The sequence below is a fragment of the Paroedura picta genome, chromosome 18 (genome assembly GCF_049243985.1).
Source record: "Paroedura picta isolate Pp20150507F chromosome 18, Ppicta_v3.0, whole genome shotgun sequence".
Lineage (NCBI taxonomy): Eukaryota > Metazoa > Chordata > Lepidosauria > Squamata > Gekkonidae > Paroedura > Paroedura picta.
In genome coordinates this window covers 3,910,191-3,979,209 of record NC_135386.1, presented here as the reverse complement: position 1 = coordinate 3,979,209, position 69,019 = coordinate 3,910,191, and the positions used below count along the sequence as shown (strand labels likewise).

The 69,019-nt window shown below is 51.6% G+C and overlaps 3 protein-coding genes across 6 annotated transcripts; all 3 read right to left on the bottom strand.

Moving 5' to 3' along the window:
• Nucleotides 1-11,657: 11,657 nt before the first annotated feature.
• CSK (C-terminal Src kinase) lies at nt 11,658-50,128 on the bottom strand. Of its 4 annotated transcripts, none has more exons than XM_077317580.1 (13): nt 49,621-50,128; nt 25,582-25,659; nt 20,884-20,997; nt 20,048-20,160; nt 19,311-19,530; nt 17,501-17,594; nt 17,155-17,220; nt 16,638-16,737; nt 15,817-15,907; nt 14,529-14,602; nt 13,962-14,157; nt 13,323-13,409; nt 11,658-13,125 (listed from the first exon to the last, which is right to left on the bottom strand). In XM_077317580.1, the coding sequence occupies exons 2-13, from the start codon at nt 25,594-25,596 to the stop codon at nt 12,943-12,945; spliced, it is 1,353 nt and encodes a 450-aa protein (XP_077173695.1). In that variant the 5' UTR covers nt 25,597-25,659; nt 49,621-50,128; the 3' UTR covers nt 11,658-12,942. The 4 variants fall into 4 exon arrangements, with proteins under 4 accessions (XP_077173695.1, XP_077173694.1, XP_077173697.1 ...); XM_077317579.1 differs by lacking the exon at nt 49,621-50,128 and adding an exon at nt 42,736-42,778; XM_077317582.1 differs by lacking the exon at nt 49,621-50,128 and adding an exon at nt 28,552-28,570.
• A 3,787-nt stretch (nt 50,129-53,915) lies between these two features.
• Nucleotides 53,916-59,646, bottom strand: LOC143827812 (cytochrome P450 1A5-like). Its single transcript, XM_077317729.1, has 7 exons — nt 59,354-59,646; nt 57,542-58,405; nt 56,545-56,665; nt 56,087-56,176; nt 55,508-55,631; nt 55,300-55,386; nt 53,916-54,787 (listed from the first exon to the last, which is right to left on the bottom strand). Exons 2-7 carry the CDS (start codon nt 58,373-58,375, stop codon nt 54,481-54,483), a joined length of 1,563 nt encoding a protein of 520 aa, XP_077173844.1. The 5' UTR covers nt 58,376-58,405; nt 59,354-59,646; the 3' UTR covers nt 53,916-54,480.
• A 2,288-nt stretch (nt 59,647-61,934) lies between these two features.
• Nucleotides 61,935-67,991, bottom strand: LOC143827752 (cytochrome P450 1A5-like). The gene is made up of 7 exons (XM_077317615.1): nt 67,812-67,991; nt 66,225-67,064; nt 65,622-65,742; nt 65,045-65,134; nt 64,490-64,613; nt 64,157-64,243; nt 61,935-63,310 (listed from the first exon to the last, which is right to left on the bottom strand). The coding sequence occupies exons 2-7, from the start codon at nt 67,056-67,058 to the stop codon at nt 63,004-63,006; spliced, it is 1,563 nt and encodes a 520-aa protein (XP_077173730.1). The 5' UTR covers nt 67,059-67,064; nt 67,812-67,991; the 3' UTR covers nt 61,935-63,003.
• Nucleotides 67,992-69,019: the final 1,028 nt, after the last annotated feature.

The window sequence follows — 69,019 nt, the reverse complement described above, 5'->3', positions numbered from 1 at the left end:
AACATTTTAAAAAGTCTATTTAGTTTTGTAGGAGGAAAAGCTGAAGAATGAGGGGTAAGCTTCTGAAGACGCTTAAGAAGTCATAACGTAAGGCCATGATCCGGGGAACGCATGCAGGCCATGTCCTTGAAGCATTCCTGCCCTCCCCACAGGAGAAGAAGGGAAGGCGACTGTAAGGCCCGCTGCGTGACCTTGGGCCAGCCCCCGTTCTCTCGGAGCTCTCCCAGGCCTGCCTACCTCGCAAGGTGTCTGTTATGGGGAGAGGAAGGGGAAAGTGTTTGTAAGCCACTTTGGGGCTCCTTCGGGTAGTAAGAAGCAAGGGTATAGAATCTTAGAATCACAGAGTTGGAAGGGGCCTCCAGGGTCATCTAGTCCAACCCCCTGCACTATACAGGACGCTCCCCGCCCTATAAAAAGCTAGCTCTTCTTCCTCCTCCTCCGACTCCTCCTCCTTTACCCCCAAGAGCCACGGCACTGCAAAAAGTTCCCCACAGCTTCGGCCTTCGTGGAGAGGGCCGGTGTTCCTGGGGAGATCTCTCCGTCTTTGGAAGCCGCGGTGGGCTTTCCTGGTCATTCATAAAACCAGAAGGACCCTTCCTCCTCCTCCAGGACCCCACCCCCTGATTGTTCGCTGAGGCTTCGCCCTAGTTATGAATGAGCAGAGCAAGAGGGCGCACTGCGTGCCCAATTGCACGGGGGCTCACATTTGTAATCTGTGGGCCTAATGACAAGCCAGAGAAGGCAGGCGGACATCTCATTAAGGCCTGGCAGAGAGCCTTCTGTTGCATCTCCCCGGTGGCCGAACTCCGGAGCCGTTCCGGCATGAGCGCACGGCGCATGGAACCCACCCCCCTCCTCCCCCACAGTGCTTGCTTCTACAATGATGCGCAGAGACATGCCTGTTCCCCGGTAGGGCGCTTTGACCTCCCTCCCTGAGTTTCAAGGGAAACCAGACAGCTCCGGAGAGAGTCCCCCATGGGGGAGAATCTCGGGAGGGAGGGCATGCGCATCGGTGCACATGTGCAGGGGGTCTGTCTCTCCCCGCCGCGGGGCGTTTCGGTGGCACATGTCTCCCTCATGTGCCTGTTTACACGGCTCGGTTCCACGTCTGCCTTGGCACATTTGAGTCACTTGGCGTGCATGCGTGCTCTCCTCCCCCTCCCCCCCGGACGATCCTTGAGAGCACATGGATCTTCTGGGCTGTGGTGTAGGTGGGCTTGTGGGGTTGCGTGAGGCTGTCCCTGCTTTCACGGGGCCAAAGGGCGTGCGCCTCCTTTGGACAGCCCGGCCCTGGCAGGCTCTGAAAGATCCCCGGAGGCTTCGGAGAGAACAAGCCAGAGAGGGAGGTTTGGACCACATGGCCCAGGGAGAGGAAGAGCGGGAGCCAGGCACAGGGAGGCAGCTGCTGTGGTGAAATGAATTCCTTCTCGGGAAACGGCAGCGGGGGCGTAAAAGCTGGTCAAAGGGATGCCCGTGGCTAAGGGTGGCATCTGTCAGGAAAGGGAGAGCTTTCGGTAAACAACGAGGAGCAGGAGGAAGGATTACGCCCCGGGGAATGGCAGAGCCGGTCTCTAAATCTGTGAGGGTCCTATTCTACTCAACAGACAGAGCTCTTGATGACGGGGATTGAACCTGGGACCTCCTGCCTGCCAAGCAGAGGCTCTGCCCCTGGGCCAGGGTCCCAGATCAAGGCCTTCCCCATCCCCTCCTGCCTGGCCCTTTAACTGGAGATGCCGGGGATTGAACCTGGGACCTCCTGCCTGCCAAGCAGAGGCTCTGCCCCTGAGCCAGGGTCCCAGATCAAGGCCTTCCCCATCCCCTCCTGCCTGGCCCTTTAACTGGAGATGCCGGGGATTGAACCTGGGACCTTCTGCCTGCCAAGCAGAGGCTCTGCCCCTGAACCAGGGTCCCAGATCAAGGCCTTCCCCATCCCCTCCTGCCTGGTCCTTTAACTGGAGATGCCGGGGATTGAACCTGGGACCTCCTGCCTGCCAAGCAGAGGCTCTGCCCCTGAGCCAGGGTCCCAGATCAAGGCCTTCCCCATCCCCTCCTGCCTGGTCCTTTAACTGGAGATGCCGGGGATTGAACCGGGGACCTCCTGCCTGCCAAGCAGAGGCTCTGCCCCTGAGCCCCCAATCCTCCCTGCACGGCTCTTTCCTTTTTGCTCTTATATCCGGCCTGAGAAAGAGCTCTGGAGGGCTCAGAAATCTGCCTCCTGCACTGCGTGACTTCTGGTTTTAAAAGCCATCTCACGACGTTTTTATTTCTGAAGTCTTTTTTTTTTTTTAACTAAAGAACAGATTAACATTCGACGTTACAAAAAGCAGCCTGGTATTTTTGGCGTCCAATGCGCCATTCGGAGGGGTGTGAAATTCAGCGTTTCTTTCTTTGCATATATTCCTTTCCTCGGGGCTTTTCACAATTGTAACGTCAGCCCCCCTCCCCCTCCCCCCCCCCCGTATTTCTTTCGGCTCCAAACAGGTGAATGCCAGGTGCAAATTTGTGCCTTTTCTTCCTCCTCCTGGGGAGGCATCTCCTTGAAGAAGTTATGACTCACACTTAAGCTCTCGGCCCTAACTTGGAAGAAATGAATTGGAAATCCGCGTCTGACCCGTTATATTAAGGGATACAAGCAGCCGGAAGCTGGAAATATTCTTTCTGTGCCTTTTTCTGGAGAAAATGGTTGGCTTGTTTGAGGGAACACGTCGGTGGGGGACAGCAAGGTGTTTTTCCCCCCGAACAGATGGGACTCAACGGCCCCTAACAAAGCCTGAAGGGTCACAGAGTCTGCCCTGCTTTTTATTTGGATGGGAGACCACAAGGGCGGCTACGCAGAGGCGGGCAATGGCTGACCACCTCTGTATGTTTCTTCCCTTGACCTGGATTATCAAGGCTAGCCGCATCCGGTCAGGCTAGCCTCATCCGGTCAGTTCTCAGAAGCTAAGCAGGGCTGTCCCTGGTCCGTGTTTGGATGGGAGACCACCAAGGATGGCTATGCAAAAGCAGGCGAAGGCCAGCCAACAGCTTAGTGTAGAGGTTAGGAGGGCAGACTTCTAATCTGGCAAGCCGGGTTTGATTCCTCGCTCCCTCACTTGCAGCCAGCTGGTTGACCTTGGGCTAGTCACAGCTCTGATAAAGCTGTTCTGGCCGAGCAGGAGTATCGGGGCTCTCTCAGCCTCACCCCACCTCACAGGGTGTCTGTTGTGGGGAAAGGGAAGGCGAATGTCAGCCGCTTTGAGACTCCTTCAGGTAGAGAAAAGCAGCATATAAGAACCAACTCTTCTTCTTCAGTAATATCAGAGCTCTCTCAGCCTCACCCACCTCACAGGGTGTCTGTTGTGGGGAGAGGAAAGGGAAGGCAAATGTAAGCCGCTTTGAGACTCCTTCAGGTAGAGAAAAGCGGCATATAATCACCAACTTTTCTTCCTCCTCCTCCTCCTCCTCCTCCTCCTCCTCCTCTTCTTCTTCTTCTTCTTCTTCTTCTTCTTCACGTCTTGGAGGGAAATACGCGTGTGCGTCTAATATTGTTTTTTTGGGTTGTGCTCTATCCTGTGGGTCTCAAGTTGCACGGAAAGGCACCTTTACAGAGTTTGAACCACAACAGGAAAAAAAAATCAGAATGCTAATTCTATCTCCGGTGGAGCCAGTTTCAGGTGAGACCAAGCCAGTTCCAAGCGAGGGCATTCGGGAAGCTAACCCGGACAGTGGTTGCCTTTTCCGCCCTCCCTCCACAAAACACTGGCGATTTCTGAACAGCCTTCCCCAGTCGCCGTCTCCTTCGGAGGAGAGAAAGAAAGAAAGGGCTGGAGACTTCTGGTGTTTTCGCAAGGCTCGGTTTATTTATAAAGTACCCAGGTGGAGCAGGTGGTCCGGGGGCGCCCGCGGGAAGTGGAGATACAGGCTGTGCCAGTCGCTCGCTCTGATTACACTTTTTGAATCGAATAATTTAAAACGAAATGATGAAACTTTGCGGGAGAGAAAGATCGATAAGAAGGGAGGGTAAAGACAAAAGACAAAGCAGAAAGACATCCATTGAATGTTTGAGATTTGAGCAGATAAAGCCAGCCATTAGTCGAAACTAATATATATTTATAATAAAACTACTTACTCATTCAAAACTTAAAGCATAATGATAACAAAAAAGATCCTCTTTCTTCTTTTAATCTCTAACCATTTATTATCACCAGATCCAGTCTTTAAAAAACGAAACCAGATGGGGAAGGCCTTGGCTGGAGACCCAAGTTCAATCCCCGGCATCTCCAGTTGAGACGACCAGGCAGGAGGGGGTGGGAAAGACCTTGACCTGGGACCCTCAACAAACTAGTGTGGTGAGTACCGGGTTTGATTCTCCGCTCTCCTTCTGCCATTGAAGCTTGCTAAGTGACCTTGGGCCAGGCACAGCTCTCTCAGAGCTCTCCCAGCCCCATCTGCCTCACAAGGTGTCCATTATGAGGAGAGGAAGGGAAGGTGATTGTAAGTCACACTGAGATTCCTTAGGGTCGAGAATAGCTTCTTCTTCTTCTTCGTCTTCTTCGTCTTCTTCGTCTTCTTCGTCTTCTTCGTCTTCTTCTTCTTCTTCTTCTTCTTCTTCTTCTTCTTCTTCTTCTTCTTCTTCTTCTAACTCTTCTTCTTCTTCTTCTTCTTCTTCTTCTTCTTCTAACTCTTCTTCTAATTCTTCTTCCTCCTCCTCCTCCTCCTTCCGCACCAGTGGTCTGAGTTGCGAAGATTTCGGGAAGGCCTTAAAACAAGTTGGGGACACATCTTGAAGCCGCCAACCCTGCAGCCGAGCAGAAGTCTTTTTCCGTCCCTCTGGTTTTCCAGACCGACACCTCCAATCTGCTGAGAGGGGCTCCTCCTCTGAAATGCAGCGAGATGACTTAATCCGGATAAAAAGCTGCTGTCAAATCCAAACTCAAGTCTTAGACTTCCGGGCTAAGCCTGGGAGGGAAGCAAACACTCCATTCGAACAGAAGGTCTTAGAGCTCCAATTCTCCCCCCTCTCCGGGGGGGGGGAATGAGACAGCCTCGCGTCTCGAGGATTAATTCATCCTCATTACCTGGGAGGCGTCGAGCATACTTGTCTGCAAATGTGGCTTACTGTATTGTGCAGACTGCTGCCGGCGGGAGGGTAGCTGTCACGGTGCAGACTCATGGCTTGGCGTCCCATCCCGGCCTACAATTAAAGCGAGATTGCAGGTTTTCGTACCGCTTCAAGCTGGCAGTCCCTACCCGGGTGGGTTGGATCCCTGGTGCTTCCCTGCTTGGAAACGGAGTGAGACAAAGTCCCGTCCTTCGATGCACCTAGAAGAGAAGAGGCAGTTGTGGTCGTGTGTGTTCAGTGCTGTCAAGCCACTTCTGACTTACGGTGACCCTGTGAATGAATGTTCACCCCCCCCCCAAATGTCCTTCTGCTGCTTCTCCTTTTGCTGCTGCTGCTTCTGCTGCTTCTGCTGTTGCTTCTCCATCTGGTTCTCCTTCTGCTGCTGCTTCTCCTTCTTCTCTCCTTCTTCTTCTTCTTCTGTTTCTCCTTTTGCTGCTGCTTCTCTTTCTGCTTCTTCTGCTTCTCCTGCTGCTAGGCCTCCATCTGGTTCTCCTATTGTTTCTTCTTCTTCTCCTCCTGCTTCTTCTTTTTTCTGCTTCTTCTCTCCTTCTGCTGCTGCTGCTTCTTCTCCTTCTGCTTCTTTTTCTGTTTCTTCTTCTTTTTCTGCTTCTTCTTTTTTTCTGCTTCTTCTTCTCCTTCTCCTTCTGCTTCTTCTTTTTCTGCTTCTTCTCTCCTGCTTTTACCACACCAGTGGTGGAAGAGCCAGCGTGGTGGTTAAGAACAGTAGCCTCTCATCTGGATAACCGGGTTTTATTCCCCATTCCTCCTCCACATACAGCTTGCTGGGTGACCTTGGGCCAGGACCTGAGGGGGGTTGGACCCTGCAGTAAATTGTCCCCATATTGCTCCCATGCTGAGCTGTGGGAGACACAGAGGCAAGGCCTTGGGATTGGAAGGGGCAGCAGAGAGTCCTGGCCCTCCCAGCAGGCAATCCTGCACAACGCCCAAATGGCGGTGGTGGTGATGACCCAGAGACACCCCCCCCATTGGAGGGTCTCTAACCCAACGGAGAAATTAATGAAGCTTTTCCCGTTTCTTCATTTTCTCCATGTGCCCCTCTGCTTCCTTTTCTGGGAAGGGTGTTGTGGATCTACCCTAACTTGCCATTTTTACTGGCATTTCTCATTCCATTGAGTTGTGTTTTTTTTTCCTTAAATAAAGGAAGAAGTCCTAAAATCCAAATCTGACTCTTCCAAAGGGCACGTCCAGGCCTTTTGTACCGAAATCTTCTCTTCCCTCCCCACGGCTGACACGTCTTCCTTTTTTTACCTGCGAGAAAGTGGAAAGATTAGCACCAAGCAGGACAGAGACGAAAATACTTTGGAAATGGCGCCGGGAGAAAGAAGGAGCAGGTGACACGCGAGGAGAAGGAGCTCGGCTTATTTTTATCCCGAAAGGGGTGAAGCGACTTGCCAGAGGTTCTGTGTCTTCAAACATTTCAAGCATCATTTGCGCGGCTTTGACTGTAAATTATTTTAATCTTCGTAATCCCTCCTGGAGCAAAGCCGCTTAGGAGACTGCGGGTAGGGAGCAATGAAAATATAGGGGTAGGGGGAGGTGAAGAGAGGCGGTCATTTGGGGTGGGGGGGAGATGGTGGGGGGAATTGTGGGGGAGAAAAGCCTGACAAATAACCAGAAAGGACAGGGAGAAGAAGCACCCCCCTCTCTCCATCCCAGTTTCCTGCTACAGATTTCGGCCTCCGTGGGTCATTTGCTAAAGCAGAAGATGTCAGTGGTATGTATGCCGGAAAGGGATTGTAGAGAGGTGACTGCGTAGCTTTGGCTTAAGGCGTTTTTTTCGCAAATCTGTCAGGACCCAAACTCTGTATTGCGCATAATTTCCCTTCTCCCTGATGTTCCATTTTTTTCTAATATGCCATTGCCAAATACATCCCCTTCTGTCGTTTCCCCCCAGCAATCAGGTTCGCTGCTTTAAAACATTCGTACTGGGTTGGCCGGCCCTTCCTCCCCCCACAACGAACACCCTGGGAGGTAGGTGAGGTGGAGAGAGCTCCGAGAGAACTGGGACTGGCCCAAGGTCACCCAGCAGGCCTCATGTGTCTCAAAGCGGCTTCCAATCGCCTTCCCTTCCTCTCCCCACAACAGACACCCTGGGAGGTAGGTGGGGCTGAGAGAGCTCCGAGAGAACTGGGACTGGCCCAAGGTCACCCAGCAGGCCTCATGTGTCTCAAAGCGGCTTCCAATCGCCTTCCCTTCCTCTCCCCACAACAGACACCCTGGGAGGTAGGTGGGGCTAAGAGAGCTCCGAGAGAACTGGGACTGCCCCAAGGTCACCCAGCAGGCCTCATGCGTCTCAAAGCGGCTTCCAATCGCCTTCCCTTCCTCCCCCCACAACAGACACCCTGGGAGGTAGGTGGGGCTGAGAGAGCTCCGAGAGAACAGGGACTGGCCCAAGGTCACCCAGCTGGCTGCATGCGGAGGAGGAGTGGGGAATCCAACCCAGTTCTCCAGAGCAGAAGCCGCTGCTCTCCACCCCGACACCAAGCCGGCGGTCGAGAACTCCAGGTGCCAGCTGGAGGTTAGCAACCCTAGCCTCACACGTCTTGTCTCCTTCATCCGTGATGGCCACAGCGACTTGGGAAGCAGAGAAAAATATTTGCAAACCTGTTGAAGAACATCCCACGCTCGTGGCTCACAAGAACATGTTTAGACCTGTTTTCTTTGCAAACCTGTGACTTCCCTTCCTACATTATGGTGGTAACTATGGAGACGTGTAGAGGGGTAAACAGGATCTCTGTGTGGTCCAATATTTCAGAAATGGAAGTGAGCGATTGTCAGGGTTGTCCCTCTTTTTGCGACAAAGATCATGGCTCCTGTTGCCTGCGTCCCAGCAGGTCAGGGGTGGCCAAACTGCTGTTCTCCAGGTGTCCGTGGGCTACAATTCCAATGTGCAGGCAGGGGCTCATGGGAACTGTAGTCCACAGACATCTGGAGAGCCCTGCCATAGGTGGCCTCCTAAAATTAGCTTGGGGAGTCTAGCGTTGTGAGAGGGGGTATCTCAGGATCTCCACCAACGTGCGCAGGGGTCATTCCCTTCGCGAAGCTCAAAACAAAGCAGTCAGACGTAAAACTGGGATGTGTTTTATTCAGGGGGGTTGAAGAGGTCCAGCAAACACGCGATAACACGGCGAAACACGCCCACATGGCCGGCTGAGAAAATTGCAGAGGAAAAAGGAGAGAGGATTCAGGGAAGGCAATATCTACCGGTCACGGGGTGAAGAGAGGCGTGCAGATTCAGCTGCCAAATGGCCAGCGTTCCCTAGAGGGAGGAGGAGACGGGCCCACACGCAAGGAGGGGTGTCGGTTTTAATATTTATTTATTTATTTCGATTTATTACCCGCTGCTATCACAAAATAGATCCCCACAAGGTATGGCCCCCGAAACGCACCCCGAGGACTGAGGAAGAAGCAAACGAGTTGGTTCTTATGTGTTGCTTTTCTCTCCCCGAAGGAGTCTCAAAGCAGCTTCCCATCGCCTTCCCTTTCCTCTCCCCACAACAGGCACCCTGTGAGGCAGGCGGGGCTGAGAGAGCTCCAAGAGAACAGGGACTGGCCCAAGGTCACCCAGCTGGCTGCATGCAGAGGAGGAGCGGGGAATTGGATTCGAAGCCGCTGCTCTTAACCAACCCAGGAAAACACAAAAGCCGTCTCGAAATAGATGCTCCAAATCTACCTCGGCAATCAGGAGGTGCGAAGGGGAGGCCGTGAGGGGGTGAGCATGCACGGGTCGCCGTGCGTATGTGCAAGAGAGGCCCCGAGGCCTATTCCACATGGAGATTTAAGTTCTAGAGATTTGGGGTGGGAAGGGGGGAGAGAAGAAAGCGCTGGGAAGAAGCTCGTGACGTTGTTGTGGACAAGGTGTGGCTGGAGAGTGGAACTGAGACAGGCTGAGACCTGTCTGGGGATGATTTCCCCCAGCATGGGCAGAAGGAAGCCCCCGCACTGCTGGAGGAGACCCCTGATGGCACAGGCCCCAATCTAGGCACACTTTACAGATGCCAGCCTCCAGGTGGGGCCTGGAGTCCCCCCGGAAGGACGCTCATCCAATAGGCATGAATCTTCTGAATCCCAAAGCCAGGAGGCTTCATCAGAGGAAGGCCTCGGCCTCTCTGCCCTGTTGTTGGCCCTCCAGAGGAACCAGCTGGCCCCTGGGTGAGGCAGGAGGCTGGACCGGATGGACCCCTGGTCTGATCCAGCAGGGCTCTCCTGATGTTCTTAAAAATGGTGAATTAGGAATCTCCATCCCTTGGAGATGCTGGAAACATTGTACGAATCTGGTCCAGCCCCCTTTTTCAACCTGCTTCGTACTGGGACTCTTAGGTACTGGGTGAATCCACTGTCGAGCCGATTTACTTGCCCAGATTTTTTTCTGTTCGTAAATATCCAAATACCTGCTTGCCACGCCCGGGACGGGCCACGATAGCCTGTTCTCATCGGATCTCAGAATCTACGCATCGATTTGTAGTACATGATGAATTTTTACGGCGGAAGCCTGTCGCCTGCCAACGCTGACAAGCTGGCTGGGAAACCAAGGGGCCATATTGCAAATCTCATTAACGCACGGATGCCGAAGGGCCTCGGATGACCCGGATGAAGAGGGATTCCGCGAACGTTGTCGGTCACGCGAGCCCCCTAGAATCAATCCTGCCCCAGAATCCAGCGCAGCCGTGACTGAAGGGGCTGCGGAGGGACCCAGAAGCAGAGCTTCGGGGTGGGGAGGGGAAAAATAGAGGGGATGCAGGGTAGTCTGCAGCAGGGGTAGTCAACCTGTGGTCCTCCAGATGTCCGTGGACTACAATTCCCATGAGCCCCTGCCGGTGTTTGCTGGCAGGGGCTCATGGGAATTGTAGTCCATGGACATCTGGAGGACCACAGGTTGACCACCCCTGGTCTACAGCTAAGCAGGTTCAGTGTTCGGATGGGAGGCCACCAAGGAAGGCTCTACAGAGGAAGGCCATGGCCTTGAAAGCCCCTCGCTTGGGAGAAGCTAAGCAGAGACCAACCGGAACCAGTTATGGGAAGGCTGGACGAGAGTAAACAAATCTCCACTTCCTTTTTGCACCTGGATTGCCCAGCGCAGAACAGGAAGACCTACTTCCAAATGCATCCTCCCGACATGTGCGGCAAGTAAATTTCAATCCAGATCCAATTGGGAGGGCGAAGGGTCTCCACAGAGCTGCCCTAGTTTAACTAAGTATTTGCATTTTAATTAAACAGGTATGCATATTTATATGCACTGCAGGTTTTGACTCCATGGGATCTGCCCTGGGCCTTCAGGGAAGGGCGAAATGGAAAAAGAACAGATAAACAGACGGCTAAAAACAGCCAGTGGGCCCTGTCTGTTGCAAATCTGTGTAGAGCCTAGCCAGCCAAAGCTAAATCCTGCAGCAGTGAGTTCCACAGGTCCATTAGGCTGGGGCCAGGGAGGAACCGAGGGATCAAAACACGTCTTTGGCATCAGGTTGGAGCTGCTCGGGACCAATGAGGAGAAAGGGGCTATTTTGTTCACCCATGGAGGCGGAAGGAAGGGACGGGCCTTGTAACATGGACGCAGAGAGCCACCTAGTGGCAGTGAGCAGAATATCGCCTCCCTTCTGGGAAAATATTGACTAGAAATTAGGATTACCAGCTGTTGGAGATTTGGAAGGCAGAGCCCAAATAGTGGGGTTTGGGGAGGGGAAGAACTGTGAAAAGGTAACAGGTCCTAAAATGTACCTTCCAAAGTGACCGTTTTCTCCAGAACTGATCTCTGTGAAAATCTCCAGGGAGCTCCAGGCCCTACCTGGAGTTTCCAAAAACCAAAACAAAAATCCGCTGGGCACGTAAGGCCAGTGATATATTCGTGGATAATACCAGCACCAATGCAAATCGATCTGTCCAAACCTATTAATCCACGTTCGACGGGAATTAATATAAACCCAGGAATTGTTTGGGCTGTCTGTATCTTCCCTGTGTACTGTTGTTGGGCGAGGGACCTCCTGCAGGTTGGCATCCTGGCAGGATACATTTATTTATTATATTTGTCTGCCTGCCTTCCCTAAAGGCTCAGGCAAACCCCTGGATTTGATCCACCACTGGATCAGAACAGTGAGATTTGAGCCCAATACCCATTTTGGGGTCGTGGCTAACAGCGGCGGACTTTAATCCGGAGAGCCAAGCTTGATTCCCCGCCCCTTCTCCATTGCAGCCAGTTAGATGATCTTGGGCCAGTCACAGTTCTCTTAGAGGTGGCCTCACAGTCTAGTTCTGTCAGAGCTCTCTCAGCCCCACCTCCTTCACAGGGCATCTGCTTTGGGGAGAGGAAGGGACGGCGATTGTAAAACGCTTTGAGACTCCTCGCAGGTAAGGACAAACCCTTCTTCTTCAAGGTAAATGGGGGAGCCACGCTTAGGATGCTGGGAAAGCAAGAGGGGATTCTGGGAAAAACTCTGGGGCGAGATCGAACTCCAAACCTCAGATTCTTTGTCCATTTGGTTTCTCCGCTTCCCTGCTACGGGGAGGGGGAAAGACGACACACAAGGCAGGCGCTCCGGTGTTCGTATGGAATGGTTTCTTTTTATTATTACAGTTTAATCTCACGGTCGGCAGCGTTACATGAGCATAAAAGCACAAGACAGGCCCGGGAACAGGCCTCTGGAGATGGGCATGCAAACACTGTCGTAAGCAACAGAAACAATCCAAAAACAGTCAATCCGGGGGCCGCGTTGACAGCTCGAGAAATGCCCTCAGCAGGGCAAGCACGCTAAGGCTTCAGCGTTTTTTTTTTTCCCACCTCCGTGTCGGTGTGTGTACGTGCGGATTTCTTCATCCCTCTTTTTTTTTTAAACCTTTTTTCATTATTACATTAAAAAATAAGATTTGTAACTTTAGTAAAACCCAGCAGACAAGCTGATTTCTTTTTTTTGTTTGTTTGTTTCCTTTCCGGTGTGGTTGGAAAACAAGAAAACAAAATAATAATAACAATTAAAAAAAATACCTGGAACGAAGTAAAAACCGGGGGGGAAAGAGGAGAAAAGAAGATACTGGTTTGGTAAATGGAGAGTTTCCTGAACTGCGGAAGTACCAAGAGGGGTGGAGAAAATCCCCCAAATCTTCCCAAATCTTCCCCCAACCTCTTCCTTTCCTTCCTTCCTTCCTTCCTTCCTTCCTTCCTTCCTTCCTTCCTTCCTTCCTTCCTTCCTTCCTTCCTTCCTTCCTTCCTTCCTATGACATTTGAAAGTCTTTTTGCTTTCTCTCTTCAGGAACAAAAGTCCGGTCCAAGGGGGAAAACGGAAGCTGGAAGGAAGGAGGGAAGTGAATGTGGGGACTCCCGATCCACGAAGAGGAACTGGCGTGGGACAGTGTGTGGAAGGCTAAGAACATGCCACTAAGATATTCCTAAATCTTCTTGAGCCCACCGAATTCTTACAGGGGTGGGGGGTGGGGGAGTACACCCCCGTGGTGGTGGGGAATGAAATGACAATTTTGTCATTCGTTCTCACGTGTGCACCTTCGGGTGGACGAAATACAGGAGACAGCTCAATGCAGTGGCAAGAGGAATGACATTCCCCTCCCCTCCCCCCACTATGCCCACCCACCGAGGTACATCAGGGATATGCGCGAGTCCAATATATGTATCTAAGTACAGTCCTTTAGAGTAGCGGGTTCCAATTCCTGATTTTTTTTAAAAAACCCAAAATCGATGCACTCGGTCCCTTTCTCAGCCTCCCGCCCCGCCCCGACCCACGTGCACGAGAGGGGGCGGGGGAGAGGCGGAGTCGCAAGGAGCCACGACGACGGAGGAGGCGTGTCCGGAGGAAGCCCCGCCTCCGGCCCCGGCCTCACTGGTAAAGCTCGGCGGCTTTGATATGCTCTAGCTGTTCCCGTAATTGGTGGAAGGAAGGCCGGTGGGCGGGGTCCAAGTGCCAGCACTTCTTCATCACCTCGTAGACAATCTGGGGGCAGCCGTCGGGGGAGTCCATCTTGTATCCCTTCTCCACGCGAGGGACGACGTCCTTCAGAGGCTGCCGGGGGAGACAAGCACAGCGAGAGGTTAAGGGGGCGGGAGAGAAGGCGGGTTGCAAACAGGAACTAAGGGGGGTGGGATTCTCTGGAGCCCGTCCACTGCTTCCTCCTTCTACCCCACAAAGACCGGCAGACCCTGGAGCCGCCCCGGAAAGGAAGGGGCAGAGAAACGCTGTGCCGCGTGGTCCTCACTTACAATTCTTGGATAAGGCACTCGGCCGAAGGAGTAGATTTCCCAGAGAAGGATCCCGAAGCTCCACACGTCCGACTTGGTGGAAAATTTCTGCAAGTGACGAACAGAAGAGAGAAGGGAAGGACCGTCTCGGTCACCACGACTAGCACCAGAGAAAGACTTATTTTCCTCTCTCTGTGTAAAGTGGTATTTCCTGAACCTACTGCCCGTCAGCTTCACTGGCTGCCCTCGAGTTCTAGCTTTCTGGGAGAGGGAGAAAATGTTCTCTTAGTCCACTCTCTCCACCCCAGGCATAATTTTATAAACCTCTATCATCTTCCCTCATTCATTCATTCATTCATTCATTCATTCATTCATTCATTCATTCATTCATATTTATATACTGCCCTCCCACTCTCTCCATCCCAGGCATAATTTTATAAACCTCTATCATCTCCCCTCATCCATCCATCCATCCATCCATCCATCCATCCATCCATCCATCCATCCATCCATCCATTCATTCATTCATTCATTCATTATTTATAACCGCCCTCCCCTGAGGCTCAGGGCAGTTTACAGAAAACGTAGAAACGGTACATAGAACATTTGCCTCTTTTCTCAAGTGAAAATTCCCCAGAGCTCCAAGCTCTCTCTCCTTACCTTTTCCCTAAGTGCTTCCGGGGCGGTCCACTTCACCGGGAGCTTGCCCGTGTCCTGGGTGGATGAGGCCTCTTTCGTCAGCCCGAAATCGCTAACTTTGGCGATGTTGTCCTCAGAGACCAGCACGTTCCTCGCTGCCAGGTCCCGGTGGACAAAGTTGTTGGCTTCCAGGTAAGCCATAGCTTCACACACGTCTCTGTGGGGAGAAAACCAGCCGTTTTAGAGGATGGGTGGGCAGCTGGGACCAGGGTGGACATGCCTCAGTTTCCCTTGGTGTGGGCAGAAAGTGGAGCAGGCAGACACCCTTCTCTCTACCGTGCCTGGATCCTGCTTTGTCAGGAATCTCTTTCCTCAAGGAACTATTTCAATCAAAATACAAATTATCCTTCATAGGGAATCAATATCTTGATACAAGTTTCCACAGATTTCAGCATCGGCAGATTTTAAGTCTCCATCTGATCTGAAAGGGGCATGAACCAACCTGACAACCAGACAGATTGACACACCTGGATTTGGAGGGGGGGAAAAGAATGAGGTAGCGGGGAGGTTTCAAGCCTGGGTACTTACAAGGAGAACTTTAGCAAGCAATCTGCTCCCAGCACAGACCTCCCTCGGGAGCGTAGGTAATCGACTAAGCTTCCCTGCAGACGAAACGAAAAGGAGAATTAAACGCTGGCGGCATAAGCGATTGCTCTGCAAACAAGGGCGTGGCCAGGCCGGAACGGAACTTCCAAAGGGTGCTATGACATGCTCTCAACAGAAGGTGGCACTGTGGTCTTGGACTCTGCATCCATGCAGGTCTAAAATAGGATTCAACAAATTCATGTAGGGTTGCCAATTCCAAAGATCTGGACAGGGGTCCCCTGCTTTCCAGATGCACCCCACCTCTCCCCAACACCCTCCCCCTCAGTTTACCTCAAATTGGAAGAATGCCATATTTGAACATGATGTTCTGATCTCACCCAGAAGTGAAAGGGAAACACTCTTGAGTTTTGGGTAAAACTCTGATTAGAAACAAATTCTACCATAGAATTCCATCCAAAAGTCAGAGCATCGCCCCCACTACTCCAACATGCTGCTGGCCCTCCAGAGGAACTGGCTGGCCCCTGTGTGAGACAGGAGGCTGGACTGGATGGAGCCCTGGTCTGACCCAGCCGGGCTCTCCTGATGTCCTTAGGAAGGCCTCGGCCTCTCTGCCCTGTTGCTGGCCCTCCAGAGAAACTGGTTGGCCCCTGGGTGATACTAGAACCCCTGGTCCGGCCCAGCAGAATCTGATGGACCATTTCAACTGACAGGTGGGGGGAAAGACGCTGTAATTGACTTAGCGATAAACCCATAACTGCGATACACACAGCCTCCTTTCTCCAATGGAACACTTCAGCAGCCTGTTTTGATGTGTTTTAAAAGGGATTCAAGGAGCAAGAAAGCGTGTAGGTTTGATGGGTTACTGGAGATCATTTCAGAGGGAGGCTGTGTCAGCCAGCAACAGAACGGTCCCAATCAAGTTCGGTGGCACCTCAGGAGACCACGAGAACAAGGCATAAACTTTCGAGAGTTCGATCCCCCTTCGCCCAAGAGATTTTATTTTAGGACAATGTCAAGCCAATGATTCCCTCTCGCTGATGATAAGGCATCGCAGATTTAAAGGGCTTTTACAATTTAAAATGCCGGGAAATATATTTGGGACAGGAAGGAAGAGAAGAAATATTATAATGTTAAACCCCATTCGTCATTCTGCATTTTGTCTGCTTTTGCTTTTGCAAGTAAACAATGTTCTTCATACAAGTACACAAAAGTGGGACGGAAACATGTTTTGTGAAAAAACAAACGGGAAGGATTCCACGACGCTCCTTACCTTTGCCATGTATTCCGTGACAATGTATAAACCGCTTTTCTCTTCCACAATCACCCCCAACATCTGCACGAGGTTACTGTGCCGTAGCTGCCTACAAAGAGATTTTAAAAAGGGGGTCAGTCACCAGGTACTGTCCCCAGTCCTGTCCTGAGTCCAGCCCAAGATAAAGGGTCTCCGACTGGTATCAGAAAACAGACGGCACAAAGTGGTCTTTAAAGCCCCTGAGAAAACCCCGGCGTTATAAGGGAGACCAACCAAGATTCGTCATGGGGACTTTGCATTATTCAGTGTTTCAACAAGTTCTATCAAATTAGCAGCGGTCTAAAAAATCTACACCCTTGGGCCAGTCATGTACTTTCAGCCTCGCCTGACCTTCAAAGAAGAGTTGGTTTTATACCCCACTTTTCAGTACCCGACGGGATCTCAAAGGGGCTTACAATCGCCTTTCCCTCCCTCTCCCCACTGGAGAGCCCCCGTGGGGTTGGTGGGGCTGAGAGAACTCTGAGAGAACTGGGACTCGCCCAAGGTCACCCAGGAGGCCTTATGTGGGGGAGCGGGGAATCAAAACCTAGTTCTCGAGTCTGCTGTTGGGAAGAGAAAATGGAGAAAGATAGAAGCCACTTTGGGTCCGCACAGGGGAGAAGAAAATTATGACGCCGTCCCTCAAGGGATTCTGGGACTTCTGTCAGGGAACTTTGAGGGACACGACTGTCATTTCTGGTTGTCTTTGAGTCAAAACCCGGTCCAAGTTCTTTGCTCTCCCGACGCCTTCCCCGTATCCTGAACGCACCATCTGGGCCCCAATTCACCGCGACACTTACGTCATTACTGAGGCTTCTGCCAGGAAGGCCTGAGCTGTCGCATCATGCTTAATGCACTTGACGGCCACCTTGTTCCCGTGATAATCGCCCAGCATCACATCTGCAAAGAAGAGCCGCAGAAAAATCAACTTGAGAGAGCCGGAGCAGCGGGCCGCTTTGAGCATCCGACCAGATCAGCGAGACCAGGATTCTCCTTCTGCTTTGCACAAGTCGTGCATTATATTTTCATTAAACTTTCCTCTCCGGGTTCACGTCTGGATTGCCTTTCCCGACCCAGTAATTATTCCTTTTATCTACCCCTGAAGTCCGTTTTTATGTTTCCCTTCGCCGTCTGGGTTTGTTCACAAAGCGACTGACGGGCTGCCCAGTTCGGGAAGGAATTGTGGTTTTCAATTTCTATCTAAGCGTATTCACCTCCCCCCGGTTCTCCCATCCTTCCCACATTCAGGACTCAGAATTCGACCCTTCCTGCTCAAAGATGAGGGAGATTCAGCCGACCGCAAAGAGACCGACTTACCCCCAAATTCTCCTTTGCCGATGGCCTGTAGCAATTTCAAGTCTTTCATGTTGAGGGCCCAGCCACCTGGAAGAGGACGGAGGCACACAGGAGAGCAATGGAAGAGAGGCCGGCCTGTGTTCCCAAGTGCGAGAACACCCTCAAATTCACGCACACCCCGAATCCCCCATGCAGAGCTTACTGGGAGAATATGAGCACACCTCAAAACACGAGCACACTCCAAAATACGAGCATGCCACCAATTCCTCGCACAGGACTTACTGGCTGCATGCGAGCACGCCTCAGAATACGAGCATCCCTCCCCAAAATAGGCGAGCACGTTACCGCCGTCGTGTGCGGAACTTACTGCGCGAGAATTCGTCCTGGGCGGCCACGGTGCCCTCCATGACTTTGGGCTTGATGAGACGTGTGCAGAGTCCGTCAGCGTCCGAGGTGTAGTGCTGCCGAGAAAGAGGGAGAATGCATATTCAGGAGTTAAAGGTTTTGACTGGACGTGGGAGAGGCAGTGAGACACAGTGGTCGGAGCAGGAAAGGGAGGGGCTGCGTTTGAAGCCTAGCAGCTCTCCAGGGTCTCAGAGATCTTTCCAATCACCAATGTCCTGGTTTTTCAATTGGAGATGCCGGGGATTGAACCTGGGCCCTTCTGCCTGCCAAGCAGAGGCTCTGCCCCTGAGCCAGGGTCCCAGATCAAGGCCTTTCCCATCCCCTCCTGCCTGGTCCTTTAACTGGAGATGCCGGGGATTGAACCTGGGGCCTTCTGCCTGCCAAGCAGAGGCTCTGCCCCTGAGCCAGGGTCCCAGATTGAACCGCAGACCTTTGGCATACAAAAAGGCTCTAGCATTGAACCACGTATCTGCTGCCACGTGGGATTGCCTTGACACTTTTTAAAAAGTGTGGCATGATATGTCACCGGTCTTCTCTCTAATACGTCCCCGGTCTTCTCTCTCTAATTGCAAGAATGTGTTTAGGAGCACACTGCCTCAAAATTGGCAGCAATGGAGCTGTCCTCCACTGGGGGGCGCCACAGGGCTGAGAAGAACGGCTCTTGCCACATCTCCGCAGCCCCAGAGAAGAACCCCTGCACATGTTTGTTTTTTCCCCATCATCGGGCACAGCTACCATCCCTCCCTCTGCCACGTCGGGGGCAGGTGGCCGCTCACACCAGCCCCTTCCTTCCTTCCTCCTCCCCCTCCTCCCCCATGCGCCAGCGCATGCCGCATCCCTCCCTGAAACGGGGCCCCATACCTGCTCCACAAAGCAAGCACTTTCAAAATTGCTCAGAGCTGGCTTCCTGTCTGGGCCGGGTGGAGGCGAGCGGCAGGAAGCCCTTGGCACGTCTGAGCCCCACAGACTGTGACCGTGTGAAGCCCGGCGGGAGCAGAGAGGGCTAAGACAACATCCCAGGCACGGTGCCGGTCTGCATCCCACAAGGGAACGGCGACGGGCCCCCCAAAGAGCCTTTTTAGCTTGGGAGACCAAGTGAGGTTTTCATACCCTGCTTTTCTCTACACTCAGAGATCTTAAAATGCCCTTTCCCCTCCTCTCCCCACAGAGGGGCCTTGTGGGGCTGGGAGAGCTTTGAGAGAACTGGGACTGGCCCAAGGTCACCTGGCAGGCCTCCTTCAAAGCTGCTAAGAAGCACCTTCTGCAAGGAAGAGCATTTTTAATGCCACATGAGCATCAGGCGTCTTTCCAACCTGTGGTGATCTATCTATCTATCTATCTATCTATCTATCTATCTATCTATCTATCTATCTATCTATCTATCTATCTATCTATCTATCTATCTATCTATCTATCTATCTATCTATCTATCTATCTATCTATCTATCCATCTATCCATCCATCCATCCATCCATCCATCCATCCATCCTCTACCTACCTACCTACCTACCTACCTACCTACCTACCTACCTACCTACCAACCAACCACAGGTTTAAGCTCATCCTCCCTCCGTGGGGAGCTTAAAGCTTCCCTCAGGCTCTGCCTCATTTCTGGCCCTCACAACAGCCCTGCAAGGTAGGCTCGGAGAAGGCAAACGTGCGCAAGAGCATTCAGAAGCCAAGCAGGGGGTTGGGGCCCGGGTCTCTCCCTTCCCAGCCCGCCCTCTAATGGTCCTGACATGCCAGACCCCACGGCTTCCGTGTTGCCTCACCTCCACCAGCTGCATGAGGTTCTCGAAATACACCTCCTCGTCGATGCTGAGCTTGCTGGAGGAGTACATGATGCGGTAATGCTCCACTTTCCCGTCGCAGCTGACGCAGAGGGTGTAGTCGCCCGGGTAGTTGGTGCTCTCGCGGACCAAGAAGAGGCCCGTCTCCGGCGGGTACAGCAGACGCTCGGCCTGCTCCCGGGTGATCTTCCCGTGAAACCAGCTAGCCAAAGAGAAGCCACATGGCGTGAGAGGCCAAGGAGACAGGCGAGTCGCACTGTGACATTTCGGCCCTGCGAGGCGGGCCGGTGTCACGAGCCCCAAACCACGGGAGGGAACTGAGTCTCCGACGGTTGTCCCAGAAATATTTATACCCGGCTTTCTCGCGGTATCGAACCAAAGTGATTGACCGCGCCTTGCTCCCCTCCCCTACTTTATCCTCACAACAGCTCTGCGAGGGAGATTCTCGGACGAGCGAACGACTCTCCCGATGTCACCCACGGCAAAGTGGGGATACAGACCTGGCTCTCTTAGACCCTAGCGCGACCCTCTCACCCCACCTTTCTGAGCCTGCAGGCACCTTCCGAGCTCTGACACAGTGAGGTGGGCGTGGCCACAAAATGGCTGCCGCAGGAGGCGGAGCCAGACGTAAAACAGGTGCGGCAGCCTTGCCTCCAGCCACACAGTGAAATCTACAAATCCTTGTTTACCACGGCGTTTCCCGTCTCGTTGATACTCACGGCATGAGGCTGAGCTTGATGCCGGCTTTCACCCCTTCCCGTTTTTGCACGTAGTTCGCCGGGATGATCCCTTCGCGGCCCACTTTGTTCTTCGCTTTGTACCAGTTGGGATCCTGACGAGGGAAAGCAGGCGTCAGACGACCCCGCCGGATCCTTTTCCTCTCCTCTGGGAGCTAAAATTTGGATTCCTCAACCCGAGGAGCCTCTCTCTGGGACTCGCCCGAGTGACTTACTTTTGGAAGAGGTTTAAATAACGGCTCGTGGCAAATTAAGACAGATCGTTTCTCTGTCCTTGCTCCGGCCGCGAGGGAGAGCCGGCAGACGCGGGAAAGCCGGCCGAGGAAAGCCCCTGAAAACTGCAAATCCTACCATCTTAACCACAGGGGGTTTCTCAAACGTTGCCACTTTTAGAACAGTCTATTTCAGTCCTCTTAGAGCAAGGGAATTGTAGCTCTCCTCTGCCCAGGCCGGGCACCTCCAGAAAGATGTCAAAACTAGAATCCTAGAATCATAGAATCATGGAAGGGGCCTCCTGGGTCATCTAGTCCAACCCCCTGCACTGTGCAGGACATTCACAACCCTCTCCCTCGTCCACTGTCACCTGCTGCCCCCTTGAGCCTTCACAGAATCAGCCTCATAAGAGTCCTGCCCGTGGGAACTGTGTCGGGGACTTCTGCCTGAGACAAACCGAAGGGGGTTCTCCAGGACGGTGGATCCAGATCAGAAGCTGCTCCCACAAGGGGGGCTCAAAGCAAGCATGACGTCTGTTCCCTCCCTCCATCTTCCCCTTTCCCCCCAGATCAGGAGATGAAATTGGTCCCGGATGAGCCGGTTACCTTGGTGACAGAGATGATGGTGAGGACGTCTCCTTTGCTGAACGGAAGGTCCTGATCGGCAGTGCCGTGGAAGTTGTACTTGGCAATACATTCTGTACCAGATGGCCAGACGGCCTGGCGGAGGGGAGAAGCAGAGTTTTGGTTGAACGGCTTTGTGTTCATAGAACCATAGAGTTGAATGGGGCTATACAGGCTACCTAGACTCATAGAACCATAGAGTTGGATGGGGCTATACAGGCTACCTAGACTCATAGAACCATAGAGTTGAATGGGGCTATACAGGCTACCTAGACTCATAGAACCATAGAGTTGGATGGGGCTATACAGGCCACCTAAACTCACAGAACCATAGAGTTGGAAGGGGCTATACTGGCCACCTAAACTCACAGAACCATAGAGTTGGAAGGGGCTATACAGGCCACCTAAACTCATAGAACCATAGAGTTGGAAGGGGCTATACAGCCCACCTAAACCCACAGAACCATAGAGTTGGAAGGGGCTTTACAGGCCACCTAGACTCATAGAACCATAGAGTTGGGGATGGCTGTACAGGCCACCTAGACACATAGAGCCATAGAGTTGGAAGGGGCTATATAGGCCACCTAAACTCAAAGAACCATAGAGTTGGAAGGAGCTATACAGGCCACCTAGACTCACAGAACCATAGAGTTGGGGTGGCTGTATAGGCCACCTAAAGAACCATAGAGTTGGGAGGGGCTATACAGGCCACCTAGACTCATAGAACCACAGAGTTGGGAGGGGCTATACAGGCCACCTAGTCTCATAGAAACATAGAGTTGGGAGGGGATATACAGGCCACCTAGACTCATAGAACCATAGAGTTAGGGGTGGCTGTACAGGCCACCTTGACACATAGAGCCATAGAGTTGGAAGGAGCTATACAGGCCACCTAGACTCACAGAACCATAGAGTTGGGGAGGCTGTATAGGCCACCTAGACTCAAAGAACCATAGAGTTGGGAGGGGCTATACAGACCACCTAGACTCAGAACCACAGAGTTGGGAGGGGCTAAACAGGCCACCTAAACTGATACAGCCATAGAGTTGGGAGGGGCTATACAGGCCACCTAGTCTCATAGAACCATAGAGTTGGAAGGGGATATACAGGCCACCTAGACTCATAGAACCATAGAGTTGGAAGGGGCTACACAGGCCACCTAAACCCATAGTACCATAGAGTTGGGAGGGGCTATACAGGCCACCTAGACTCACAGAACCATAGAGTTGGGGGTGGCTGTACAGGCCATCTAGACTCATAGAACCATAGAGTTGGAAGGGGCTATACAGGCCACCTAAACTCATAGAACCATAGAGTTGGAAGGAGCTATACAGGCCAACTAGACTCACAGAACCATAGAATTGGGGGTGGCTGTACAGGCCACCTAGACTCATAGAACCACAGAGTTGGGAGGGCTAAACGGGCCACCTAAACTGATACAGCCATAGACTTGGGAGGGGCTATACAGGCCACCTAGACTCATAGAACCATAGAGTTGGGGTGGCTATACATGCCACCTAGACTCATAGAACCATAGAGTTGGAAGGGGCTATACAGGCCACCTAAACTCATAGAACCATAGAGTTGGAAGGGGCTATACAGGCCACCTAAACTCATAGAACCATAGAGTTGGGAGGGGCTATACAGGCCACCTAAACTCATAGAACCATAGAGTTGGGAGGGGCTATACAGGCCACCTAGACTCATAGAACCATAGAGTTGGAAGGGGCTATACAGGCCACCTAAACTCATAGAACCATAGAGTTGGCAGGGGCTATACAGGCTACCTAGAGCCATAGAGCCATAGAGTTGGAAGGGGCTATACAGGCCACCTAAAGTCATAGAACCATTGAGTTGGGAGGGGCTATACAGGCCACCTAGACTCATAGAACCATAGAGTTTGGGTGGCTGTAAAGGCCACCTAAGACCATAGAGTTGGGAGGGGCTATACAGGCCACCTAGACTCATAGAACCATAGAGTTGGGAGGGGCTATACAGGCCACCTAGACTCATAGAACCATAGAGTTGGGAGGGGCTATACAGGCCACCTAGACTCAAAGAACCATAGAGTTGGGAGGGGCTATACAGGCCACCTAAACTCATAGAACCATAGAGTTGGCAGGGGCTATACAGGCTACCTAGACCCATAGAGCCATAGAGTTGGGAGGGGCTATACAGGCCACCTAAACTCATAGAACCATAGAGTTGGGAGGGGCTATACAGGCCACCTAGACTCATAGAACCATAGAGTTGGGAGGGGCTATACAGGCCACCTAGACTCATAGAACCATAGAGTTGGGAGGGGCTATACAGGCCACCTAAACTCATAGAGCCATAGAGTTGGAAGCGGCTATACAGGCCACCTAAACTCATAGAACCATAGAGTTGGGAAGGGCTATACAGGCCACCTAAACTCATAGAACCATAGAGTTGGGAGGGGCTATACAGGCCACCTAGACTCATAGAACCATAGAGTTGGGAGGGGCTATACAGGCCACCTAAACTCATAGAGCCATAGAGTTGGAAGGGGCTATACAGGCCACCTAAACTCATAGAACCATAGAGTTGGGAGGGGCTATACAGGCCACCTAAACTCATAGAGCCATAGAGTTGGAAGGGGCTATACAGGCCACCTAAACTCATAGAACCATAGAGTTGGGAGGGGCTATACAGGCCACCTAAACCCATAGTACCATAGAGTTGGGAGGGGCTATACAGGCCACCTAGTCTCACAGAACCATAGAGTTGGGGGTGGCTGTACAGGCCATCTAGACTCATAGAACCATAGAGTTGGAAGGGGCTATACAGGCCACCTAAACTCATAGAACCATAGAGTTGGAAGGAGCTATACAGGCCACCTAGACTCACAGAACCATAGAGTTGGGGGTGGCTGTACAGGCCACCTAGACTCATAGAACCACAGAGTTGGGAGGGCTAAACGGGCCACCTAAACTGATACAGCCATAGAGTTGGGAGGGGCTATACAGGCCACCTAGACTCATAGAACCATAGAGTTGGGGTGGCTATACATGCCACCTAGACTCATAGAACCATAGAGTTGGAAGGGGCTATACAGGCCACCTAAACTCATAGAACCATAGAGTTGGGAGGGGCTATACAGGCCACCTAAACTCATAGAACCATAGAGTTGGGAGGGGCTATACAGGCCACCTAGACTCATAGAACCATAGAGTTGGAAGGGGCTATACAGGCCACCTAAACTCATAGAACCATAGAGTTGGGAGGGGCTATACAGGCCACCTAAACTCATAGAACCATAGAGTTGGGAGGGGCTATACAGGCCACCTAAACTCATAGAACCATAGAGTTGGCAGGGGCTATACAGGCTACCTAGAGCCATAGAGCCATAGAGTTGGAAGGGGCTATACAGGCCACCTAAAGTCATAGAACCATTGAGTTGGGAGGGGCTATACAGGCCACCTAGACTCATAGAACCATAGAGTTTGGGTGGCTGTAAAGGCCACCTAAGACCATAGAGTTGGGAGGGGCTATACAGGCCACCTAGACTCATAGAACCATAGAGTTGGGAGGGGCTATACAGGCCACCTAGACTCATAGAACCATAGAGTTGGGAGGGGCTATACAGGCCACCTAGACTCATAGAACCATAGAGTTGGGAGGGGCTATACAGGCCACCTAGACTCATAGAACCATAGAGTTGGGAGGGGCTATACAGGCCACCTAGACTCATAGAACCATAGAGTTGGGAGGGGCTATACAGGCCACCTAAACTCATAGAACCATAGAGTTGGGAGGGGCTATACAGGCCACCTAGACTCATAGAACCATAGAGTTGGGAGGGGCTATACAGGCCACCTAAACTCACAGAATCATGGGCCATACAGGCCACCTAGTCCAGCACACTGTTCAATACACAAAACTCGAGGTGGCCCTCGGCAGCTCGGGGGAGCTTTGGGAGCTGAGATCTGGCTTTCAATTCTCCCTCTATTTTTGCTATGTTGATGCCATCTGGGCCCAGACTCCTGGTCTTACTGGCTGGGTCACCACAGCCCAGTTCCCCAAATCCAGGCCACTTCATTTGCATTTTGCACCAATTGTTGGCCAGTCATGCAAACGAAGCCTCTCCGTCATGGGAATGTCCCCAGGATCAACGGGGCGGTCGGATCACGAGACGCCCGTCTGCTACCACAACCCCTCCTTCTTCAACAACAGCAAGACGCAGCCAGGAGAGCGGCAGAGCTGCCCCCCCCCTCGTGCGCTGCTGCGTCCTCCCTCATTGGCTATGGCAACAGAAGGCGGGAACTAGCGGGTTTCTCACAAAAGGATTGGGCAGACGGCCGCCTGGACATAACAGGTCACTGGAAGGGTGACGGATCAACTTCCTAAAATATCGGTGTCCAAAATGGGGAATCCATTTTTATTTTCAAAGGGGGAATCCAGATCTGCTCACAGGCCAAGAAGCCACCTTTGGGTGGCAAAACTGTAACCTGATTAAAACCCAGGTCCTAAGAACCCGGCCGCACTGGCTAGGAGGGAGAACTGGGTGACCCACCTTTGAGACTGGAACGGAGACCCCAGGGAGTAGCTGCCACTCTGGGTAGGCAATACTCGTGTGGACTCCCTTTCCTCCCCACCGTCCCCCTGCAAAATACAGGGCTCTAGTCTAGCTGCCCATTTCCTCCGCCCATTGGGCCTTACCTGCATTCCTGACATCTTCTCAGGGGGTTCCGGGGACTGGATCTCACAAGACGGACACGTCACTTGGTACCATGAGACCTAGAATGAGAAGGGGAGACGGTGAGATCAACGGCCCGTTTCCCGGCGCGTTCACGCCAGCCTTCCCGTACGCAAGGGGATAGTATCTCTCCGGGGATTGTCGTCAGGGAAAGAAACGAAAATATTTTTTAAAATGTTTCTCCGGGTGGGGGAGAAAAAAAAATGATCCGGTGATTTGTGCTTTTAAAGACCAAAGAATATAATTTTGAAATCACTTCAACACAGAGAAGTTAGTAATAACAATCCGTAAATTGAAACGGATACCTCGTCCTTTCTCAACTTTTGTATGGTTGAGAAACCCCTAAAACATTCTTCAGGTTTCGGGAGACCCCAGAAGTGGCGAGATTGTGTAGAATACAGTTGGGAAGCAGAGCTGTGGTTGAAAAAGCCTGGAATAAGCTATTTTTCTCTTTTCTGTTTGTCAACTCTTTTTCATCAAACAAATAATTAAAAAAAATTAAGATAAGCGAGCAATCTTGTTACCCAGCGATACATTTAAACGAAACGGTTTATACCCCAGTGTATGGTTATAATTCTACCTAGCCTGTTCCTTGTTTTTCATTCTTTTTTCTCTATACAGAACTTTTATCGTTTTGTATTAAAAACTCTTAATTAAAAATTAAATATTTACAAAAAAAAAAACCCTCTCTCTGACGCTTTGCAACACAGCAGGGGCCAAATTAAAACAGATCCAGATCCAGAGTATTTCTGCCATTGCACACAATGGTGTGTGTATGTGTGTGTTAAATTGTGGGTTTGCAGGAAAGAAGAAGGGGATGCAGATGAGTCCCCCTTTCTCACTGGGACTCAAGGAGGATTATAGAGAGTGCTTCAGTACATGGGAGATGGGATGAGATGGGAGATTCAAGAAACAGTATGGTTTAGTGGTTTAATAATTGGACCAAGGTCTGGTAGACCCGGGTACGAATCTCCACCCTGCCACGAAAGCTGGCTGGGACACCTCGGGCCAGTCGGGCACTTTCAGTTCAACCTACCTCACAGGGTTGTTGTGAGGATCAAACAGAGAGGGAAAGCCGATCTAGATCCCCACTGGACTGAAATTCAGGAGGTAAATAAAGTTAAAAGGAATATTCAACCATGCAACAGGATTCGTGTTGAGGAACGAACCAGGAGCCTACAAATAAAAACGGGCACAAAGGATATTGTATTAGTGACCTTGCAGTCACACAAACTAGCACGAAATAACTGCGCAAGCTTTTGGGCCAGCCAGGTCTCTTTGGGAGGGGGTGTCCTTTCTGGCACTCTTCTTTTGTTCAAAAACCCGGCGGCTCGCTTCCGAACATCCCCCCCGACAGATGCTTAATTTTACAGCATCCGGCGAAACGGATGGATCGCCGTCTTTGGTCTGTGCTGCGGCTCCATTAGAGCTTCATTGATTAGGAAGGAGAGCTTTCAAGGGGCAATTGTTATCGGAGGCTGGCGGAGATGGGCAGCTGCGTCTCGGAGGGGCAGGCCCGGCCATCTCTGTCTGCAGCGGTGCGGAAGCCTGGCGGATTCAACGAGGGACCGACACCTCGGGGAAAATATCTCGCTCGCACAAGCCAAGCTGTGTTTACGGGAAGGAGGCGAACCATGTAAAAAATCACTCTTGTTCGCTAGGATTTTTGCTGCTTGTGGAATGTGCGTAAAGCTCAGACTCTCTGGTTTTTCCCTCTCAAAGAAGGTCCAACCCCAAGGGCTTCTGACTCAGAAGCTGGATCCATCTCCTACTGCAGAGCTATCTCTAATCTGGAGAACTGGGTTTGAGTCCCCACTCCTCCTCCGCATGCAGCCAGCTGGGTGACCTTGGGGCAGTCCCAGTTCTCTCAGAGCTCTCTCAGCCCCGCTTACCTCACAGGATGTCTGTTGTGGGGAGAGGAAGGGAAGGCGATTGTCAACCACTATGAGACACATGAGGCCTGCTGGGTGACGTTGGGGCAGTCCCAGTTCTTTTGGAGCTCTCTCAGCCCCACCACCCTCACAGGGTGGGGAGAGGAAGGTAAGCTGCATCGAATCTAATTCATGTAGTCAAAAGTGGGCTACAAAAGTGGCCTATAAGTCTAAGAATAAATCAAATCAATCAACCAATCCAGCTTTTTCCTTTCCTTGAAATCTCGGTAAGAACGGTGGATTGCAGGTGGGCCCAGGATAAGTATTAACTGAAGCTTCGTGAACCAGCCCCGATGCTGAAACAATAAAAGGCCAATCTAATCGGTGCCTGAACAACTCTAGGGAACCCTGGTAGGTTCCATGATGGAGAAAAGAGCAATAAAATAAATAAATCATGAGAAGCTAATCGTCCTTTCCTCCCGGCAGACAGGCACCCGCCGAAAAGCTGACGACCTGCAGCGCTAATGGAACAAGCAAACCTAGAGGAAGAAGGAAGCATTCATCCCCGTTAGCGCATCCCCCAGAATGTATCCAAATCTTTTCAGTGAGACCGCCCTCCTTCGAACCGCACAGGAGGACGACCGAGATCATTCCGGGGTGGGAACACGTTCCCCTAGGAGGAAAGGCTGAAGCGTCCGGGAATTTTTAGTTGAGGAAAGGGACAACCAAGGGGGACGTGAGAGAGGGTAATGCAATTATGCATGGGGGGGGAGGTGGAAATAGAGCTATTAAGTGTGTCCTACCTCTGTAGGCTGGATCTGGGCCACGGGGCAAGTAGCATTTCCGCCAGATATGTATGAGGTCGATAGATCCCCAGGTTACGGGAGCAGGTAGGGGAAAGGGGAGAGTTAACCATGCATCCCCCGGTCTGAGCGAAAACAGGGGTAGAGATGCATTCCGCAAATTTCCATTGGGTCTCTCTCTCTCTCTCTCTCTCTCTCTCTCTCTCTCTCCCCCTCTCCCTCCCTCCCCTACTCCCGGCCACTCCATCTCTCCCCGCACCTGAGCTAATTCAAACCGAAGGGGCTCTTCCGGAATTAATCAGTCGGTCCATCATTTTTCGCTGGCTGAGCAGTTGCCAGTTCCATCCGGCAACGTGGGGAGGGGGAAAAAAAAATAAATCAAAGCAAGGTCCTTTCCCTCCCCCTCCTCTACCCACACCCATTTCTATTTTTAGTCTACACCCTCCGGCTATGATGCCGAAACCTTCCTCTCTGCATTGTCTCTGCTCCGTTCCTTCCAACCCCAGCACCAAGAGGCCTCCTTCTCGCCTCGAAAAACTGTATTCCCGGACCTGCAGAGAAGGCGAAGAGAAACCGACCCCCTCGCGGACAATGGCAGCTCGGTGGCTCAAACCCAAAACGCACGGGTCCATCTACACAGGTCCCTCCACTAAGGCCACAATCCCCCCCCCATGTCCATTCCCAATCTAAATTTTCCCCGTGCCCCCTCCCTCCCGTTCTCCTTGCCCCCCAGTTCTCCAACTTAGCTGACATTTTGCCCGCCTTCTCTGTTCGTTGCCCGCTTGGAGAATCGCACCTGTTTCGCAACCCCCCCTACACCTGTCTCCCCCCTCCCCTTGCCCGGACTATATTTAGCGTCCCGCAGCTTTTGGTGCTCGGAGGAAAAGCCCCCGAAAGCTCAGCCTCCACTATTAATGTTGGTGGTGCTCCCAAAGGCATCTGCTTTGGCAGGTGGGTGGCACCCTGACGGCCAGGCCCAGCGGCATGGTTTCCCTGGGAGAGGCTGCCCTCCTCGTGGGCGCGCGGCCCGAGGGAGAGGAAAGACACCGAGAAGGGTCTGCCGTGCCTCGTCGACCCACTGAAATACGGGGCGGAGATGTGGCCCATCTGTTCAATGGGAATGCCAGTTACATTCCAGGGAAAGCTGTAGTGGGCAGGGGGTGTCAAAGGACGCTACGGGCTGTCCGCGGGCACAAGAGGGTGGTGGGAAATGCCATTCAGTCAGAGCTGACTTGTGGCGATCCCCACGTGGTTTTTGGCACAAGAGGTAGTTTGCTACGGCCTGTTTTTTGCAAGCGACCTTAGACTTCCTCGGTCGTCTCCCATTAGAATACACGGTCAATTAAAAACAATACATTAAAATCGGAGTAGGAAATAGGCAGAACCCCTGTGCAATAAAACGCGTATTAAATGTATTTTTATAAGAATGATTTTTAGATTTCTCAAGCTTTTTGGTTTCTAGGGCCTCCTCATGGCCCCTGGGTTTTGGCCATTGTGTGAGGCAGAGTGTGAGTCTGGAGGGGCCCTTGGCCTGATCCAACATGGCTTTGGGCCACTGTGTCACACAGTATGATGGATCGAAGATGGCTTCTCTCGCGTTTTGAAAAACTGCTGTTTGCACCCATGCTTGCCCGTTCTGATGAGACAACTGATTCTCGTTTGCCCCAAACCAGAAATTAATAATTGGATCGTAGCATAGGAGGATGGGAAGCGAGGATGGGAGGGAGACAATTCCCCAGGCTCATTCGCAAAACTCAGACCACAGTCTGCCTTTATGTTTGAATGAAATCCGCACCTGACAAACTTCTCTCGGCTGGACAAGACCCCACGCTTTCGGGAAATTCACCCGCGGACTGCAAGGCTAAAATAAAGTCCTTCCTGGGAGAATGATCTGCAGCAGGGCACCGCCGAGCTGGACAAGCGCCATCAGCGGATCGTGGCCCCCCGAAATGCAAAAGCCCGGTTGGAATTTTCCTACCACTGAGAACCAGCCGGGCTGGATATGCAAAGCAAACAGCGTCTCTCTCGAATGATTCATCCCGGCCTCCCATGGGAAGCCAAACAGTCCCTGCCACCTCGGGGAGGGGGCCGAGCAATTCGGGGAGTGCAAAAGAGCAGTCAAAGCGAGATGCCTTTTGGGGAAGCTGGCAAGGGGTTTTTGACAAGCCCACAAGCCGAGATACGGCCGGCTGCGTGGTTCTTGCAACAATCCGGCCTTTGTTCGCATCGATTTGACCCCTCCGGATGTATGAGATCACTGGCAGAAGGCATTAAACGCCAGCTTTCTTGTTCGACGGGATCCCGCCCCCCCTCGGAGGGGGGGCGTAGGTGGCTGCAGCAAATTAGGGGTGGCAAGCAAGCGGCCGGGTTTCGAGAGGCGGCAGGGCCCCGCTTGATCTCCCTCGAGGCCAATTTTCTACTCAGCACAAGCTGGAATACAGCTCTCTGGAAGTATCTGAAAGGTGGTCCCTTGCAGGAGGGCAGGGAAAGATCCCTATTGGCAGCAGAGGGTTTAAACTATGTGGAGAACTGTACTGGATAGATACCAGGAAAAAAATGTTCACCGAGTAGTTCAGCAGTGGAATAGGCGGCCTAAGGAGGTGGTGAGCTCCCTCTCACTGGTGGTCATTCTAAATTATGTCTCTCCTGTTCACACAGCCACCATGAAGATGAGGCTGAAAGAGCTCTAAGAGAACTGCTCTGGGTGGGCAGCCAAAAGGAGAAGAAGAGCTGTTTTTATATATATACCCTGCTTTTTGCTACTCCCAAAGTGGCTTCCCGACACCGTTCCCTTTCTCTCTCCACAACAGTCACCCCGTGAGGCAGGTGGGCCTGGGAGAGCTCTGAGATAACTGAGACTGGCCCAAGATCCACCAGCTGGCTGTAAGTGCAAGAGTGGGGAATCGAACCCGGTACTCCAGCTAAGTGTCCACCTCTAGACCACACTGGCTCCCTGACAAAAGGTGGGCGGAAGCTTAAAGGAAAAAAAGGAAGTACAAACAGCGGAGACTGGTCATGGACAAAGGAGGGCAGAGGAAAGGGTTGGCGTGGCAGAAAAGAGGGCACTGAAGTCCAGGGGCACGTAGGCATAAAATTGCCTCAAGACAGAGAGCTTAAAGCCGAGAGATAAGTCTTAATTGATATATTACTGTTAAATGGATTACAGACTCTGCAGTGTCAATCATTGAAGAAGTATTTGAAAACAGGGGAAATATACCTAGGAGCCCGTTCTGATTGCCCAGAAATTATATGATTTATGCACCAAACAAAGAGTTGCTGTGAGACCCATTTTGGCCGGCTGATTTAGTTTTTTCTCTTATCTATTCCAGAAGACTGGCAGCAACATCTTCTGCACGCCAAATTTGTGTTCTGGCACTAAGCTGGGCTCCCTTTCCGCCATGGCTCATAGGCAGTGTGCATCTGTGCATTCTCCACCCCCCAACCCGGAAAGGAAGTTGTCAGGTTTTTTTCCAGCTGACGAAACCGGCACCACTCGCAAACCGGTCTTCATCATAGCCCGGGGACTCATTGTGCAACGCAGCCATAAGCATGCGCGGCGATCCGTGTGGGAATTACCAGGAGGCGGCGGGAGGAGAAAAAGCCAGAGCTATACCGATGTGCAGGGAAATGCTCCTGAAGAAGCTAAGGTCCCGGAGCCAGAGAGGGCAGAGTCGAAAAAGGGGCCACCCCAGAGCCTGGAGACCAGAAGGGACAAAACAGCTGGGCAAGCAGGCCCGACCAGAGAGGAAGCCGAAAGCCGACAGAGGGGAAAGAAGAAGTTCGAGGATCGCTTAGGTGTACAATCGAAACACTGGCTCTGATTGCGGAATTTGTCGGGAGACACAAGAAGGGCCCTGCTGGATCAGACTAGTGGTTCATCGAGTCCAGCCTCCTGCCTCACTTCTCTGACTCCATAGAACCTGACATTTCTTTTTTGAAACACACGCTAGACCCAGGTGGAGGAAGCAGGAAGTGAAGACAGACTGTTCACACCTCCCACACTCATTGTGGTGCTCTGGCCACGACCTTCCTTACATCACCACGCCATTCCCCTTTGCTAAATGGCTGATAGGGGAATTCTCCAGTGCAAGTTCTTCGCCACGGATGGTTCAGCATGGCTGGACACCCTCTTGAACGCCGCACCAGCTGTAGAACATCAGGGGTTTAAGTGTATAGAGCTAGGGTCCAGGACCGAGGAGGGAGACCCGGATGACGGAGGGGGTTGGAGCCCCTCCCCTAGGAGGAAAGGCTGAGGAGTCTGGGTCTTCTCCGCTTAGAACAGTGACGATTCAGGGAGAACATGAAAGAGGTCTATAAAATTATGCGCAGGACGGGGAGACCCAAGAAAGAGGAGATTTCCTCGTTCTCCCCAAAGGCTAGAATTTGAGGGCTTCCAATGAAGGTGACGGGTAGGAGGTTCAAGATGGATGAAAGGTAACACCACTTTACATGCTGCCCGAGGATGCAGTGACGGCCACAGGAATCAACACCACAAGGAGGGGGGAGGTCACCCTAAGATGGCTGAAACTCAACATTGCTTTCCACCAGCAAAGAAACTTGCAAGCTTTCAAGCCCTACGGAATTCTTCTCAAGGCTAGATTTTGGAGAGAGAGAGAGAGAGAGAGAGAGAAAGAGAGAAGATATTTCAGGCTGCGATCTTATCTGCTTTCTGCGAAGAACGACAGATCTGAATCTTGGAGCTGGTATTAATCTGAGTCGTTTGGTTTTCCGGAATGAAGAAGGCAGCTGACAGTACAAAAGGTTTCAAAAATCAGAAACGGTGGGTCTTTCAACTCCAGGTGGAACAAACAGGCCCTTTCCAAGGCTGAGATCAGTGGGGAAATCGTCTTCTTAAGGGTGCCAGAGATTAATTTTCAAGAAGCATTCGAACACAGATCCCCTGCATTGAGTGTATCAGGGAGGGCAGTTTGGGGTGAATCTTTATTCCTTTGTTTGCAGTCTCCTGAGCCTCCTTACCCAAAGTAACCCTCCATTCTCGATGACCCCAAAAAGCAGTGAAAAAAAGGGGGGGGAATTAAAATTAACAAACGAGGCTGAAATCAACAAAAACTGTATTCCCCTCTCTTTTCTCCTTGCTAATGAAAGCTGTCTTTCTCAGGGTCCCCACCCCTTTTCGGCCTCCAGACACCTTTGGCATTTGGGGACAGGGATGTCAGGAGCAGCAACAAAATGGTTGCCACTAGAGGCGGAGCCAAGCACATTTCCACAGAGGGGTGATACAGCGAATCTTCCAACATTCCAGAAAGAAGTGCTGTTGAACAGGATACGACCAATCAGAAAAGCTATAGGGCACAAGCCTCCCCTGACCCCACCCACTTTCCAATAATACCCATCAGGCACCAGGAAAGGTATTGGCACACACAGAGCAGCCAAATATTTTTGTTGTCATTCAAGCGCGGGAAAGGCAGAAATCAACAGGCGAAGCCGTTCCAAACGCGAAACCAGATACCGCAACAGGCATTAAGAGTCACCGGAAAACTCCGCTTAGCATCCCAATTCAATTTTCGAAAAGCAATCGATCACTCGTCTGCTGCTGACATCATCTGTTCGCCGCTGACATCACCCACAACCATTCCTTCATTGATTACATCACTTGTTTGCTGATTACATCATCCACAAGCATTCGTTCGCTGATTACATCACCTGCGAACATTTGTTCGCTGATTATATTATTTGTATGCAGAATATCACCCAAGAAAATTTATTCGCTGATTACATTATTCGTACGCGGAATTTCACCCACAAATATTTGTTCGCTGATTACAGCATTCGTACGCTGAATTTCACGCGGAATTTCACCCACGAACATTTGTTCGCTGATTACAGTATTCGTATGCGGAATTTCATCCATGAACATTTGTTCGCTGATTACAGTATTCGTACGCGGAATTTCACCCATGAACATTTGTTCGCTGATTACAGTATTCGTACGCGGAATTTCACCCATGAACATTTGTTCGCTGATTACAGTATTCGTACGCGGAATTTCACCTATGAACATTTGTTCGCTGATTACAGTATTTGTACGCGGAATTCTACCCACAAACATTTGTTCGCTGATTACAGTATTCGTATGCAGAATATCATCCACGATCATTTGTTTGCTGATTATATTCATCAGCAGCATATCACCCACAAACATTTGTTATCTGATTACATTATTCGTACGCGGAATATCACCCACAAACGTTCGTTCATTGATTACATCATTCCTTCAATGACTACATTCCCTACAATCTGACGATGCCACACCATGAGAGCCCGAATTACTTCGGCTGCCCTCTCCCCAACCAAAGGCCTCCTGTTCCCCTACCAAAGAGCAGATCCACCCTGACTGCTTTCAGGAACGCCTTTTCTAATTAGCGCTGCGGCTTGGCAATTGAGAGGGGTAAACCATTTATAGACCTAGCGAATCAATTGGATTTTCAAGGCCCATTATAATGTCCCCGGCCTTGCTGGAGATATATCACCTGCTCCAGCCTAAAGGTTTTTAAAAAAAATAAAAGGGGGATTTGAGGGGGGCCAGAGCAGAACCCCCCCCCACCCCCTTGGCCATTTCAAACTCCATCTGCTGCATCTCCATCACCTTTCCCAGCAAGTGAACAAAGACAGAAACTGGGAAAGGAAAAGCAGCTTTTATTCCATTCGAGCCTGAGTTCTTTGCAAGGCAGAGCCAAACAGCTTGACTGGACCTCTATGGCTTGTGGGGCTAAAAATACTAGGGAAAGAGGAACAGAGATAAGGTAGCGTCATGCAGTAAGGGAGGTGGCAGAGCCGGAGGGGGGAGTGTTCTGGGCAGCGACGCACGGCTAGATATCGGGCACCCTTAAAAACAAGCCCTGCGAGACAGTTTCTGCAATCTAAATTCTGCGACCAAAGCCCAATCTGCATGCTCGTCTATGTCCCCACATTAATTCCGTCGCCGGCAGAGGCTCAAGAAACCAGAATTCGCACCAAGATCCAGATGCCCACGAAGTCACTCAAATCAGGAATCCCCTCCCACACCATTTGACACCTTGCAAGAAGGGGGAAAAATGGTTTTAAAGGCTTCCAAGAACCCAGGGACGGGACCCACCTCACAGGGTGTCTGTTGTGGGGAGAGGAAGGGGAAAGCGACTGTAAGCCGCTTTGAGACTCCTTCGGGGAGAGAAAAGCGGCGTATAAGAACCAGCTCCTCTTCTTCTTCTTCTTCTGAAAACTGGGGGAGGGGGGCTCTAGCTCCCCCTAAGAGCGGATCCTGGAATAAATCTTTGATAGTTTTCAACATCCCCGATCTTGTCTCGGAAACGAAGCAAGATCGGCCCTGGGTAGAATGTGGACAAGAAATCATGAAGGAAGTCCAGGGTTGCTGGACGTAGAGGTGGGCAATGACAAAGCTGCCCTGAATACCTCTTGCCTTGACCTGAATGGCCCAATCTAGTCTGTCCTTGTCAGATCTCAGAAGCTAAGCGAGGTCACCCCTGGTTAGCACCCGGATGGGAGACCTCCAAGGAAGGACGGGGTTGCTACGCAGAGGCAGGCCATGGCAGCTCTGTTCTGTTTCTTGCCTTCAGCCCGGCTTCTTTTGGTTGCTAGAATCTTACAGTGGACTGATGGTGAAGTCAAGGCCCTGAAAACCCTGCAGGGTCGTTATAATTTGGCGGTGACTTGTCGGCCCGCCTGCCCCCTGCCTTTAAGGTGCCACAAGACCCCTGCCCGTGTGCACTGACAACAATGCCTCCATTTTGCCGGGTTAGGATCCAAGGAACTATTATTTGCGGGATTTGCTCACCCCAAAAACCCTTGAAATGGCATTTGCATTTGACAGCACGCAAGAAGCGGAGATCGAACAGGGATCCGGCAAAGGAGCCCCGGGCGTTTTCCAGTCTGCTGGTGTCGAAACACAGATCGGTGTTCTCTCTCCGAGCCCTGCCTTCACGCCTGCGTAACGCCCCGAACATGTCAGGGGTCAAAGTCCGGCCTCTGGGACAGCAAAAGGAGAGATATGGCTTTGATAACCCTCATTGCGGGGCCCTGCGAGACAGATCCCCCTGCATGAATTTGCCAGTGAAGATTGGACTCTATGAAAGAGTCAGGGTCAACCATGCCTCCCCCCCCCCTCCCCGTCCAGGGTCTCGCAGACAGGAGTAACCAGCACAGGCCGAGATAACAGGAACAGCAAGGCCGGTGGAACACAGAGCGACTCTCCACGACACTCCTTTTGAATGCAACACCCCTTTCCGAGTGCGGTTAACAAGACAGAACAAAAGAATCCAGGAAATGCAAAATGCAAAGTGGAAAGAGAGAGAAAAAAACGGTGCTCTCACCGCCCTATCTGAAGCTGCACTTGTTCCGGGCAGAAGCTCAACTGGTTCAGAACAAAGACCTCGGTGCTCTTGTTTGTTTTACGGATTACCGTATGTGTTTTGAACAAACCGAACACAACTTTTTAAAAAAATGCAAAGGCAGGAGGGGTTTTCACTCCCCAAAAGGCTGTTTTTTAAAAAATGTCGCTTGGAAATCTTTTACCGATGCTGGGGTTGTCGGATCCCCTTTGGCCATTGGCAGGGGAGGGGGTTTAAGGTTGACAGCTCCAAGCCTAGATGCTTTTCTGAGCTCAGTTCTGCTGAACTTAGTTTCTCTCTTTTTCATTCTGATTAGGGGAAACCGCCTTGGATGCACACAGAAACCGTGACGTAGCACTCAGTTGATCCAGTGCAGAAGTGAAAGATGCTATTCTTAGCAGACTTTTCGGGCCCTGACCTTTGACTCTTCCCCTTTCTTGCTGGGAAGGAGTTTGGAGACAGATCGCCCTTCCGTACAGAAAGACACTCAGAAGAAGGGAGCTCTTTACAGGCTATGCCTTTCCCCTACGGAACTCATTGCTGCAGAATGCATAAAACATGCCCCTTAAACGGGGGATTGGGCCAATTCACACAGGACAGGACAATTAACGGCAAGTGAAAGTTAAACAGAACTTCCAGGCTCAGAGGCAGTCTATCTGAAAGGCAGCTGCAACAGTGGGAAGGGAAAACTGCCCCTTCGTACCCTGTTTGCGGGTTTCCAGGAAGCAAACTGGCTGACCGCTGTTAGAAATAAGGTGCTGGCATAGGCGGTCAGACACGGCTGGGCTCTTCTGGATTTAGCATCCTCACTGCTCCTGAACCTGGAGGCTTCATTTAATTGCAACTCACGGAACTGCACTTTCAGATCTTGATATTTATGTTTCCAAAGTGTTTCGTTTTTACGCACGTTATCGACGCCCCAAGCCGGCCCGAGCGCCGTAAAGAAGAAAGGAAGCTCGTAGAGCACTTTAAACAAATTTTAAAAATACAGCAGCAAGTTTAGCAAAGCGGCAAGAGTTTCAAAGGTTAGATTCAGGAGTTCATTTTTTGTTTTAAAGTCTTCTGGGGATCTCGATAGATCGTGCGACTTCCCGGAAAGCCAGGGAGCTCTCGGGGGAGTTGCGTTGCCGCTAAAAAAGACACACCACGTCACGGAAACAGGAGAAAACCCACTAGCTAGCATGGGGGAAATATCGCTTCGCACAACGTGCTGTTAACTTACGGAACTCACCGCCGCAAGATGCAGCGACGGCAATAACAAACCATCTCTGCTTGTCTGCTGGGGCCTGGACGGTTATCCCGGCCTCATCCGAGCTCAGAAACTAAACAGGTTCGGCCCAAGTTCATCCTTGGAAGGACGACCACCAAGGAAGTCACACGGAGGCGTCCCGCAGCCTCTGCTCCAGTGCATGCACCCGGTGTCCTAAGAGAGCACCGAGAGAGGAAGGCCTTTTTCAAAAGGTGCTCTCTTCCCTCCTATGCAGCGGCAGGGCGTGCTCTGTGGCCACACCCGCTAGCTTCTGTTTTTCCGGGTAACGCACGACAGCAGCCGGGAGCTTTTTATCAGCAGAGTCTCAAGGCCCGTTCTGCATCAAAAACCACGTCGCAGATGTCTCCCGTCCACCCGATTTTGAAAGCCTGGCCTATGAAAGAAAAGAGGAAACCCACAGCTCTGCCAACGTCACCCACAACAGCTGTTTCCAGGACAGGGCAAGGGGAGCCGTACGAGAAGGGGAATTTGGGTGGACTCGCCGCAGACGGGGGAGCGGTTATTAATCTGCGTCTTGTAATAGCATAAGCCTCTCGCAGCCTCTCTGTTTGGGATTATAATTCAAACCCTGCGAGAGAACAGATTATTCCACATCTGGTTCCGCTGGAGGCCTTCTGTTCCGCTGCCCGAGCCTCCGGAAAGCACCCGGCGGGGCTGAAGAGACCCGGGTTCCAATCCAGCCTGGCGCACAAAGCTGGGAAGAGAAAAGCGGGAGATCCGGGAAAAGTTAAAACCGGATCTTAAACGGTCGAATGCTCTCGGAACAAGAGAGAAACGGGGGGACGGAACTTTTACCCGGTCGGTTGTCTCTCCATGACGGATCGTGTCACCCGCGGAAATGCTAATCTCCCTCCCGAGTGATCGGAGAAGCCAGCACTGCAGATGGCCATGGCTGAAACGGAAGCGGCCGAATTTGTATTTGCCGAACCGCATTCGGTAGTGGCGGAAAGTCGCGTCAAGCGGTGGAAGACTTACTATGACCCCGTGGGTATGTCAAGGCAAGTGGTGTTCGCGAGGACAAAATGAGGGAGATGAAACTGGAGTTTGCAAGGGATGGCCCGGCCTACAGAGTCTCCCCAAACAAGGGGCTACGGGAGCTGCCGAGCCTCAGGCCCCACGATCCCCTCCGTCCTTCCTCCGAGCCCCACCGTCTCCAAATGGAGGCAAGCCACCTAAAAACAGGACGGTGCACAACCATCACCTTCGCTCACCCGGGCTCTGAACTCGGCAGGATTCATCTTGAGCCCCAGCGGCTGAGTCAGCCAGTTCAACACGCCTCTTCTCGTCGCTCGGCGAGGTTTGGAAACCGGTTTCAGAGGCGAACGGGCCTCTCGAGGACCCGCCCCAGCTCCCTCGCAAGCACCCTCTCAGCCAACAGGCTCGATCAGCATTTTTGGTACAACCAGATTAATTATTGTTGATATTGTTGTTGTTGGGTTGTTTTATTTGGCCGTTGTGCCTTTATTGTTACCTGCCCTGAATCTTCGGGGAAAGGTGGGGCGTAAAGCTTCATGACTTTAAAATGGCCCTCACACAGACAAAATAAAATGCTGTCCATCCATTGTCGGTGCTTTCTGACACTGGATTTTACCGTGCGGAATGGCGAAATTCATTTGGAAACAGTCGCCAGATTGAAACGGCATTGTTTCACGCTTGGAAGATTGCCCCGTTTTTTATCCTGCTTTTTGAGAAACCCCTCGCAAAGTCATTTTATAGTCCTTTATTATCCCTCCTCTGGGTCAGACGTGAGAATCCCACGCCAGCGCTGACCAAGTTTACAGAGAGACTTTCTAAAAAACTTTCTCATGTTTAGCGTTTTATTTGTCGTATTTCAGACCTGTTGTATTTCAGGATTTCTGCAGTGATCAGAATGGCCCTTTTTTGGACCCTTTGACTGTAGAGGAGCCCCTGAAATAAATTTCCCGCCCCCGGAAGTGATGCCAACTGGCCACGCCTCCCTGCCACACCCCCAGGAAGTGACATCACCACCTTTGCCCTCCTTTTGCTCCTCCTCCCTTACTACTACTACTACTACTACAGTGGCTCCATTGTAAGGGAAGGAAGTTTGCTGTCGAGTTTTGCAGACTGTTCTCCCTTCGCCCTCCTGGATTCACGAGCCAAGGTTCTCGATGACCATTTTTGGCACTCACCGAGGTAGAAGTTATGAATGAAAGGAGGAAGCGGGCTATTAAGCAACAGCAGGGTGATGTCCCGAGGTCCCGATCAACTCTCCTTTTAAGCACTTTCCCCCAAACACAGGCAATCTGTGTTCACACCTCTGCCCAATTTGCATGTGTGCAAGAACGTCTCCCTGGAGAGCTACAGCAGATGCCGCCTGCAGGCTGGCGGGAGTTTCGCACTGGGCTCTACGTCAAAGGGGACCCATGCGTGGCATATGGAGGGGCCTAGTTGGACAGGTCCCCATCCCCCACGCTTTCCCAAGTCTGGCTTCCAAAAATAAAACATCCGCAAAGAAAAGAAACCAGAATCCTGAGTTCGGAGCAGTCATCTGCACGCCAGTGGGGTGAACAATTCTCTTAGGATCTTCTCAGCTACAGTTTTCATTTTTAAAGAATTATAAGTGTCCACGTTTCTTTGAAAAGCCGTGTGATGCCAAAGACATGTTTCCTTAATTCATTTGTGCCTAACTTTCTCCCCAACGGGGACCCAAACGCGTCTGGCATCATTCTCCTCTCCTGCATTGTAACCTCGCAACAACCCTGAAAGGTAGGCTCAGCTGACAGCGGGTGATTGGCCAAGGTCGCCTGTCAAGTTTCCTTGGCACGGGTGGCGATTCGAACCCGGTCCCCAAATTCAAGCCCTGCCCCTTTTACACGACACTGGCTATTTATTTATTTGCACGCACGCCGTTTTCTAGACGAGACAGTTTTGCAGTGACGTTTCAGCAATAAAACGACAACAGGAAAAGTTTAGGGGGGAAGTGATGCAGCTGGCCACTATGCAATCGTCTAGTAAGGACAGAATTTCCCCTGCAGAATTCCCCAGCAAACCATTTGCCCAAACAGAAATGCAGAAGGCAATCCCCGTTATCTGTTTCCTGAAAGCAGACAAAACAGAGAAGGTGCCAGGCGACCCCAACCCAGGTGGTCAGTTTCTCTGGCCAACAACCCTGCAGAGAGGCCTTTCTCTAAATCTGTCTCCTGTCAGAGGTCTTGTCCTTCCCCAAATGCATGACCCTTTGAGCTGGAGATGCCGCGGATCAAGCCAGGGACCAGGCAGAGATGCCACCCCTGAGAAGACACGGCCGCCTTTCCAACCTGGTTCTGAGCATCTCATTCAAGACTTGGAGTCCGATTTCCGAAAAAGCCAAACCTAGAAAGCTCCAAGCCAGGCCAGGTTTTTTTTAAAAATAAATCCTTCGATGAACCAAATTCTGTGAATCCCAAACGCAGGGAGAATGTATCTACAAAGGGATGAATCACAGTCTAGACCCAAGATGAGAGAATGAATGAATGAATCACCGTCTATGAATTGGGATGAAAATAGGTGACAATCCCCAAATAAAAGGGCAACGGAGGGTTAGAGAACCGGAAAAAGCGACTGCTGACCAAAGGAGATTATTGGGGCTTGGAGCACTGATGAGCCCTGATATCTATTCAGTGACAGAGACAGAGACCCCTTGCTGAAGCATGGGAGCATGTGCAGAGTGCATTTCTCTCCCGACTGAGTCGACGGCAACCAGTGGCCGAATTTTGTTAGAAAACCAGCCAAGCAAAAGTGAACACAGAAGAACTCAAAGGACCTTGTTTGATACAGCCGATGCCCTAAAATGGCCTACGAACAGAGGCCTGGAACCCAGTGCTACACTGCTCTTGAACATGAAGGTTCCACTTAGCTGTCATGGCCCACATGTGTGGATGGACCGATCCTCCATAAGTATGTCCAAGGCTCCTTGAATGGCAGCCGACACTGAACCAGCGGGAGGGAACCCCACGAGTCAATTACTAAAGCTAGTAACGTCCCTCGAGCTTATAGTACCACTCCCATCACGGATGGGGCAAAACCAGCCCAGCCGCAGACCCCGGCAAGAATTTGGAGGCATCCCCCCTCCCCCATCTGACAACCAAAACCTGAAATGAAAAAGACCGAGCATGGTGGAGATGGCCCGGGATGCTAAATGCAGCGAAGGGGAACAGAGAGAGAAAGAGAGAGACGGCATGCTTGAGAGAAACCTGAAGGGAAAGAGCGAAGAGGGGAGAATTTCCAAAACACCCCCATCATTCACCCGCACCCCCCAGCTCGTCCATAACTAATGATACTCCGCAGGCCGTTCAGCGGGCCGTTGGCACCATGCAATCAATTGCGGCTACATGCTGCACACCCGGTCTCCATGTTCGCTCAGCTCAGCTCTTTCCTCTTCCTGTTTCTCCCCCACACACACACACAAACACACTCCATGACCTGTCAAGACAGACGTGACCTTGTTATGCTCCGCGAAGGGTTGCCAGAGAGAGACCAACTCGCCTCCAACATCCTGCAGCCGTCTCCACTTTCCTTCCATTCCAAGCTAAGCTTCCAGACGTTGCCGGATTCCCTTCCAATACGAGCCCCCTACCCCCCCCCCCCCCCGCCGGGACCGCAGCGACCCTCTCGTGAGCAAGGGACCGACCCAGGGAAAGCTCCCTGAATCTCATCTCTGGAAAATCCCTGGCCAAGGCGATTTGGCACAGACTTTGCTTCCATGCAGAGGCTGCAACATGAAGCCCGGCCTGCGAGCCCATCGGGGAGCGTGGATGAGAGACGGATTCTCCGGAGAAGGCCCAGGATGAAAAAGGGACAATCGGAAGAGAAACAGCGAAGGACTTACGAGGCCGGAGCAGAAGCTGAGAAGCATCGTGCGTTATGTAACCGCCGGAGCGACGCATGGCCACTATCAGGACCCCGAGTGAAGCCCCCCCTCCTGACAGCCCCCTCGCCCCTGCAGGGGAGGAAGCCAAAGATGCGGGAGAGCCGGAATCGAGAGGCGCTCAGAGCATCTAGCTCAAGGAGAGCCCCCGCAAGAGAACGGCGGGCTGTGATTTCCAGGGAGAATCTGCTGCAGGTACTCCGTTTGCTTCTCCGCCTCTCCTTCTGACAGGCTGGCTCTTCTGGGACCTGGCCAACCCTTCATGACTTGTTCCATGCGAGGTGGGAGGGCTGGAGGGGGAGGGAAGCGGTCTCCCTCGCCCCGAGAGCTTTCCGAGGTTTGTGAAAACACAGACTGGCCGGGCGTCTGTCTAAACTTGCTGACCCGCTTGGGATTAAGAGAGGCAAACACGGGCGCACCGGGCGTTTGCGGGGAGAAGGGGAACTGGATCCGACCCGGGGGAAGGGGGGGGAGACACGAGATCCGTGTGTGTGTGTGTGTGTGTGTGTGTGTTTGTGCATGTGTGAATGTGTGCAGATGGTTAAAAAAATCTAAGAAAAAGGGCACCATTGGACCCACCCGCTTAAAACCCCTTGGCGTGGCTCACAAAACACAAATTAAAATGCAGTATTGTTAAAATATTGTTCTGAGCCTCTTGTGGCGCAGAGTGGTAAGGCAGCAGGCATGCAGTCTGAAGCTCTGCCCATGAGGCTGGGAGTTCAATCCCAGCAGCCGGCTCAAGGCTGACTCAGCGGTAATGACTGGGGAAGGCACTGGCAAACCACCCCGTATTGAGTCTGCCATGAAAACGCTGGAGGGCGTCACCCCAAGGGTCAGACATGACCCAGTGCTTGCACAGGGGATACCTTTACCTTTACCTTTTATTGTTAAAATGTAGTAGAGTGAATAAGGCGACCTTTCACAGGTCTTTCCTTCGTAGAGTCTCCATAAATGGGAAGCAACCGGACAGAACTTAAGGCACACACAATTTTAAAAAGGAGGGCAATTAACAGCATAGACCCAGCAGCGTCATAACAAGCGCAAGAAGAAAACACTCGTAGCATTCAAGACAGGGGCAAGACCGTCACACCAGGGAAGGGGGGAAGACATACGGTCCCTCCCCCTTCTTCACACTCTGGATGGAGGACTGATCCATTTGACACGTGTCTGCTAATAAATAAACAGCCTCGAAACTTCCAGGGTGCTGCTGCATTTGCCCTGCTAACTGGTATTCCAAACCGAGAAACCAACCGCAGCTTGGGACTCTGGTTTGCCGGGCCAGTGTCAACCGTGGTTTGCTGGTTTCAGAGATCATGGCAAATGTCGAACTTTTGTGACTCACAACAGCTTCTCTCCTGCCACAAATTTTCTTAGCCTTGAAGGTGCTCCTGGACCCGTGCTCTTTTCTACAGACTTATGCAGCTGGCCTTACCCATCCTGATTTATGGCCAGTTATTATGCTGGGCCCCCAAGTCCTGGAAATGTGCTAATGGGGGGCAGGCAAGATGCAGTGGCTGGGGGAACGGGGACTGTACCAAAAAGTCCCAGGATGTACGCGTGTTCGTACACCCACAAACCACGATTCTCCTGTTATCTCTGAAACAAAACCATAGTGAGATAGTCCCACGGCTTGAATATCTGACGCAACATTTGGGGAATGTTGATTTGTTTAAATGGCTTCTGCTTTTCAAGGATAAAGCTTTGGTGTACCGGAAGTTAATTTTCAGTCGATATGCAGGGTCCGATCACCGTCTCCCAGAGCCCAGGGTGACGTGATCCAATCTTTCTGCGGACCTCGCGTCGCCGGGCCATTTGGAAATTAAATTTGGACTCGGCCTAATTGGAAGTTAATTCCATTTCTTGTAAACAGACTCGGAGCGATTCCGTCCAAGGGCTCAGGTGGCAAAATGCTGAGGAGACGCCGGACCCCGGCGTATCAGGACGCGGCTCCGGCAGTCAAGATGGGGCCCGGCTTGACCCATGGCGCTACGGGGGCCGAATCCATAAACCGAAGACTGCCAGTTCTAATCTTCTCACGCGCCCAACGAGAGTGATGTGACTACACCGATCAATGGAGCAAAAAATTAAAAAAAGGAAATACGCTTTACTAATCCACATGGGGCAGGACTCCTCAGCCTCACCAAACCAACAGCACATCTGGAATTCCGGCAGATGCAGGGGGAAAAATGGCCGGCACAAAATGGCTGCCGGAGGAGGTGGAGCCAGCCACAAAATGATCGCCACTGCTCAACTTCAGGAACACAGCATAGATCCTCATGCTGCCATGACAGCTACGTATCTGGTCTCACCCTCTTCCAAAAAGCACCGAGCAGGAGCCAGCAAACTTAATTTTGTGGGACCCCTGCAGTAGCGCACTGCATTCAGCCACGGCCGTACCCAATGGCCACATGTCTGAACCTCTCTTTCACTTTCTGTTTTATTTTCTCACTTTCACACTTCCTCGCAGCGAAACACAACGGGCCCTCCAGAAGAGCCAACCGTTAAACGCCGATCGTTCCCCTTTTGAAATGTGTCCTTTTTCTTTTTTAAGCAGTGTGGATTTCTTCGTCCGCTTCCGAATTGTTATAACGCCCCTCCTACGCGGGGGACTCCTGAATGGCTGCTCACAAACGCTGCTTATTTTAGCACCAATCACTTCCTGCCTCCAAGGAGCTCCAGATAGGGCAGTGCAAGAGGCGGCCTCCGCCACAAACGCCATGCCGGCCGCAGCCGGGAAAAAGCTTGACCCAAAGAGAAAACTCCCAGCATTCCCGATCGTCTCACGGGATTGCCCTGAATCGGCACGTTATGGATGGTCAATTCCTGCTCTGGGGGGCTACCGTAGAGGGCTCCCCTGCAGGGTTTCTCAAGAGGCAGGAATAATTATTTTTCTTGCAGCCATCTTGGATATAAGACCCGGAGAAAGGGACGTCAGACTTTGCTCTCGGGAGGCAGCGTGGTAGAGTGGTTAGGCCGGGACGTGGGAGCCAGTGGCTTGAGTCCTCAACTCTGCCAAAGGAGCTTGACGGGTGACCTTGGGCCAGCCTCTGAGAGAACTGTGACTAGCCCAAGGTCACCCAGCTGACTGCATGCGGAGGAGGAGTGGGGATAAAACCCAGTTCTCCAGATTTGAGCCTGCCGCTCTTTAACCAGGGGTGACCAAGCTGCGGCTCCGTGGACGACAGCTGGCAGGGGCTCATGGGAATTGTAGTCCATGGCCGTCTGGAGAGCCACAGTTTGGTCATCCCTGCACTACACCAAGCTGGCTTTGCTGAAATTTCGAAGCCACAACCGGGAGAGGGAAAGGAGGGATTATTTTGCAAAATAACGGATCTGGGGATGGGTTTTTATATATACGTTTTGATCAATCCTGTGCTCGTTTCCCCGTCTCAACATAAAATGCGCCATTCATTGCCTAGTTCACAGGCCATACCGTTTGCAATATTTACCCCATTTGGAAATATAAACACTTCTGTTTTCGAGAAGCCCCATTGCAAATTACGGCCAACACCAGAGAGAGAGAGAGAGAGACAGTAGCAAACAGTATAGCGTAAGTTACTTTAGCAGATCTGTCTTAGTTGTTGCAAACAGCAGCAGGGAAACCAAAAAAAAACACAAATTTGGTGGTAAACAAATGAAAGGGCGTTATTTGGACGGGGAAAAAAACTCATGCAGAGAATGATATTATTGAGTTTTATTATTTATTAATTAATTATTATTATTATATATTGTTTACTATTGAGTTTCTTGAAGGATTCAGTGGTTACACATAGCTGAACACACCGTGGACTAAATTAGTCACTCTGACATTCAGCTCCCACCTGCCCTATAAAATTCCACAAAGGCACACGGCGACCGACAAATGACCCAAAGGGTAGAAAGCATCTGAAACAAACCCGAAAATGACAGGGGTGTGCATAAGAACTGTCATTTCAGGGTAACAACTGCAGAACAGCCTCTGCCCAGGACTGCAGGGACAAATCCCTTGTTTGCCTATATGAGGCTCATAATTTTACCCTTCAGACCACACAGGAAGAGACGGCCCTTGGCCAGGTTAGCCGTTGTGTGTGTGTGTGTGTGTGTGTGTGGAGGGGGGAGGGAACCTCACACAGTCAATATATGTAGATGGGGCATTTCCCAGGTGGCTTACAACTAACAAATAAAAGTGAATTGTGAATCCCCAAAGAGAGAGACCACTCAAGACTCGAAAAAAAACGCCATCGGGCCGTTTCCTGTTAACCGGTTGAGCGCCGCGTTGAGTTTAAGCACACAGGAAAAGTCTAGGTCAGGCGTTCTTGAAACCTTGGGGTTTCTTGAAGTGTTTCCCAAATGGGAGCTAGTTAAATTTTATATATATTTTTTAATTTGTTCAATGTTTATCGGGTGATAGGCCCATGGATGGGCATGCCGGCCCAACCACTCCCTCCCGAACTGGCCAATGATTGGGCTAGAGGGGGTGGGGAGGGGAGGGGCCTCAGGTGGGCGTGTCCAGAGCTCTGCTTCCCAACCCTATTTTGGACAAAAATGTCACTTCCGGGGTTCTTTGCAGCCTGAAGAATATTTCAGGAATCTTTCCTGGGCCACCAGGGCCTGTGCGAATTTCACAGTATTAGGCGTGCGCGTGGCTGATTATTTCCGTCCCTAAAATCAGGAAATGTCTTATAAACCAGGCCTAAAGAGGCTTATGACCTTCCAACCCTTTATCGGGGGTATCTCTGGTTAGGACTAAACCATTAATCTGAAACCAAGAACCGAAGGATTCAGCCACTGAGCTAGAATTTACTCCCCTCTTCCTGGACTCAGTTTAAATAAGGCGAAGATAAGGTTTTGGTGAGTATGCTTAGCGAGGGAACGGTGCACCGAGAACTAATACAGCCGGCCCTAGATCGGCTTAGCATGGCCTTTACCCGACTTCCCTTTTGCAACATCGCTTCCGTCTGCAAGGAGAAGAGCTAGTTTCTTGTAACCCGCTTTTGACTACCTGAAGGAGTCTCAGTGTGGCTACCAGCTTTCCCTCCCTCCCCCTGCCACGGCCACTGTGACATTGGTGAGGTTGAGAGAGCTCTGAGAGAACTGGGATCAGCCCAAGATCACCAGCCGGCCTCACGTGTCTCAAAGCGGCTAGAACATCGCCTTCCCTTCCTCTCCCCACAACAGTCACCCTGTGAGACATGTGGGGCTGGCCCAGCAGGCCCCTCCTCACAACAGACACCCTGTGAGATATGTGGGGCCGAGAGAGCCCTGAGAAAACTGTGACGGGACCTGATCTGACCTGGCCGGGCTCTTCTGATATTCCTATGAAGGCCTCGGCCTCTCTGCCCTGTTGTTGGCCCTCCAGAGGGAGTGGTTATCCTCTGTTCTCTGGCCCAGTTCTCCCAGAGCTCTCTCAGCCTCACCTACCTCACCGGCTGCCTGTGGCAAGGAGGCACAGTCAACTCACCAGTTCTCAAGACTCACCTCCCCAGCAAAACTACCTCGCCAGGACGTTTTCTACCCCCTGATTCACCCCACCAGGCCAGCACCCAAGAAAAGCTTCATTTTCCTTCCCCGGCCAAAAGAAATGAATCGACTTCCCTCCACCAGAAGAGCAACTTCCTTCATTCATCGGGGGACAGCTGTTTCTCCTGAGAGCGCCTCTAAGGCCAGACGCAGAGACGGACAAGAGTCCACACAGCCACGGAAACAAGAAAACGTTTCAATCGTCCTGCGGCCAGCTTTCCACGTTAACGGCGCAGGATCTCAATGCCACATCCCTGGGCTCCCCTAAATCTTTCACCCCATCACGGGGCTGCCTACGGCTTCCTTCTGGCCACCTTGCTCCCACCCACCCGGAAGCCCTCCTCGCCCTCCCGGCCTGTCTGTCCGTCCGTCCGTCCAGCGGCCCATCTGGCTTCGGCAGGACTCCCTACGGGTGGCAGCGGGCAAGATCCAGACCCAGAGGGCGACAACCATGCTGCGTGCGCCTTGTTCACACGTCTGCGGCTGTTCGGCCATGCGCTGTAGCGCCACAACGAGCAAATTTTTAATTATCTGAAAGAAGCCCGGGCGCTGACGGCTGCCAGGCCTTGGGGTCTCTTTCCCAAGCCCGCCTGTCGTTCTGAGATGAAAGAACGTAAGCGGAATTTTTGGGGGGACCAGTTGGACTTGATTCTGGACACGGAGGGACCCCGTGACAGAGGTGACCAATGTGATGCGCTTGGGCAAACAGGCTGGGGAGGTCTCCTTTTGTGTCCTGCAAAGAAAACCCATAAATGCCATAGAGTTACCTGGAACTGCCCGAGAGGAAGGGACGTTGCACGGATCTGCCTATAAAAGCCACAGGACGCTTTCCCACGACTCACCCCACACCAAAGCAGGTAAACCCCCCTCCCTCCCTGCCAAAGTCCCCAGGGCCAGGGAGTGGCCCCCAGGGGGCAGGCGCAAATGAAATCCAGGCCTTTTGCATCCGAGCACCACCCCCCTCCAGGAGATGGCACCGGCGGGGAAGCCCCCCATCTCCCTCCCGCAGAAATATAGTCTAGCTATAATAAGACGAAACTTCAACTGCAGGGCGTTTGGTCTGTCGCCTCTGGCCCGACACGGAAGAAAGTGACCAGAGAGGAAGGCGGGCCTAGTCAATTCCCACCCCGGCCAGCCCCCGGGCAAACCAGACAGCCGGCTTTCCTCCTTCCACCCTCGGGGGGCGCCCCCTCCAGAGCAGGGCGTGGGGGGGTCGTCGCCCCCTCCCCCCAAGCTTGCAAATAATGAATAGGGAGTAGGTGGTGGGGGGTCTCCATTTCTTTGGGTTCCTTAGCATAGAAGGGGGGGGGGCTCCGATCTCCTCCGCTCACCCACTCACCCACTCACCTCTGCCTGAGCTTCCCAAGGCGCGGCTGGAGAAGGGGGCTCCTTCCCGGCTTCTCAGAGGAGGGGGTCTTCAGCGTAATCCAGGCATGGGGGAGGGAGGGGTGGGGGGCTGGGGAGGGGAGCAGAGGAGAGGTGCGGGGTGGGTGGGTGGGTGGGGGGAGGGCGGGAGAGAGGGGGAGGGGAGGGTCCGGCAGCGGAAACAATGTCGCCGCCGACGTTCCAATTTCGAGCGCTGCCGGTTTTCCCTTTTAGAACGTTGGCGCCGCCAACGTTCCAAGCGCGCCGGCCGAAGATTCCCGGCCGGATTGAGTCGGTGGGCGGGCGGGTCGAGAAGCCTTTTCTTTTCTTTTTTTCCCCCTCCCCGCGCGATCCTTCGCAGCCGGGGCGGCCGCCCAGCCCCGCCGCTGCCTCTCGCAAGCCTCCGCCGCCGCAGGGAGCTCGCAGGGGCCTGGTGGCTCCGAGGGAAGCGAAGCCCGGACCAGTCCGCCTGCAGCAGCGCGCCTGCGCCGCCCTGCCTTTTTTCTCTCTCGGTCTGGTCCTTTTTTTTTTTTTTTTTTTGGGTGGCGTTTCCCCCCCCTCTCCTCCACCCCTCCCTGCCGTTTGCATTCCCTCCCGCGAGGCGCCACCTGTCGGTCACGCTCTGCATCGGCGGCGGAGGGTCCCCGCAGCTCCCCCGCGCGGCGATTGAGTCCTCGTTCCAAACTGCCGGAGGAAGTAGCGATGGGCCATGGGAAGAAGCAGCTTTCAAAGAGGATTAGAGGGATTCATAGAGAAGTCTACCATTGGCTATTAGTCTTGGCGACTGAGGGGAACCTCCACATTCAGGGGCAGTCAACCTCAGCATCCCGGAGCCAGGAGGCAACATCAGGGGAATGCCTCGGCCTCCGTGCCATGTTGACCCAGTCAGAATACAGGAAGAAAGGCAGAAGAAAAACACAGTTTGGAGAAAGGAAGAGTGGCAGGGAGGGAGAGAAAAGAGTCAATGGGGTGACACGGCCAGCACCATTTTTGTTCGTAGAAACATAGAGCTGGAAGTTAACCCAAGGGTCATCTAGTCTGACCCGCTGCACAACACAGGAAATTCACAACTTCCTTCCTTCTCTCCAGTCCCCCCAGTGACCCCCTCCTCTATGCCCAGAGGAAGGCATAGATTTTATGAACTGATTTTATGAGCTTAGGCAGATGGTGAGTGGGTGGGCAGGAAGGGATGCACCAGTGTTTGTCTCTTGGGGCCCTTCCTTGCCTACCCAGGGAAGTGCTGGTCGCCCCTGGGGGATGGGAGGGTGAATCCCCTCCAGACCAGGCTGGATTCTGGAGGTTTTTGGTGGCGGTGGGAGGAATCACTTGGGCACGGAATTGGGGTCACAGCGGGTAGGCAGGTCGTTGTGAATTCCCGCATTGTGCAGGGGGTTGGACTAGATGACCCTAGAGGTCCCAACTCTAGGATTCTATGCTTCTAAAGCATAATCGAGGGGTAGTCAAACTGCGGCCCTCCAGATGTCCATGGACTACAATTCCCATGAGCCCCTGCCAGCGAACGCTGGCAGGGGCTCATGGGAATTGTAGTCCACGGACATCTGGAGGGCCGCAGTTTGGCTACCCCTGGCATAATCCCTCCCTCACAAAATGAGCCATAATTGTCCTGGTCAAAATTTGGAAGCTCCCCTATCTCACTGAAAATCAGTCCCTTTTCCTCCCCCTCCCAGTTGAAAGATACAAGGAAAGGGTTACAGAATCGCTGTCCGGGTGCTGAAATAGGCAGCCCCCTCTCCCCAGGTATTTTCCAGTTTTAAAACCCAAAGAGTGTTCCCCCCGGGGTGGGCTTTATCTGGGCCACATGCAGAAGCAGCAGAAGAAGAGTTGGCTTTTATACCCCGCTTTTCACTGCTCAAAGGCGTCTCCAAGCGGCTTACAATCGCCTTCCCTAATTCTCCCCACAATAGACACCCTGGGAGGTAGGTGAGGCTGAGAGAGCTCTGACAGGACTGCTCTGCGAGGGCAGCACTATCAGGACTGTGACTAGGCCGAGGTCACCCAGCTGGCTGCCCGTGGAGGAGCGGGGGATCAAACCCGGCTCTCCAGATTAGAGACTGCCCCTCTTCACCACGACGCCACGCATTAAACACAGCTTGTTTTCTTTTCCCCCTGCTTGTCTCGGAGACTGCCGACACGACAAAGGAGCACCATAAAAACTGTTGGCGGAGTTTAAATCTGCAAAGGAGGAGCAAAGCACCAGGCATGTCAAGAATAAACGCTTTGCGGAGAAGAGAAACAATTAGGCAAAGAAAGGTAAAAGCCTGCGGGAAACAGAGCTGGCGGCTGAAAGACAGTACAACAGGCACCTGGTGAGCCTTAAAAGGGGGAACATTCCACACCTGAGAAGACCATGTCTTTCGCTGCCACAGGAGCTGGGAGACAGATCTTACCTGATATCCTTTCCTACCTCTCCTCCATTTAAAAAATCTGTAACCTCTGCCCTGACAGAGAATACGGGGAACCCAAAAGCTCCCCCCCACACACACACACCGTTGCATGTCCTTGGGTTGATCCTAATAAAAGAGATTATCTGAACGGTGTTTGCGGCTTTTAGGGTTTTCATTTTGGGGGGCAGGAGGGCTGTAACACAACTTGGAGGCATAGCTGGCAACCAGACAGTAGGTGGCAGCATTTCTCCAGTTTGACATGGCTGCTTCCTTTCTACCTTCCTTTATGCAGAATTAAAGTTGGCAAGAAATGTCTCCTAGCAAGGCCTGTATAAAAAACCCGAGCTGCCTGACAGACGGCATGAGGGTGGGGTGTAGGATTCGAATGTGAGAGAGCCAGGTTTGAAGCTCTGCTTTGCTGCGGAAGCTTGGTGGGTGACATCCAACATTTTCACTCCAGACTACCTTGTGGGGTTGTTGTGAGGGCGGATGGACAGCTGAGATGGGATTCTTTAATACCCAGCATTTCACTACCCGAAGGAGTCCCAAAGTGAATTACAAACACTTTCCCCTTCTTCTCTCCATAACAGACACCCTGTGAGGTGGGTGGGGCTGAGAGAGCTCTGAGAGAACTGCTCCGCAAGAACAGGTCTAAGAGAACTGTGACTAGTCCAAGGTCACCCGGCTGGCTGCATGTGGAAGAGGAACAGGGAAACAAACCCGGCTCTGCATCCTCTACAGAAGCCATTTTCTCCAGGGGAACTGGTCTCCTTAGTCTGGGGATGACCTGCTATTCCAGGGATCTCCAGTGCTCACTTGGGGACTGATGCCCCTGTCCTCAACTGAAAATAAATCAGCGGATCAGTGGCTGTGCGGAGGAGATGAAAACAACTGAGAACAAGCGCACAGAGGAAAGTGAAGAGGAGAGCGGAAAACATAACGTTTCCACAACGTTAATGCCGACAGCAAAAAGTCACACAGAGGAAACGTTCTGGTTAGCTTTGGTTTAAAAAAAAACAAACAAGATAATGCCCAAGTAGAGATGTCAGAAAAGAATGCAGAGCTGCCAATTTATCAGCAATCCTTATATTTATCATAACGTAGACCTGATAAAGAGAACGAGGCAGAGTTGTTACTTGAGAGCACAAAGAGGTCCAAGTTCCGTTCCTGACGCCGGCGGAAAGATGGCTTATTTCAGAAGCGTTTTTGTCATGCAAGATGAGGTGTTTCCTTTGGCCAAAGACCTGGGTGTGTGACTCAAGAAGGGGTTCTACTTGGCAACAGATAGCAGCGGGAACTCGTGTGTTCAACAGTCTGTTGTGTTCATTTTCCTCGTGTAGATCTACGGTGCGGCCTCCTTTGGAATGTTGTGTACAGTTCTGATTATCGTATCTCAAAAATGAGCTGGAAAAAGGACAGAGCAGGGCGACCGAGACGGGGAGGGGGTTGGAGTCCCCTTCCTAGTAGGAAAAGCCAAAAAGTCTGAGATTTTTCACTTCCGAAAGGAGAGCACTGAGAGGGCACATGATAGGGGTCGATAAAGCAACTTTGTAAAGAAGAGAGGGGAGCGAGAGAGTCCTAACTGACTAACTGTTGTTCGTCATTAGGAGGCAATCGAGGAGGAAGTGATCTCAGAGGAGCCGGAAGACTCCAGTTGAGCCAATCAGGAGGAGAGTCTTCGAAGAACACCAGGAAGTTCCTAATCTACATGTGCTAATTACAGCTCTCTCCCCATGTCCCTCTGTAAGATGTTCTTGTAATGTTGTTGATCATACAGACCACAGACCTTGAGTCTTCCAACAATATCCGAGAGACGCTGGGTCTTAATCACTCTGGAAGGTGAGACAAGTAGGAACAGGCAGAGCCGAGGGATTAACTGGTATAGTTTATTAAAACACGATACTGCAAAAGAAAGGACAAAAGGGGTAGCAGGAAGTATTTTTTTTTTTTTAAAGGACGGTATTACGCAAGTAGCAGGGGATTAACGTTGCTGTTTATCGATGTCGTAACAGACAGCTTTGGCAGTCCTGCAGATACGAAGGTCCACGGACAATTTAGGGCCTTAAAGCTGAGCGCCAAAAACCTTGAATCCGATCCGGTTTCCAATCTGGAGCTGGTACACCTGGGAGAGCACAGGTCGGATGTGGACTCTCCGTTGGGCCCCAGTTAGGACCCTCCAGCTGCGTTTTGGACCAGTCAGAGCTTCCGGAGGAGCCTCAAGGGTAGCCCTACAAAGAGCGAGCGGCAGTAGTCTAGCCTAGAGGTGGCCGTTGTGCAGATCATGGTGGCTACGCGGGGCGCTGGCAGGTACGTCGCTAGCTGCCGCGCCTGGCGAAGATGGTAAAATTTTTGCCTGTTTCAGTTGCTGTCGGGGAAATTCCTACAGATTGGGGGGGGTGAAGCTAGGGGAGGTGGGCAGAAGGTCCTTTTCCGCCATTCACTCAGAGGCGCTCTTGGCGGAGCGCTTGGCCACCTGGAAATGCTCACATCTCTCCAGCTTCATTGTCAGACCGTAGCGAGGGGTCATGTCCACTTTGACCCCTTCCTGGACCGAGAACTGGAGCTCCTGCAGCAGCGTGGCCAGGAAGAGAAAGATTTCGGAGCGGGCCATCATTTCCCCAACGCATCGCCTCTTGCCCAAGCCAAACACCAGCACCTTCTCGCAGTTGTCCGGGTTGACTTCCTTCCCGTCGGAGGAGAGGAAACGCTCCGGTTTGAAGACAGAAGGATCCTTCCAAAGGTACCTAGGAAATCAGCATGTTTTTAACTTCCTGGCTCCTTCGAAGATGTTTCTTGGAGTGCCTGACTCTATGCCGTGTCCTGTTTTACATCCCGATGCGTTCGCCGTGTTCCCTGTCTCCAACAACGAGGGCAGATAACACATCAAAAATCCTGACGGGCTCTCAAACTCATCTTACCTGCTACTGAACCAGGTTCTCGGCCCGTCCCCTTCGCCTGCTGCCTGGTCCTTTTAACTGGAGATGCCGGGGATTGAACCTGGGTCTCTACGATCCTCGTTGGACCCTCTAACTACTAATTTCTAGCCCTTGGAAATTTGAAAAAGCCACTGAGATTCTGGGAAAGGCTCAGATGTTGCTGTTTACAACCTATCCTGAATCTCTGCAAGGGAGCTAAAGGCTCAAACCCAAGTCAAATCAGCGAAATAAAATTGGAAGAAAGGTACAGTGTTCAAAGGGGCTACGGAGCAGAGAGATGTGATTCCGGGAGCATTGCACATGGTTTGGGAGATACTCACGGGTCGTGGTTGACTTGCCACTGATTGACGAAGACGCACGTATCCTTGGGGATGTAGTAGCCCTTCAAGATGGTGTCCCTAGTTGTGCTGGAAACCAAAAGAAGATTCACTCGTTTTAAAAGTCGGCGGAAATGGCTTCCGGATGACGGTTAGGGGCGGCTGCGGGTTAAAACCCTAGCTCTGGTCTCTTCAAATGACCGGGACTTACCGGTGGGGGATTGTGAATGGCAGGAAGGAGGAATGTCTGAAAACTTCGTGGATAAAGGCTTCCATATAAGGCAGCAGGGGCCGATCCGACAATCTTGGCTTCCTCTCGCTGCCGATGGTTTCATCTGCGGGTGAGAGAAGAGAGAGGGAGGTTGGGATGGTTGAAATAGGCAAGATCTGCAAAATGCATGACTGTGCGGAATGGAAAGAGTGTCCTGTAGGGGGCAGTAGAGGAGATGTGTATTTTGCATAGTTAGATCAGGAATCCTGATGTTTTTCAAATTTTTTCCTCCAGTGCTCTGGTTGGCTCAACTGGAGGCTTCTTGCTCTTTGAGCACACACCCTCCTTGCTTTGTCTCCAGAATAACAGACAAGAATGACTGCAGAGAACAGGTAGAACAGTTAGTTAGGTCTCTCTCCTCTCCTCTTTCGATGCAGAGTTGTTTTTTCTTCACATTCAAACTGTGTGATCTTTTTAAGCAGCCACACACTCTACCCTCTTTGCATGTTTATACTTGGCCAACAGAATTCACCAGCTTCCCAGGAAGATACCTGAGCTCTTACCAAATGTGGGATTTACCTAATTCTCCCTGAATCTTCTTCTGAATTTCGGGATAAACGACCAGGTATGTGAGACACCAAGATAACATTGTGGCCACTGTGTCGAAACCTGTGGAAATATCAAAAGGATAAACGGGAAGGCTCGTAAAATACATTTTCCTGCACAGTTCCTGCAAGCTGTCGGACAGAAATCAGACTTTTGACCTCTGTAGCTCATAGCAATCTTCTCCGGGAAGTTCTCCAAAATCTTTCCCCCAAAATTTTCTGCTCGAGATCTTTGAACTAGAGACGGCAAGATTTGAACGCTGCCTGGAAATACAGTGGAATATATCCTTTAAGGCAGAGGTAGTCAATCTGTAGTCCTCCAGATGTCCATGGACTACAATTCCCATGAGCCCCTGACGGCAAGGGGCTCATGGTTATTGTAGTCCGTATCTCCAACATCACTCTGTCTCTGGACTTGGGAAACAGACTCACCCGCCCCAAAGATGTCGTTCACCAGGTTCACAATTTTCTCTGTGGGGAGCTGGATCTTTGCGTTTTTATCGTTTTCCTGGCTGAGATGGATGAGGGAGTCTGTGATGTCGCGGATGTTGTCCTGGAAAGACACAGGCTGTTCACACAATCGCAAATGTATATAGCAAAGCGAGAGGAGGGGAAAGCTCCCCCCTGCGCTGGCACTCCGCTTGACTGTGACATCTGGACGCAATCTTAAGTGGGATGGTCGCTCTTGAGGCATCAGGGGTCCCCAACATGGCGCCCACCAATACCTTTCCTGGGGAAGAGACTGGCCCAGTAAGCCAGTTAGATCACCGGCGATGTGATTGGCTGGGCAGAATTTTTAAAACGTTGCTTACACATCTGCTGCCATCACAACTCAAGGATCTTCACTGTGTGCCTGAAGATTAGCTTTGGCAGCCATTTTGTGTCTGGCTTTGGCCCCTGGGGCAGCCATTTTGTGGCTGGCTCCTGGGGCAGCCATTTTGTGGCTGGCTTGGGCTCCTGGGGCAGCCATTTTGTGGCTGGCTTTGGCCCCTGGGGCAGCCATTTTGTGGCTGGCTCCTGGGGCAGCCATTTTGTGGCTGGCTTTGGCTCCTGGGGCAGCCATTTTGTAGCTGGCTCCGGCCCCTAGGGCAGCCATTTTGTGGCAGCTGTTTGAGGGCTGTGCCTACCATGCTGTCTGCAGGCTCAAAATGGCCGAAAAGAACAGAGAAAGAACAGTTGGTTTACATTCCCCACTTTCCTCTCTCTTAAGGAGCCCCAAAGTGGCTTACAACCGCCTTCTCGTTCCTCCCTGGGCCGTCCGGGTCACAGCAAGAGACACTTCAGGATGGTTTGCTCATTGCATTGCAACCCTGCCCTTCCTTGGAGGCCTCCCATCCAAATACGAACCAGGGCCGACCCTCCTTAGCTTGTGAGATCTGATAGAATCAGTCAAGCCCAGGCTACCCAGGCCAGGGCACCCAGACATTACCTTACTGAAATCCTCGTAGTGTTCTTTGACGTGTGTCCGTAGGAAAGCGCTGAACCTTCGGTTGAATTCCTTGAACTTCGCCATGCTCTTCCCGGGGAGGAACTGGAGCAGGGGGATGAAATCGACGGGGTTCCCGGAGGAGGCCACTTCCACGAACTGATCGCTTTCGTTGACAATCTTGAGGATCTGCTGGTCATCGTGGCCGTAGTGCTTGCCAAAGCACAGGGTGGCCACCACGTTGGCCACGGAGATCACGAGGTACCGGAAGGGCTCGAAGCGTCCCTTCTCCCGCGTCGTCTGCAGCAGTGTCGCGACCAGGTGCTCTGCCTCTTGAGAGACGTATTCTTCCAGCAGGCTGGTGGACAACGCGCCCGGGCTGGGAGCAGCCGCGAAGTTCTTCAGAGCGTTGTGGACCAGCTTCCGGCGGGCCGCCCAGACTTCCCCGGAATCCGTGCTGAAGGTCATGCTCTGACCATCGATGATGTGGCGGTAGCTGTAGAGGTCAGGGCGTCCCATGAAGTCTCCTCCTTGCCTCACCAAGGCCTGCCTGATGGTCTCCAGCCCGCTCAGCACTACCACGGGCGTCCGGCCGATGTAGATCTTCATCACGTCCCCGTATTTCCGCCTCATCTGCGTCAGGCTGAGGTGGGGGTTCTTCCCGATCTGCAGTATGTTCCCGATCAACGGGAAACCCGCAGGCCCGGAGGGGTCCCTGCTTCCCAGGGGTATCCACTTCCTGGAGGACTGGAGGGTCATGAAGACGAAGCAGAAAACGGCGGCGGCGAGGAGGAATTCGGTAGCCGACAGAAGGGCCAGGCTTGCCAAGAAGAGCATGGTTCCGTTCAGGATCGGGGCCCAAGGATCCTATTTAAAAAGGACACAGGGGTAAGGTTGCAGGAATAACTTTAGCAAACAGGTGGGTCCGTACTGGCCCATGAGCAATAGGCATTTGTATGGATTAATACATACATGGCTGTCTTTAATTGAGTCTACGGAGGAGTCAGGCCCCATAAAATTATGAGCTCCCCACATGAGGGAGCTTGGTGTCGTGGTTAGGACTGGGGACTTCTAATCTGGTGAGCCAGGTTTGATTTCCTACTCTTCCTCCCCATGAAGGCAGCTGGGTGACCTTGGGCTCGCCACGGCCCTGAGAAAGCTGTTCTGACCAAGCAGGAATATCAGGGCTCTCCCAGCGTCACCCACCCCACAGGGTGTCTGTTGTGGGGAGAGGAAAGGGAAGGCGATTGGAAGCCGCTTTGAGACTCCTTCAGGGAGAGAAATATGGCGAATAAGAACCAACTCTTCTTCTTCTTCAGTAATCTCAGGGCTCTCTCAGCCTCACCCACCTCACAGGGTGTCTGTTGTGGGGAGAGGAAAGGGAAGGCGACTGTAAGCCACTTTGAGACTCCTTTGGGTAGAGAAAAGCAGCATATAAGGACCAACTCTTCTTCTTCTTCTTCTCCTTACCACAGGTATGGCATCCATCCTCATGCAGTGGTCACAGCTGCTGCCAAGGTGTCATTAAAAAAAGCCCTACACAGACCATCAGAGCTCCCCAAAACCTTCAGAGGGTGCCAAGTGCTTACAGATATCACATTGGGGACCCTACCCCTAGCGCACAGCTTTGACACGAGAAGGAAAGGACCCCTTACAGCTTCTCCTGACCCCCGAATGAATAATTCGGTTCCAGCCGAATTTTAGAAATTTCACTCCGGATTTCATGTGCATCTGTATTTTGTATTTTCCGCTGTCGTTCACCGCCCCAGGCCCATTTGGGAGAAACCTCAGCACTAGTCAAATAAATAGAATTACCTGTGCGTCAAGTTCTGAGCGTCCTTCCCTTTCCGCGACGGATCCGTCTCTCCGTCTTCGGCGGGGGAATGCGATATGCCCTTCCAGCAAGTTCAAGAGGCCGTTTTGTAAACGGAGGGATAATCCACCTCCCGTCCCGTGCTCACAGCTCCCTTATCGCAGCCTAGCTCGGGCTGATAAAGCGGTGAGAACTGGAGAGACTCCAACACCGACAAGGGGGGGGAAACGAGGACGGAGGAAGGTGGCAGTTCAACAGGTACATCCCGGATTATCTCCCGTGTGGTTGCCTCATTCACGGTGGTCGCCAAGATGGTCCACGTTTCAGACCCACCGTGACACAACACAGCAATGAGGCTGACCGCAAAGGCACTGAATCATCAACTCCAAGGCTTAATCATCGACACAAAAGGAGACGGGTACCCAGAAATCAGGAGAAGACTCAAACTGGTAACGGAGCTAGAAAAAGATCCATCTGGGCTCGGTGGCCTTGAATTTGGAGACCCCAGCTTGATTCCCCGCTCCTCCGCCACGTGCAGCCAGCCTCGGGCTAGTCACAGTCCTGTTAGATCTCACTGAGCAGTTTCCCGCAGAGCTCTCTCAGCCCTGCTTACCTCACAGAGGTGTCTGGTGTGGTGTGTGGAAGGGAAGGCGATTGTAAGCCGCTTTGAGACTCCTTTGGGTAGTGCAAAGCAGGGTATAAAAGCCAACACTTCTTCCTCTTAAGCGTAGAGATATCTTGCTGGCAACCAAAAAGAACATCAGGAGAGCCCTGCTGGATCAGACCAGGGGTCCATCCAGAACCGCCTCCTGTCTCCCACAGTAGCCAACCAGTTCCTCTGGAGGACCAACAACAGGGCAGAGAGGCTGAGGCCTAGCAATTTGATCCGAAAACTTTTGCAGAATGCCCCAGAGAACTTACAATCTGAAATTTCAAGGAAAGGAACCTTCAAGGAAAGGAAGGTTACCCATATTTATTATTGGTCTAGATGGCGCCAGCGTCCTGCCATCCCAGGTTTCTGCCCATCCCCAACACAGAATTTTTGTTGGACACCCCCTTAGGGCTGCCAGTTCTTGGTTGCGGGGGGAAATATTTTTTGGGGGGTGGAGCAGGGAAGGTGGCTTTTGAAGGGGACTATAACACCCTAGAATCCATCCTGCGAAGCAGACTTTTCCTCTGGGGGAACTGTTCGTCATCCAGATATCGATTTCTGTCCTTTGAGTGCAGAGGTCAGGTGTGGGTTAAAGATTGCCCAGGTTCGCGTGAGAAGCTGTTTGGCTTGATTTCAGGGTCCCCCTCGAGCCAAACGGGAGGGAACAGAACGGACAGAGATCAACGTGGGGAAAAGGAAGCTCAGAACAGCAGAGGGGGGCTTCGAGGGAGAAAAGGTCGTGGCTCGGTGGAAGCACCTCCACTTTGCATGCAACAGGCCCTGGGTTCAAATCTTGGCTTCCCCACACTTAGAAAGGGACTCCATGGTACCAAATAATATCAAAATGTATAATGCATGTGTAAAATATAGGGTAACAGCTGCTATGGCCCTTTATGCGTCGAGATGGAGAAAAGAACCGTCACCAGATATTTCGGAGTGGTTAAATAAATTGAGGGAAGGTGGGACAATGGCAAAAGGTATTTGGGATACAGCAAATCAACGCTGGAATTCAGGAGGAAATTGAGGCCAATATTGGCCGGGGAAACCTAAGATGAAAAGGGAAAAGCAATCTTCAGACTGTGTGTGCCAGGGGGCGGGAGGAGGGGGGCACCCAGCCCGAGGGGGGAGGGGTCCCGGGGGGGCCCTCCTGCACCCAGCCACCTGCCCGCTAGTGACCGCTGTATTTGGGCTACAGCGGGCCTTAAACCTAGTCTTATATAAGGGAGTTTCGAACATGCAGGAATTCTGGGCTTTATAACAGGATGGAATTTATAATAGGATGCAAAGGAGGTTCATATGTGCAGGATCTCCGAAAGGGAAATGATCCAAAAAGTTCGGTGAAGATGCTTCTGTTTGACTTTATTGTATCTTATACACTTTGGGTAGTTTTAAAAAAAAAAGAGCGAGCAACCAAAATACAGGTTAACCGTGCGCCCCAGTTCGCATACAGATGAACTGGTTGGCCCGTTGTCTCCCGCTTGCCTCTGAGCATGCGCAAAGGGCAGGGCTTCCAATTCTCTCTGCATAAGAGTGGTCTTTCAGCCTACGAGTAAGATCTGAGTCCTGCTGGGGGGTCACCAGTAGAAAGAAGTTGTAGGCCACGTTACCGGTGTCACGTCACCATTTGGACTTTGGGGTGACGTTCTGATATTTGGACAACAACTCCACGGCAAAAATGGCTTCCATAAAAACATTTTTACACAGCTACCAGAGCATCACCCAGAAGTCACTGGTGTAATGATGTCACTTCCTGCACAAGCTCTGCATGCTTTTAGAGGGCTGGTCTTCTCCCTTTTAAAACAAAAAAGCAGTGTCCTCTTCTTGCCCTTCTTGTCCTCCCCTGTGATTTGCCTTCACAACAACCCTGCAGGGTAGGTTTGGCTGAGAGAGACCGATGTGCCGAGGGAAGACCAAACTGGAGGGGCACCCCATTATTTTTAATTTATAATTTTTTTATTTTTATATAGGTATAGAAAGAAACAAGGAAAGTATACCTTTGGCAACAATATCACCCTTCCCTCTACCCTCCAAGTCCCCATTTGCTTGAAGTTTCATATTCTTAACATTCTCCAATTGGTTTTCTGTTGCCTATAGATGTCCGTTTTACCTTTTTTATATATATAGTTCAGCAATATTAACTAATACTTCACCACAAAAGAAAAACATAACAATAACAAAATACCCCACTTTAATACGGCATTTCCAGCACTAACAATCAACCTTCAGTGTCATATACCATCTATATAAGAGTAAAGTATACAGAAAAAGAATATAGAAAAAATTTCAAACATCGTATTCCCCCTTCCCTTTGCCCCTCCTTGCCTCCCCCCCAATCTTCTTAAAGATTCTCATGCACCTTGTTGTTCTCCTAGTTTTATATTCTGGCCAATTAGACTTTGATCTGCTGGCTTTCTTCTACATTTAGGGGCTTGCAGGCCCATTTCAGGTCAGCATGCACCTTTCTCCAGATATCAATCAGGCCCGTGCAGATCCAAGTTTAACAAATACGGCACATGCGGCCTATATGTGGTTTAGCCGCCAGCGTGCCGCAGCGGTTAAGAGTAGCTTCAAATCTGGCGAGCCGGGGTTGATTCCCTGCTCCTCCGCATGCAGCCAACCGGGTGACCTTGAGCTAGTCACAGCCCTGATAGAGGTGTTCTCACAGAGCAGTCTCTCTCAGAGCTCTCTCAGCCTCGCCTCCCTCACAGAGAGTCTGTTGCGGGGAGAGGAAGGGAAGGTGATTGTAAGCCGCCTTCGGATTCTTTCGGGTAGTGAAAAGTGGAGTATAAAACCCAACTCTTCTTCTTTGAGTGGGGATCCAAACGGGGATCTCCCAGTCTTAATTTGCCACTCGAACCACTGTGCCACCCTGCCTCTCAGAAGCATGCGCTGAAAACAGGAAGCCTGGGTCCTTTTAAGAGAGGAAAAACCGAAAGCAGGTGGGTATGGGGGGTTTATGCACCACAATGTCCTTTTCTCTCCGTAAACGAGTCTTGCCCTTCACTTGGCGGGCTGGTTTGGGGAGCGCTTGGCCACCTGGAAATGTTCACACCGGTTGAGCTTCATGATCAGCCCGTAGCGAGGGGTCATGTCCAGTTTGACCCCTTCCTGGACCGAGAACTGGAGCTCCTGCAGCAGCGTGGCCAGGAAGAGGAAGACTTCCCACCGAGCGATTGTTTCCCCCAGGCACCTCCTCTTGCCCAAGCCGAACACCAGCACCTTCTCGCACTCCTCTCTGTTGATCTCCTTCCCGTCGGCAGAAAGGAAACGCTCCGGCCTGAAGGCAAAAGGATCCTTCCAAATAGCCCTGGAAAACGAGCACGTTTTTACATCCTAGCTCAGTGGTTCCTAGCTCAGAACCTTCCTGATGCTGCAATCCTTTAATCCAGTTCCTCCTGCTGTGGGGACCCCCGACCGTAAAATTATGCAAGGGTTCCTTCACAGAAATTAAACCCAAACGGACCCATGGTATGAAGATCCATTGTTCAAGATTATATATAAATTGGGTTTTTCCCCCCCCGGGTTTTCTCAGTTCGGTTCTGCCTCTTGTCCCGCCAGGCCGATTTTGCTCTTTTCTGCTGCTCCAGTCAGGCGAACGCTCTGTCTCGATCTACCCCGCAAGGCTGTTGTGTGGATGGCGCCCCAGCCAAGCTTCTTGCCCTGCCACAGCCCCTATGAAAGGGTCATTCAACCTCCAAAAGGGTCCCAACCCCCAGGTTAAGAACCACTAGCTGGTTCAAAGACATAGTTATCATATCTATACTGCGCCACCCCCTGGGGCAGTTCAAACCAATTTTAAAAAATCTATTTATTATTTTTTAAGTAATAAGAATAACATTGTCCAGAAGATACAGTGCACAGCATAATATATTAAAGTTCTCTGCCACAGCGTCCCCCGTATAATCTTTACAGCTTTAGTTGCTTTAGTTATCATAAATAATCTATTTGGGAATGAAGTTTTCTTCAAAGACATTCGTTTTGAAGACTTGCAATCCTCAGGGTAGATTTACCAGTCATTTATCTACCCTATTTTATGCATTTGCTTTGTTTTGTTTTTATCCCAAATCCTCTGGGCAGACAACGTGTCCTAAACGAAATCTGTCCAAATGATAAAACTCGTACCATTGGGACGCATGGTTTGGGAGATACTCACTTGTCGTGGTTGACTTGCCACTGATTGACGAAGATACACATATCCTTGGGGATATAGTAGCCATTCAAGACGGTGTCTCTAGTCGTGCTGGAAACCAAAAAGCAGATTCGCTCGTTTTAAATGCCTGTGTCATGGCTACCGAACAACGGTTAAGGGTATTGCGGATTAATAGCCCTAGTGACAGGAACTGGGGATATCTGGGTGCAAATCCTTAGATAAAGTGGAGGAAGGACAAACCATGCGCATCATGCCCAGCTCCGACTGGATCTCAAAATATAGAAGCTTCAGAGCCATATTCCAGAAAAGAAGAGCTGACTCTTCCAAGTGGCTTACCAGTGGGGGATAGTGAATGGCAGGAAGGACGCATGTCTGAAAACTTCATGGATAAAAGCTTCAATGTAAGGCAGCAGGGGCCGATCTGACAGTCTTGGCTTCCTCTCGCTGCCGATGGTTTCGTCTGCGAGTTAGAGAAGAAAGAGAGGGGTTGAAATGGTTAAAATAGGCAAAATCTGCAGTATGCATGATTGAGCAGAATGTAAAGAGTGTCCTGTAGGGGGCATTGCAGAGGATACTTATTTGCATAGTTAGACTAGGAACTTCCCGTTTTTTTTTTTTTAAACTCCTCCAGTGTTCTGATTGGCTCGACTGGAGATTTCCTGTTCCTTTGAGCATACCCCCTCCCTGTTTGCCTCCAGAGAACAGGTAGAACAGTCAGTTAGGTCTCTCTCCTCTCCTCTTTCTATGCATAGTTCTTTTCCTTCACATTAAAACTGTTTTATTCTTTTAAGCAGCCTCATGCTCTACCCTCTTTGCATATTTATACTCAGCCCACAGAAATCACCAGCTTCCCAGGAAGAGATCTAAAGGCTTACCAAATGTGGGATTTACCTATTTCTCCCTGAATCTTCTTCTGAATTTCAGGATAAACAACAAGATAGGCGAGGCTCCAGGTTAAGGTCGAGGTCACTGTGTCGAAACCTGTAGAAGTACCAAAAGGATAAATCCTAGGGCTTACAAAATACACAATTCCACACAACTGTATAGTTCCCTCGTAAGAAATCTGACTTTTGGGTGGTCTAGCTTGGCGTGGACTTCTCTGGCTCTCCAAGGATTCCCCCCTCACACACACACACACCAACATTAGCTGCCTGAGATTCTCAATCTAGAGACGGCAGGATTTGAATGTTGTCTGGAAATACCCCTAGATGTATCCGTAAAAGCATCAGGGCAGATGAGAAGAGACAGAAAGCAGGTCCGTTGTCAGGAAGCAATTCTTGGGGGATTCCTTATTCCTTGCATGCAACTTCTTTTCTGATTTTGTTCTAGACACCGCCCTGACTCTGGACTTTGGAAACATACTTACCAGCGCCAAGAACGTCATTAACAAGGTTTGCTGATTCTGTTCCAGACAACGCTTTGGCTCCGAATTGCTCTTGGATCACCCAACCCTGAAATTATCACTAACCTGCACCGAAAACATCACTAATAAGGTATACTATTTCTTTAGTGGAGAGTTGAAGCTTCGCATTTCTGTCCTTTTCTTGGCTGAGGTCAATGAGGCAGTCCGTGATGTCCCGGATGTTGTCCTGAAAAGACAAAAGACACGTGACCTTGGACTTCCCAGGTGGACTCCCATCTGCACACTAACCATGAGATCAGGTGTCCTCGCACTTCCCAGGTGGACTCCCATCCGCACACTAACCATGAGATCAGGTGTCCTCGCACTTCCCAGGTGGACTCCCATCTGCACACTAACCATGAGATCAGGTGACCTCGGACTTCCCAGGTGGACTCCCATCCGCACACTAACCATGAGATCAGGTGACCTCGGACTTCCCAGGTGGACTCCCATCCGCACACTAACCATGAGATCAGGTTAGCCTGGCCCACCCAGGTCAGGGCAGATGAACAGAGGTCCTTTGCCATTGCTTGCCTCTACATAACAACCCTGGACTTGCCCAATGGTCTCCCATCCAAATATTAACCAGGGCAGACCCTGCTTAGCTTGCGAGATCTGATGGGAATCAGTCTAGCCTGGCCTATCCATGTCAGGGCCCCAGCGTCTCACCTTACTGAAACTCCCATAGTGGTCTTTGACAATGATATTCAGGAATTCCATGAACTGCCTCTCAAATTCCTTGATCTTCTTCAGGCTGTTCCTTGGGAGAAGCCGGAGGGGCGGGATGAAATCGACGAGGTTCCCCGAGGACCCGAAGTCTAAAAATTCATCACCTCCGTTCAAAATGCCGAGTATTTCCTGGTCGTCGTAACTGTAGCGTGCGCCAAAGCATATGGTGGAAATCACGTTGGCCGCGGAGACCACAAGGTACTGAATGGGTTCGAGCTTCTGCCGCTCCTGCATCACCTGTTGGAATTTCGTGACCAGGTGTTCCATCTCTTTGGAGACGTGTTCTTCTAGCAAGCTGGTGGACAAAGAGCCCGGGCTGGGAGAGGAAGCGAATTTCCTCAGGGCATTGAGGACCAGCTTCCGGCGGGCGGCCCAGACTTCCCCAGAATCCCTACCAAAGGCCAAGCTCTCACCGCTGGTAATATGCTGCATGCTGTACAGGTCGGGGCGCCCCATGAAGTCCCCTCCTTGCTTCACCATGGCCTGCCGGATGGTTTCCAACCCGCTCAGCACCAAGACAGGCCTCCTGCCGATGTAGACCTTCATCACGTCCCCGTATTTCTGGCTCATCTGCGTAAGGCTGAGGTGGGGGTTCTTCCCTATCTCCAGCATGCTGCCGATCAACGGGAAACCTGCCGGCCCGGGAGGTTCCTTGAGTCCCTGGGGGGTCTGCTTCCAGGAGGATTTGAAGGTCATGAAGATGAAGCAGAAAACCACAGTGGCGAGGAGGAATTCGGTACCCGACAGAAGGCCCAAGCTTGCCAAGAACAGCATTGTCACCTGCAATATCGGGGACAAAGTCTCATACTAAAATTATGCAATACAGGGAGGTGTGGGGTGGCTTCAGGCAGTGAATTCCGTTCAGTTAATGAATTGTCTCCGAAGCGCTTTTATACTTTCAAACTGTGCTGCATTTTGTCCCGTCTTTTTCACCATGTGGTATTCCTCTGAGTTTTTTTTTTAAAGATTCTAAGGTGAGCTGTGTAGCGCTAAACTGCTATATCGCTATAGCGTCACCGTGGAGATGCCTCCACGTCTCTGTGGAAGCGCTCTACTGGTTTAGCGCTGTCATGCTCAATTTAGAGCGGGAAAAGCATTGTAGGGAGCACTATGGACATCGTAAACAGCACACCACAGCGACTCAGAAACACCACGAAAGGTTCGAAAACAGGAGGAAGACGTTACCCTCAGAAAGAGATATAACCGTGCTATGACACCAGCGGGTTTGTCTGAACACACAAATAAATTCCTAGCAGCCGGTTACTAAAACGGGCAGCCTGAAACTACAGGGGAAATCCATTAGCAGCCGGTTCCTAAAACACAATACCCAAGTGGTCTGGAAATACCCACTAACAATTCCTATTCACCTGGCTATCGAAGCAAAGTTAATGCACACAGGGCTGCCTTCTACTGAGTCTTCTCAGTTAATCAAGATTAGTTGGGTCTACTCTGATTGACCGGGGCTCTCTGGGGTTTTCGGCAGTGATTCTTCCCATTAAGTCAACAAACGCCTAAGTCAATAAATACCTGCGTGTCACCGATGAAGGGGGACTGGCAAATGGAAGCCCAAGAGGCTCTTTTCCACCGATCTGGCTCTTCTTCTTGGACAAGGACTGGTCTCTCCGAAGGCTCAAGAGGCTGTTTTGCTCACGACCGCCAGAGGAATGATCCGCCTCCCCTTCTGCGGGCAAAGTTTCCTTATTGCAAACCAAGCCGGAGCTGATAAAGGGGAGAGTGCTGGAGCCGCGCCAATGTCAACAATGGAAACGCAAGCAAAACAAGGCCCGGACACGTTTGCCGCTCTTCGTGTCCCTTCTGAACAGTCGCCTGCAAGGCTAGCACGTTCCCTGAACCACGTAGCATTTTAAACACGGCATCTGCACAACATGACGTCGTGGTGTAGTGCTTAGTGTGCTAGACCAAAGCAGAGGGTCCCCAACATGGTGCCCATGGCACCCTGTCACATTTCCTGCTGCCCGCCAAGGGTTTTTAGAAAACAGTTGGGGCCTGAGAGAGCCTCTGCCCAGTAGGTTTTCTTTTGATTGCCTGTGCAGAAATTTTAAAAATGTTTTTAAAATGCCGCACCACGATCTTCACTGTGTCACTGAAGGGCAGCCATTTTGTGACTGGCTCTGCCCCCCTGCGGCGGCCATTTTGTGGCGGCCATTTTGTGGCCGTGACCACCGTGCTCTGTCAGAATTCCAAAAACATCAAGGAATTCCCATGTTAAGAACTCCGCTTTGCCATTAAGCTCGCGGAATGAACTTAGGCCAGCCTCTCTTCTCTCTCTGGACTCCCCTGCTGTAGAATCTAACTTCCTAAGCAGCCATTTTCTCCAGAGGAATTGCTCTCTATCTTCTGGGGGTGACTTGCAGTCCCGGAGGATCTCCTGGCCCCTCCTGGAAGCTGGCAACCCTTGCTTCCCATCATCAAGCAAAGATTGGATACACACTTTTCTTGGATGCTTTAGGATGCTCTGAGCTGATCCTGCGTTGAGCAGGGGGTTGGACTAGATGGCCTGTGTGGCCCCTTCCAACTCTATGATTCTATGATTCTATGATTCTATGTTTGGTCAGCGCAGATTTTATTCCTGGGGAAGCAGGAAGGCATCTTGTACAAAGACGGTTCATCCATGAAGGAATTGGAGACTTCTGAATAGAAATTAATCTTGTCTGGAAGGGCTTGATATACGCTGGCCAGGTGCTGATATCTGACTGCAGCGTCCTTCACCGGTC

What these genes read in the sequence shown, in the direction of transcription:
- CSK (XM_077317579.1), bottom strand. Translation starts at nt 42,762, where the DNA reads ATGCTTCTCAGCTTCTGCTCCGGCCTC. An exon ending in CCATCATCTCTGTCACCAAG is followed by an intron (nt 20,161 to 20,883) that starts GTAACCGGCTCA and finishes TTCCCTCGTCAG; the next exon opens with GATCCCAACTGGTACAAAGC. An exon ending in CCAGGACGAATTCTCGCGCA is followed by an intron (nt 17,221 to 17,500) that starts GTAAGTTCCGCA and finishes GTCCTCTTCCAG; the next exon opens with GTGGCTGGGCCCTCAACATG.
- LOC143827812 (XM_077317729.1), bottom strand. Translation starts at nt 58,375, where the DNA reads ATGCTCTTCTTGGCAAGCCTGGCCCTTCTGTCGGCTACCGAATTCCTC. An exon ending in GAAGATTCAGGGAGAATTAG is followed by an intron (nt 55,632 to 56,086) that starts GTAAATCCCACA and finishes TCTCACCCGCAG; the next exon opens with ATGAAACCATCGGCAGCGAG. An exon ending in CCATTCACAATCCCCCACCG is followed by an intron (nt 55,387 to 55,507) that starts GTAAGTCCCGGT and finishes TTTGGTTTCCAG; the next exon opens with CACAACTAGGGACACCATCT.
- LOC143827752 (XM_077317615.1), bottom strand. Translation starts at nt 67,058, where the DNA reads ATGCTGTTCTTGGCAAGCTTGGGCCTTCTGTCGGGTACCGAATTCCTC. An exon ending in CCATTCACTATCCCCCACTG is followed by an intron (nt 64,244 to 64,489) that starts GTAAGCCACTTG and finishes TTTGGTTTCCAG; the next exon opens with CACGACTAGAGACACCGTCT. An exon ending in TGGCAAGTCAACCACGACAA is followed by an intron (nt 63,311 to 64,156) that starts GTGAGTATCTCC and finishes CTCGTTTTCCAG; the next exon opens with GGCTATTTGGAAGGATCCTT.